General features: G+C 36.1%; 1 non-coding gene and 3 pseudogenes across 1 annotated transcript; 2 read left to right on the forward strand and 2 right to left on the reverse strand.

The window, feature by feature from the left end:
• Nucleotides 1-23054: 23054 nt before the first annotated feature.
• Nucleotides 23055-23595, reverse strand: LOC143680420 (double homeobox protein A-like; annotated as a pseudogene).
• Nucleotides 23596-34534: 10939 nt separating this feature from the next.
• LOC143680421 (striatin-like) lies at nt 34535-57438 on the reverse strand (annotated as a pseudogene).
• Nucleotides 37175-37335, forward strand: LOC143681973 (U1 spliceosomal RNA). Its single transcript, XR_013175007.1, has one exon. It is a non-coding gene; the product is annotated as a U1 spliceosomal RNA (small nuclear RNA).
• LOC143679387 (ankyrin repeat and SOCS box protein 3 pseudogene) lies at nt 44531-46118 on the forward strand (annotated as a pseudogene).
• Nucleotides 57439-72089: the final 14651 nt, after the last annotated feature.

Consider the following 72089-nt stretch of genomic DNA (forward strand, 5'->3'; position numbering starts at 1 on the left):
ACCTTTGCTTAATATAAATAAATGTTAAACATTTTCAAATATTTTTAACTGACTATATAAATTTATTATGTTTGCTTTCTTGGTTGCTTCTATTGATTAACAAGCCAAATGTTCCCTATTACCTAATTATCTAAGTAATTAACTTTAAACACACAGTGTGTGGATTGAATTATGTCCCCCATGAAAGAAAGTTCAAATCCTTATCTGCATTCCTGAGGGTGAGGACTTATTTGTAAATAGGGCCTTTGACTATTTTACCAAAGCTGTGGCCTCATTTGTAAGTAAGGCTTCAAAGATGACATTATATGAGGCCACATGGACTCAGGTGAGTCCGGGTCCACAGGACTTCAGAGGGGAGAGGGTAGGGAGGCCCAAGCCATGGTCATTGGAGACCAGAGGACCAGACATGAGGGGAGAAAGAGATCTCCATGTGATGGAGGATTTCCAGAAGGTTATTGACTTTCAGGAGAAAAGAAGCCTTGCCAACACCCTGAAGTTGGGTGTCTAGCCTTCAAATCTCTGAGTCAAGAAATCCTTGTTGCTTCAGTCAACCAGTGTGTGGTCTGCAGCTGCAGCAGGTCTGCAAACTAAGAAACATGGTGGTTCTTGAGCTTATTGAAAACAAGTTTAGTAAAATTTCTATTTAACATCTAAAGTCTAGATCAGTTACTCAATAATATCTTTTATTTGAAAAAAATCAAGTAGGCCCTTTACTGCAAAGGGCCAAACAATGAACATATAAAACTCCAAATATTCACAGACTTCTTAACTTCCTGTGGATTTGATCTTCTTAACATTTCTGCACTTGATTTGCAGTATTTCTGGGATTCAGAAGCTCATTCTCCCCATAAGCCATGGCACATTCCCATCCATAAGCCATGGCACATTCCCATTCACTGTGCAGGGCTTGGTGCCTGGCAGGGGCAGTTGTGAGATGACTGGCTGTGCTTCCCAGGTGCTGAGGGGACACTCTTTGATAGTCCATTGGGCCATATTGAGCCTTACATATTGTCTAGAAAAGGGATGGCTTCATAGCAAAAATCACTGATGAACATATTGTTTTCACACCCCAAAGATTTAAGCTATGGATGACCTGAATTTTCTGTTTACCCATAGAAGCCTTTTATTCCCACAATGATTACTGATTGTTGCTAACACTCTTCAAAGAGATTTGTCTGTTTTGATGCTCAAGATATTTTAATTATGAAAGTTTCACATATGCAAAAAAGAGAGCAGTGAGTACAATTGTTCTCCTGTCCCCAGCTTCCATTTCCATCCACTTAACTTTTTCTTTTGGGGGGGATGCGTGGTCCAGGAATCAAACCTGGGTCTCCTGCATATAGGGTGAGCATTCTACCACTGAACAGCCTGTGTACCCTCCATCCACTTAACATATATAAGTCTTTTTCATCTATCTTCAATGACCTCTAACTTTATGGTATCCTGCCTTTTTTTCATAATCTTTCTTCCTTTTCTCTTATAGATATTAAAATTATATGTGAATTAATTTTGGATTTTTTTTGTTTTTTCTGACTCTCTGGTTATCTTCAAAAACTATTCTACTGATACCAAGGATGACAATAATAATAAAAAATAACTTACTGTGCTTGAGAAGATAATTTATTTACCAAATTGTGTTACTCTAACATAAATATACAATTGCTGTTTAAGGTAAGGTGAGAGAAATCTGTAGCTGAACACCATTCCTGCTGAAAACAATGGGAAAACCCAGATAAAATGCAACCTACAGCTGTCTGGAGTTATGGAGAGTTGCCAAGGCAGCTGAAACTCGTGGGTGCCAATATCCAGGGGAAAAGTGAAGTCATTCTGTCTGCCACTCACTCCTCAGGGCATTATCTGACTCTTGGTGTCAGATAATGGGGAAAGAAGTCAAGAACCTGGCCATAGGGGAGCTTCTAAGAGGCAGAAAAACAGCAAAGTTTTAAATAGTTTCACATGGCTAAAAAGACCAATTTGAAGCCGTGATGCCAGTGCAGTCAGGATGTGGGGGCCAAGATCCTGGAGAGAAGAGAAGTACAAGGTAGTAAGACTGACAATCACCACTGGATTTGGTTGTGGAGTTTCTGCTCATTAAATTCCTCAGGGTAAAAATCTGGAAAAGAAAAGACTGTGAAGCAGGCATTTTAGCTGTCTCACATTTCTGAGGAGAAAAGGAACTGAAGTGCAGGATCTGCCAAGGAGTGTGAGTCCTAAAAACACCCAGGCCTGCAGATGTCACCTGCTTAGGGTGGGAGAGAGGAGCAAAGCAAAGGTAGAATGAGTCATCACAATTTTAAATCAACCTTGAGTCAGCTGAGAGCCTAATTGCATTGAGGTGATCTGGCCTCTTCTGCCTGCCAAAAGGTAGAATGTGTCCTCTCTGGAAGGAGATAACATTTTCCAGAATGTCTACAATTTTTATGCACTATGTCTAACATTTGTCAATAAAAACAAAGTACTAGGCATACCAATAAATAAGATTGAGAACAAAAGGTAGATAATAGAAACAGACCCCGAGATGACCCAATAGTGAAGTGATTAGATAAAGACTTTGAAATAGCTATCATTTATAGTGCATGAAAATAGATTACATGATGGGAAATTTCACCCCAAAACTTTGTTATTTTTTAATCATTCTGTTCTACATAGATAATAAAAATTCACAATATCATCACACAGTTGTGTAGTCATTATCATAATCATTTCTTGGAACATTTGCATCTATTTGGAAGAAGAAATAAAATGAAAACAGAAAAAAATTTTACATACCATACCCCTTACCCCTCCCTTTCATTGATCACTAGCAGTTCAAACTAAATGTATTTTAACATTTGTTCCCCCTATTATTTATTTTTATTCCATATACTCTACTCATCTGTTGACAAGGTATATAAAAGGAGCATCAGACACAAGGTTTTCACAATTACACAGTCACATTATGAGAGCTATATCATTATTCAATCATCATCAAGAAACATGGCTGCTGGAACACAGCTCTACATTTTCAGGCAGTTCCCTCCAGTCTCTCCATTACATCTTGAATGACAAGGTGATATCTACTTAATGTGTAAGAATAACCTCCAGGGTAACTTCTTGACTCTCTTTGGAGTCTCTCAGCCATTGACACTTTGGCTCATTTCACTCTCCCCCCTTTTGGTCGAAAAGGTTCTCTCAATCCCTTGATGCTGAGTCTCAGCTCATTCAAGGGTTTTTCTCAATCCTTTGATTCTGAGTCTCAGCTCATTCTTGGATTTCTGTTCTACATTCCCAGGAAGATCTGCACTCCTGGGATTCATGTCCCATATAGACAGGGAGAGGGTGGTGAGTTTACTTATTGTGTTGGCTGGAGAGATAGGCCACATCAGAGTAAGAAAAGAGGTTCTCTCAGGGTGACTCTTAGGCCTAATTTTAAGTAGGCTTGACCTATCCATTGAGGGGTTAAGTTTCATATGAATAAACCCCAAGACTGAGGTTTCAGCCTATAGCTTTGATTGTCTACACTGCTTGTGAGAATATCAAGAATTCAACTAGGGGAAGTTGAATTTTTCCCTATTCTCACCATTCCCCGAAGGGGACTTTGCAAATACTTTTTCACTCACTGATCAAATCACTCTGGGATTCATCAGGGCATCACTCTATACAAACCAACAAAATCTCATGTCCTACCCAAGGTTTCAAGTACTTATGGTGTTCAATCAAGCTATCTACATAAGTTATATTAGGAAATGCACTAGTCAAAATATGAATTTGTACCAAATAAATATTTTTTGCTTTAGTCTCACACATAAGTTGAAATTTTAAAATATTAACTACCATCTGTTTTCAGCACCCTGCAGTAATGACATTCCTTTGTTCTTCAACACACAAAAACATTTTTAAAATTTGTACATTTAGCCACTGTCATTATACACTCTAGGCATTCCTAGATTATACCATCTCAAACTTTATCATCTATCTTTCTTTCTGATTACATTTATGCCACCACCTCTCCTCCCTGTATCATTCTCGCATTCAGCTTCATTCAGTATTTTAACATAATTGTATTGCAGTTAGGTAGTATTGTGCTGTCCATTTCTGAGTTTTTATATTCAGTCCTATTTCACAATCTGTATCCCTTCAGCTCCAATTACCCAATATCTTACCCTATTTCTAACTCCTGATGGTTTCTGTTACCAACAGAATATTCCAAGTTTATTCACTAATGTCAGTTCATATCAGTGAGACCATACAGTGTTTGTCCTTTTGTTTCTGGCTAATTTCACTCAGCATAATGTCCTCAAGGTCCATCATGTTGTTACATACTTCACAACTTTATTCTGCATAATATTCCATCATATGTATATACCACAGTTTGTTTAGCCACTCATCTGTTGGTGGACATTTTGGTTGTTTCCATCTCTTTGCACTTGTAAATACTGCTGCTATTGGTGTGCAAATGTCTGTTTGTGTCCTTGCCCTTATGTCCTTTGAGTAGATACCTAGCAATGGTATTGCCGGGTCATATGGCAATTCTATATTCAGCATTTTGAGGAACCGCCAAACTGCCTTCCACAGCAGTTGCACCATTTGACATTCCCACCAACAGTGGATAAGTGTGCCTCTTTCTCCACATCCTCTCCAGTACTTGTCACTTTCTGTTTTATTGATAATGGCTATTCTGGTGGGTGTGAGATGATATCTCATTGTGGTTTTAATTTGTATTTCTCTAATGGCCAGGGAAGTTGAGCAATTCTTCACGTGCCTTTTGGCCATTTGTATTTCTTCTTCTGAGAAGTGTCTGTTCAAGTCTTTCTCCCATTTTGTAATTAGATTGGCTGTCCTTTTGTTGTTGAGTTGAACAATCTCTTTATAAATTCTGAATACCAGACCTTTATCTGATATGTCATTTCCAAATATTGTCTCCCATTGTGTAGGCTGTTTTTTTGCTTTCTTGATGAAGTTCTTTGATGTGCAAAAGTGTTTAATTTTGAGGAGTTCCCATTTCTTTCTTTCTTTCTTCAGTGCCCTGGCTTTGGGTGTAAGGTCTATAAAACCACCTCCAAGTATGAGATATATAAGATATTTCCCTACATTTTCTTCTAAAAGTTTTATGGCCTTAGACCTAATGTTTAGGTCTTTGATTCATTTTGAGTTGACTTTCATATAGGGTGTGAGATATAGGTCCTCTTTCATTCTTTTGCATATGGATATCCAGTTCTGTAGGCACCATTTATTGAAGAGACTGTTCTGTCCCAGGTGAGCTGGCTTGACTGCCTTATAAAAGATCAATTGTCCATAGATGAGAGGGTCTATATCTGAACACTCTATTCAATTCCATTGGTCAATATATCTATCTTTATGTCAGTACCATGCTGTTTTGACCACTGTAGCTTCATAATATGCCTTAAGTCAGGTATTGTGAGACCTCTGACTTCATTTTATTTTCTCAGGATACTTTTAGCTATTCAGGGCACCCTGCCTTTCCAGATAAATTTGGTTATTGGTTTTTCTATTTCTGAAAAGTAAGTTGTTGGGATTTTGATTGATATTGCATTGAATCTATAAATCAATTTAGGTAGAATTGACATCTTAAGTGTATTTAGTCTTCTAATCCATGAACACAGTATGCCCTTCCATCTATTTAGGTCTTCTGTGATTTCTTTTAACAATTTCTTGTAGTTTTCTTTGTATAGGTCTTTTGTCTCTTTAGTTAAATTTATTCCTAATTTTATTCTTTAGGTTGCAATTGTAAATGGAATTCCTTTCTTTATTTCCCCCTCAGATTGTTCATTACTAGTGTATAGAAACAGCACAGATTTTTGAGTGTTGATCTTGTAATCTGCCACTTTGCTTTACTCATTTATTAGCTCTAGCAGTTTTGCTGTGGATTTTTCAGGGTTTTTGACATATATTATTGTATCATCTGCAAACAGTGAAAGTTTTACTTCTTCTTTTCCAGTTTTGATGCCTTGCATTTCTTTTTCTTGTCTAATTGCTCTGGCTAGAACTTCCAACACAATATTGAATAACAGTGGTGATAGTGGACATTCTTGTCTTGTTGCTGATCTTAGGGGGAAAGTTTTCAGTTTTTCCTCATTGAGGATGATATTAGCTGTGGGTTTTTCATATATTCCCTTTATCAATTTAAGGAAGTTCCCTTATATTCCTATCCTTTGAGGTGTTTTCAACAGGAAAGGATGTTGAATTTTGTCAAATGCCTTCTCTGCATCAATCGAGATGATCATGTGATTTTTCTGCTTTGATTTGTTGATATGGTATGTTACATTAATTGATTTTCTTATGTCGAACCATCCTTGCATACCTGGGATGAATCCTACTTGGTCATGATGTAGAATTCTTTTAATGTGTTGCTGGATTCGATTTGCTAGAATTTTGTTGAGGATTTTTGCATCTATATTCATTAGAGAGATTGGTCTGTAGTTTTCTTTTTTTGTAATATCTTTGTCTGGTTTTGGTATGAGGGTGATGTTTGCTTCATAGAATGAATTAGGTAGCTTTCTCTCCTCCTCAATTCTTTTGAAGAGTTTGAGAAGCATTGGTAGTAATTGTTTCTGGAATGTTTGGTAGAATTCACCTGTGAAGCCATCTGGTCCTGGACTTTTCTTTTTGGGAAGGTTCTTAATGACTGATTCAATTTCTTTACTTGTGATTGGCTTGTTGAGGTCGTCTATTTCTTCTCAAGTCAAAGTTGGTTGTTCATGCCTTTCTTGGAAGTTGTTCATTTCATCTACATTGTTGTATTTATTAGCATAAAGTTGTTCATAGTATCCTGTTATTACTTTCTTTATTTCTGTGGGTTCAGTGGTTATGTCTCCTCTTCAATTTCTGATCTTATTCATTTGCATCCTCTCTCTTCTTATTTTTTTCAATCTTGCTAAGGGTCCATCAATTTTATTGATTTTCTCATAAAACCAGCTTCTGGTTTTATTCATATTCTCTATTGTTTTCATGTCCTCAATTTCATTGATTTCTGCTCTAATCTTTGTTATTTATTTCCTTTTGCTTGCTTTGGGGTTAGTTTGTTGTTCTTTCTCTTGTTCTTCCAAGTGGACAGTTAATTCCTCGATTTTTGCCCTTTCTTCTTTTTGATATAGGCATTTAGGGCAATAAATTTCCCTCTTAGCACTGCCTTTGCTGCATCTCATAAGTTTTGATATGTTGTGTTTTCATTTTCACTTGCCTCGAGATATTTACTGATTTATCCTGTGATTTCTTCCTTGACCCACTGGTTGTTTAAGAGTGTGTTGTTGAGCCTCCACATAATTGTGAATTTTCTGACACTCTGCCTATTATTGATTTCCAACCTCATTCCTTTATGATCTGAGAAAGTATTTTGTATGATTTCAGTTTTTTAAATTTATTGAGACTTGCTTTGTGACCCAGCATATGGTCTATCTTTGAGAATGATCCATGAGCTCTTGAGAAAAAGGTGTATCCTACTATTGTAGGGTGTAATGTTCTACAAATGTCTGTTAAGTCTAGCTCATTTATAGTATTATTCAAATTCTCTGTTTCTTTATTGATCCTCTGTCTAGATGTTCTGTCCATTGATGAGAGTGGGGAATTGAAGTCTCCAACTATTATGGTAGATGTGTCTATTTCTCTTTTCAGTGTTTGCTGCATATATTTTGGAGCATTCTGGTTTGGTGCATAAATATTTATGATTGTTATGTCTTCATGCTGAATTGTTCCTTTTATTAATACATAGAATCTTCTTTATCTCTTTTAACTGCTTCACATTTGAAGTCTAATTTGTCGGATATTAGTATAGCTACTCCTGCTCTTTTCTGATTGATATTTGCATGAATTATCTTTTCCCAACCTTTAACTTTCCACCTATGTTTATCTTGGGTCTAAGATGTGTTCCCTGTAGACAGCATATAGATGAGTCCTGTTTTTTAATCCATTCTGCCAGTCTATTTTTTTATTGTGAAGTTTAATCCATTAACATTTAGTGTTATTACTGTATGGGTAGTACTTTCTTCTACCATTTTGCCTTTTGGATTTTATATGTCATATCTAATTTTCCTTCTTTTTACCTTTACTCATAGTCTTTCTTTCTACATTCTTTTCCACACCTCTTTCTCTTCTGTCTTTTCGTATCTGTCTCTAGTGTTCCCCTTAGTATTTCTTGCAGAGCTGGGCTCTTGGTTACAAATTCTCTCAGTGATTTTTTTGTCTGAAAATGTTTTAATTTCTCCGTCATTTTTGAAGGACAATTTTTCTGGATATAGAATTCTTGGTTGGCAATTTTTCTCTTTTAGTAATTTAAATATATCATCCCACTGTCTTCTTGCCTCTATGGTTTCTGCTGAGAAATCTACACATATTCTTATTGGATTTCTCTTGTATGTGATGGATTGCTTTTCTCTTGCTGATTTCAAGATTCTCTCTTTCTCTTTGACCTTTGATATTTCTGATTAGTAAGTGTCTTGGAGTATGCTTATTTGGATCTATTCTCTTTGGGGTACACTGCATGTCATGGTCAGTTTCATGTGTCAACTTGGCCAAGTGGTGGTTGGGCAAGTGCTGGCTTGTCTGTTGTGATGAGGACATTTCAGAGAATTAAATCATGATCATGTCAGCTGCATCCACTGCTGATTCCATTTGCAATCAGCCAAATGGGCATGTATTCTGCAATGAGTGATGCTTAATCTGATCACTGAAAGCTTTATAAGAAGGATTCAGAAGAGACAGGCTCTTCCTGTTTCAGCTGGTTTGCCTCTCCTGTGGTGTTCTACCAGACCCTCCATTGGAATCATCAGCTTCACAGCTTACTCTGCAGATTTTGGACTCTGCATTCCCATGGTTATGTGAGACACTTTTATAAATTTTATATTTGTGACTGTTCCCTGTTGATGCTGTTTCTCTAGAGAACCCTAACGAATACATTGCACTTTTCGAATCTGTAATTTTAAGTCTTTCATAAGAGTTGGGAAATTTTCAGTGATAATTTCCTCTATTAGTTTTTCTCCTCCTTTTCCCTTCTCTTTTCCTTCTGGGACACCCACAACACGTATATTTGTGCTCTTCATATTGTCATTCAATTCCCTGAGTCCCTGCTCATATTTTTCCAATTTTTCCCTATAGTTTCTGTTTCTTGTTGGATTTCAGATGTTCCACCCTCCAGTTCACTAATCCTATCTTCACCCTCTTGAAATCTACCATTGTAGGTTTCCAGTGTTTTTTTTTCCTCTTCTACTGTGCCTTTCATTCCCATAAGTTCTGTGATTTCTTTTTTCAGACTTTCCAATTCTTCTTTTTGTTCATTCCTTTCCTTCTTTATATCCTCCCTCAGTTCATTGATTTGGTTTTTGATGAGGTTTTCCATGTCTGTTCATATATTCTGAATTAATTTTTTCAGCTCCTGTATGTCATTTGAATTGTTGGTTTGTTCCTTTGACTGGACCATATCTTCAATTTTCCTGGTGTGATTTGTTATTTTTTGCTGGCATCTAGACATTTAATTACCTAAATTAGCTTATTCTTGAGATTGCTTTCCCTTCTTTTACCTAGGGTTTTCTTGCTGGATGAGTTTGTTGCCTATCTGCTCTTTGACATTCAGTTCATCTTTTTCTGGACCTCTAGCTTAGGTTTTGTTTAACAGAGGAGAATTTTTCAGTTCTTGTTTTCTTGTTTCTTGCCCTGCTTGTATGGTGCCTTCCCCCCCCCCCACCCTTAGGAGGGTCTACGTAGGTATTATAGACCCCAGCCGGATTATCCAAAATCAAACACGCCTCCTGTCTGGAAGAAAGAATCACCTGCATCAGTTTTCCCTGTGGGTGAGACCCAACAGGTTGAAAAACTTTCCTGTGAAATCTCTGGAGTATGTTTTTCTTATCTTGCCCAGTACGTGGTGCTTGCCTGCCTATAGGTCCCACCAGCATAAGATGATGTGGTACATTTCACTTTGGCAGACTCTCCCTGCTGGGGGACATGGTGGAGACAGAGGAGAGGTTGTAGGCTGGTTTTAAAGTTTTCAAATTACCAAGCCCTGGTGTCTGAATTCCTTGAGGGAGGGATTCCACCTGAGTTGGGCTTCACCCTTCCCCTGGGGAAGGCACAGGCTCCAGACAAGCCCTTGAATGAACTTGTTTCTGCATATGCCTGGGACAGTTGCAGCCTGACAAGTCATGCTGCTGTATCCAAAGACAGTTAAGCCTTTATAGAAACACAGCCACAAAACCCACTGTTACTTTTCTTTTTTTCTTTTCTGTCAGCCCAATGAGCGACCTCCACTCTGACCAGGTTCACCAGAGCTGGGGGCCTATTTTTAGTAGTCAGAATTTGTAAATTAATGCCACAATTGGCATTTGGTTGGGCTCAGCCCCTGCTGCAGGTAAAGTCTCTTTCCTTTCCCCTCTGGGAAGCAGCCTGTATGGGAAGGGCACTGGTCACCATGGCTTGGGGAACTCATGGTTCTGGAGAGGCTCGCAGTCAGTCCAGCTGGTCCAGACTGGGATACCCTGTGTGTCCAGTCATTGATGTGGCCCCAGGAGCTGCTAGGTACTGTTTCTAGTTATTTAGTAGTTGTTTTGGAGGATGAACTAAAATGTGCACATTGCTAAGCCACCATCTTGGCTGCATATCCCGGGATTTTACATCTGGACAGTGGCTTTCAAAACAATGTTCAGAATCGAGTACAGCACTTGTGACAGGCTTAAATGGAGCTTTGCTGCAATTTTTAAATTCTTATCTCTCATTAGGGTTTTGTAGCCCACAACAAGTTTCATTTTGTCATGATATTGTAGGAATTTCTTAATTAAATGTTTACAAGGGCTCCAGGTATCATTCTGGCTGGTATGTGCTGGGTTCATGGTGGGGTCTCTCCTGTCCTCCTGGCTCCCCAGGGCACCTGCTGTGCACTCGCCCAGGCCCAGTGATAGCACCTCTAAGGGTTTGGGGTAGGGGCAGAGAAAATGTGGCAGCGGCATGTCTTCTCCTGATTTGCCTCCCTCTTCTCAATTGTCTGAATCACGGAGCACATGCAACTGCTTCAATAGCATTTGGGGAACAGCCCTGGAGGACTGAGTTGATTTTGTTTAAAAATTTTTCATTGCAGAGGTGCAGGCGCTCTCAGCCTGGGATGCAGGCTGATTTAGAATTACCTGGGAGCCTCAAAGTGCTGATTCCTGGGTTCCATCCCATCCCAATGAAATCCAAGTCTCTGGGGCAGGAAACCCTGTCATTGGCATCTTTTTAAGAGCTCTCCTGGTGGTTCTGATATGCAGCTAGGATAGGGAGTCACTGAGCTGACTCATAAAGGAGTTTATGGTGTCATCAACATTGTGCAGCTCTCCAAGTCACCAAAGATAGTGACAGGAGTCAGGGTGGAGAGACTCCCTGTTTATGCCAGTTGTCCTGGGTCCTATCTACTTTAGCTTCTGTCCTGGATTTTTCACTTAGCTAGATAGTGTTATTCATAGATGCATTGAAATAAGCAGGACAGGTTTGGTTGAACTTCACTTTTGACCTCCAGCTTCTGCCAAAAACTCATCTATTAGGGGGTAAACTACATATGCAATTGGGGAACATCCAAAATAATCATAAGAAGAGATGACTTACCTGACATGTTATGTTTTATAAAAACGTGTGTTGAAGAATCTTATTCTGAATGGGGGTAAAAGATAGCAATAATATACTATCACAGTCCACTTGGGCACTGCCCACCCCCTGCAAGGTCAAGTTCCCATTTCTCCCTAATCAAAGTTCATACTGCAATTTTAGGAAGAGCTGCACAGATCTCAATGCATTTGAGACTGGCGGGGATGATTCTTTTTTTTTCTTTGCCTTTGATAACCAGGATAGGTTTAGAGTTTTAAAAATGTTCTCCCTGATTAATCAATCAATGAAAATTAATTGAGAACTTTTTATATAGTAAGGCACCAACAGAGGTCTAAGGGGAATACAAGAAAACAAGTACAGTCCCTGCCTCAAGATGCTTATAGAGATGGAAGAAAACAAATACTCACCAACTGTTTTATTTTGTTAGATGACAAATAAACAGCATTTAATAAGCAAAAATCTAGGTTGAGTGTGGGAGAAAATCAAAATGCAAAATAAAACTCAAAACTGTTTGTTCTCTAATGCCTTGAAAACCCTCCACAAGATACTGGAAGGCAATAATACCTAAACTTATCATTTATTTCTTGCAAATATTTTTTTAAACTAATTTTTAAAATTAATTTATTAATTTTTTAAACATCAAAAAACACCAAACAAATGCAAACATTCATAATTTGATCACCTCTTTTTACATATATAATCAGTAATTCACAATATCATTGCATAGCTGCATATTCATCATCATGATCACTTCTTGGAACATTCTTGCAAATCTTTTTAACAAAACAATTTCTAAAAATCACACAAAACAAAATTTTAATGTATATGTATGGAGGCAAGCTATATACAATCACATACATTGAGGGTACCAAATTGCCTGGATCTACAACCTTCAAATTTAAAAATAAAATCATTTCTGTCTCCAGAGAGCAATGATGTTACTAAAGAGGAAGAAGTCTGTTTGGAGGCTTCCATTTTTAAAAAATTGCAATTGGTAGATGTGTATTCCTAATTAACCTGCAGCAATGAGAAATAAGAGCTTATTATTACTCTTTAATTGTTTAAAAGCCTGGCTAAAAGGAATAAAAGACAGTCTAAAGGTTTTAGATTTGGGAGAAATCCAAAATAGTACCTGTACTATTTTGTTGAAAAACGAGGCTTCCACTTAAATGAATTTAGATTATAAAATACTAATTTAGTTGAACCTGAAAACTTTAAAAATATGTGGATGGGAATTGGCAGAATTTAATCTTAACAGTAATTTACCACAATTGTCACTTCTGAGGGGACACTATTAGTAACTTTATTCACATGGCATATATGCTGTGGCTTAATGCTCTATTCATTTTAACATGTATCAAACGCACACGGTTCCTTGTTTAACTGCAAGCCATGCATAAAAATACTGCCTTCTGCAGTCAGCAAAATACTGAAACATTTACCACATCTGAAAGGGTTTCTACTTAGCAGTTGTGTATTGGGAGAGGCAGGGATGTGAAAAGGCACGAGACCATTGTGTTTTTCTTTTATTAAAATACACATTTCTATTCAATTAAATTATTCCATCATAGGATGCTCAGAAATATGGGCTCAAGGTCTATAGAAAAAGATGTAAATACATTTAAAAACAGTCTTAAAAGCATGGGCAAAATCACTCAAAATAGGTAACATCCAGCAAAAATGAGTCTCCTATTTTCATGAGATAATCACTTGACCACTTACATTTTGCCAAGGGGCTCTAGAATATTTCTGATACATTCCTCCCATATTTTTTTTAAATATATTTTTTATTGATGAATCTTCACACACATACATTCCATACATGGTGCACAGTCAATGATTCACGAAATCATCACATAGTTGTGTATTCATCATGACAATCATTTTTAGAACATTCGCATCACCCCAGAAAATGAAATTAAAAGAAAAAACAAATACATACCATACCCCTTACCCCTCCCTCTCATTGACCACTAGTATTTCCATCTACCCAATTTATTTTACCCTTTGGCCCCATATTATTTTTTTGTATCCTTATTTATTTATTTTTAAGGATACACCCTGCTTCCCCCCACTTTTTTTTTTGCATGGGCAGGCACCAGGAATCTAACTCAGGTCTCTGGCATGGCAGGTGAGCATTCTGCCTGCTGAGCCACCATGGGCCATCCCTCCAAATTTTTAATTTAGATTTTTACATGGGCAGATGCTGAACTAGCCAGAATTGGAACGATTCACATTTAGATAAAGGCAAAAGAACCTCAGAGTTCATATTTCCAGCTCATCCAAGGAAAAGTGAGACCATAGATGATGGGTCCAAGAGCTAGTGCTTTTCCCTCTTAGTATGAGACTTCCTCCATCACACCCACACCCAATGTAAACCACTTCTGGAGAGATTATTTTTGCTGTAAATCAATATTGTACATTTATGAAAAATTACTTCCATAAGGCAGTAGTAGTTGGGTGCTGGTATACTTTAAATAACATTTTGGCACATTTTATATAAACCACAAGCTTATGCTCAACATAAAATTTTGCTTTACATGAAAAAAAATTTAATTAAAGAAACATTTCCAGCTTGGAAATTCTCATTTGTGAGAATTTGTTTATTCTCATTTATTAATATGAAACTGCTGCTGAGGTAATCCAAAAATTCTTTTTGGTTTGGGAAGCCTGGTCCATACACTGGATCTTATGAGGCCATGAAAATGATGGAACATGAATTAACTATACTAACTCTAAGACTGCAAGTGATATTTAACAGATGTTTTCCTCCTTTACATCCCTGGGTTAATTCTTTCTCTAGAGAGAGACACAGGAAAAGCTGACATGGAGTTAGCCTCTTGACCCATCTTCATGTAAGGTGAATGGTGAAATCACCAAGGGTGAGAGACTTTTCTATGAAATAGGCCCTTCCTTCTCAGCAGGATATTGAATATTTTGTTTACCCAAATCATCAAATCCACCCTCAAGTGTGATCGAAACCATCATAATCTTTAGTCTGATACTAAATAGGGATAAAGAAGGGCTTAGAGTATGGTAGGACCTAAGTGATACTCAAAGTGAGTCCTTTTCTGTTTGGCAGATCTTAGAATTTCATTGATTTTGAGAAGTATGCAAAAATATATTAAAATTTATGTTCTAGAAAATAAGGATCCCGACTGTCCTAAGTGTAGACCATGTCAGGGGTTCTCTATAGAAATGGTGCATTCTAGTCATTGTAAGTGACAGGTATGTATAACTGTGAAATAACAAGTGGGGGATGCTTCTTGTATTTATAGTGCTTGTGTTAACAGGGGATGCCACACTCCCAGGTATTCCTGGGGAACACCCAAAGTGCCAGGACAAAATCTCAATGACCTTGGAGATCCAGTGAGGACAAGAGTACTTAAGAATACCACTGTCAGCCTGGGCTGATGCCAGAGGGGTCATCACTCCATGAGTGACTTTTGCAGCTCTCTTGACCTTCTGAGTTAGATTACTCTAAAATGACTCCAGTAAATCACATTTCATTAAAAGGACAAAAGAGATATTTCTGGTATTACTGAAAAATTTGTGTACATTCCTGTTACTCTAGTAGCAGACAGAACATCAAAGAACAGTGGATAGCTTCAAGGAAATGGAAAGAGGTACATTTTAGGTTCCATTTTGTAGTGTGGCTCCAGATGGAACAAAGATTTTGAGTTCCAGGTAGGGGAAGACCCTAAGAATGTTGATTTGAAGGGCAAGGGAGCATGGAAGGCAAATGCCTGTCTGTTAAGTAGCTGAACAAAGAGTAAAAAACATTAAATTTATAAGTTTATTGGAATATATACATAATGTTTAAAACTATTTAATTGAACTTTTGAATAATGTGAAACCTATTTGTTAAACTTACATGTGCCCCTGAAATTATCACTGACCCAATCTTATGCAGTATTTTAATTTTACTGGTTTTCCAAAGGTCCAAACTCTCTACAATGATAAACTTTTTACCTTTCTGAGAATTAATAATTAAGATTGGTCCATTATTTTAGATTCACATTTGCTTTGTGTAATATCTTTTTATTTCCCTACCCCTACTACTCCTCACCTCCAAAACCTCCAAATCAGGTTGTATTAAAATATTTTAATTGAATCATTGCAAATCCATAGCTATGTTCTAAATCTGATAAAGATTCCAATTCTTGAGATATCTATACACATTATCTATATTTGTATACTTTATTTAAAAACAAACAATGCACTTAGATTCACCAAAAATGGATACATTAGTTTATCCATACCTTGAATTTACAAAAAATAACAAAAATTAGCATTTGGATTAATTTACATTCATTGATATTAAAACTAAAATTTAAAATACCTGAACATCAAACACTCTGGCTCAGGGCTCTCTGATTTGGTGAAAGGAAAAAGACAAGGGGTTATTTAAAGAATCTGAACTGATGAGGTCCTGAATTCAGCTGTAGTAAATTGAAGTTGAAAAGACACAAAACAAACAGTAGGTTTCAGTATTACCAAGAATTAGTTCCTCCTAAGAGACAGGTTTTAGATTATATAGTTGGGATGAGGGTAGAGATTTTTTTTTAGGATAGAGGATATTTTAAACATCTGAACTGGAAAAAAAGTGTGTGGGGAAGGGGACTGTAAAGAAAGGGGGGAAGGAGGTATGTGGTAGACCCAAGACATTCTGATTGTGATATTAACAAATTTAGCAGCTTTCTACAAGTAGTCAATTGAAATACCATTCTCTGAGACATTCTCAGAGAGGAGCTAACACAAAACCAGGGAAAAAATCCTTCTACATTAACAGGGCACTCACTGGTTCACAACCTATTAAAAACCCAGGCAAACACTGGATTTAATCTAAATTAAAATGAACTCTAATTTGCATCAGAAGGATATCAAGCTTGGTCCCACAATGAAACCCTATAAAGCCTCACTAGCAAAGGACCAGAACACTTTGACCCCTAAGCCCCACTTCAAGAATACTGCTAGAATACATGACTGTGATCTAAGGGTCTCTGTTTGGCCTAACATTTGAATTTTTCATGTTAAAAAGAGAGAAAAACTAATGCAAAGAATCTGTCAAATACTTTGTAAATCTGGCATCCCTTACACTGACATGGAGATCCAGTTGGATGATGGACATGCTTGACTAAAAAGTTTTTACCAGTAAAAATAAAAATGATTCAAATTATTTTGTCCACCCCTGCTTTGTTTTTAACACAAATATGTAAGTTTCCCTGACCTTCCTTAAAACTGAACTTTAGGAATTGAAACATTTCACAAGAAAATGCGTACAATTTCTGCCAGCTACTACTTTTGTACAGCCTGAACCCCAGTGTCAAACACTTCAAGTACTGCAATTAAATTACTAAAGCAGTAACATAGTAATGAAGCCAACTTCTGAGTAAATAAAATTAATGGTTATAAACTCAATAGTTTTGAAATAGCTCTCCAAGAATAAAGTAAGCTTAATAAAGTTACACCTAGAGCTCTTTTTTCTATGTAAAGTCAATGACAATTTGGCTCTTGGTTGAAAGTATCATGTAGACATATACCAACTAGAGACGAGCTATCTCCACTCTCTATCAACATGGATGGTTAATTTTAAGCAAGTCTTTGCAGAGAAAACCAAAGTTAATTCCAAGTCTTTCAATCTAATTTGTGACATCAATTCAATATAACTAAAATGCCAAGGCCTGATAAAAGCACCTAGATGGAATCTTAAACTGCATCTAACCATTATTTCAGATGTCATAAAGATTTACTTTAGTTAAAATGGAAGCAAAGACAATGAGGTAGATATGAAAGATGCCATTTAAATACTTTAAGGATGTTCTTAGGTGGAATATTAACTAACTTAGGTATTTTAATCCAAAACTAAATTTTATTAGTTGAATCTTTATCACATAAGAATTTCATGCCATGCTTTTGTGTAAGGGGGAAATATATGAAGTCCTAACTCTTTCATCCATATTTCCAGCAAGTTCTTGGAGGTATTAATCACTTCTGGGGTACAAATTTTTGCTTTTGCAAAACTAGCTGGCTGAGGCTAACCTTACTCTTTGGATTGTTAAAGCATAATAATTATGAACCATTTTTGGTAGTTGCTAGACAATTTGAATGCAAGAAACAATGAAGAAAAAGCAAACATCATCTGAAGCATGGCTATGAGGGTGCTGGTAAGTGAGTACTGCAAATAATGTCTGTCTTTTCAATCATCAAAAAGAAGATTTCATCAATATGAAATCATCACTCTGGTACTATAATCATCACAAGTGAAAGTGAATTTTAAAATTAATATTATTGTGGAGATATGCTCTACTTACTTGTTCTTAAAAATAAACAGAATCTCAATCCTGAATAAGTTAAATCCCTTGGTAAATGCGGGCTGTATCACCTGTTCTTCATAATGGTGAGTATCTGACAGTTAAACTTAGAATGGCACCAAATTTATTTTCCAAAATAAATTTGCAGGCAATATAGAACTCTGCCTGCAAACCAAATATTTGCTTAGCATTTCTGAATAATGTATTTAACATATTATTACATCCACCCCTCTCCCCTAAAATAGGTAGAATGCTTTGTCAGTTGCTTTATGTGAATAGCTGAAAGGAGAGCTAAATTAAAAACTCATTTTAACACTGCCTGGTCATTATGCATGAAGGGGTTAGTGCAGCAGATATGGTGAAGATTACTGTTTTGACTACCCAAATGTATTGAATGGGATTTCTCAAGGGAAAACTAGATCTAAGCCTCTATTCTTCCCGTGCTTATTCTCAGCCATCAAACTTTTAAATTATCCCTTATTGTGTGTCCTGTTTACACCATGGGGACAAACTACATCTGTGTTTGCTCAGGCCTGCCTAGTGAATTAGAACAACCTCTGAAACAAAAGTACCTATATTGGGGAAGTGTTAGACAGTTTTTAGGCTCATAGGTTCAGCTGAGCTTGCAGCAACATGGAAAAACCTTAAATTTTAGAAAACAATATACAAATTACAAAACTGTACTTTAACAAATGTTCTCTGTGCTACTTCACCAGAACAAAAGGGCTGGATAAGTTGACACTTTTCCTGGTCTTCTTTTGTGCAGTTGACTATTTATGATGAACTAGAAGGTGAAGGTGAAGCATCATGTGTGTCATACAAAGACTACGGCTAGTGTATCATCTCCAGCACTGACTATATAGCATTTGGATGAGTGGAAAGCTACATCATGAATGGATTCTTCAAACTTATTCTGATGAGCTGTGAACCCTTGGATACTTTCTAGGTTCCATAATTCTTGGATAATCTCTAGGTTCTTCCTTTCTAGGTTCCATAAACATATTGAACAGTCATGATCCACATCAAAAGAAAGAAGAATAAAAGGAAAATTACATTAACATGAAAATAATAAGGAAAAATAAATAATCCACAAGTGATACACTTACTGCCAGACATCAAGTACAGGCCATTAGGATAAACTGCTAAATTTGCAATCGCTCCTCCACGTGCTACATTGAGTGGATGTTTGCCTTTGGTATACAAGACTGTTACTCTTCACTAATGACTTCCCTTTGCATACAGGCCAGCTGCCACATTATCACTGTCTCCTCCAGTCATTCTCCTCTGGGTGCTTACTGCACTGACAGCTTTTTCCATCAGTTAAAACAACATAGGCCTTCTTCTGGCTCTATTACTGGCATTAAAAAGAACTGTAGAAGCTCAAATTTCAGATTATATTTTTGTCTTTCAAACTATAATATGGATAATCAATAGTTTGTATGTAAAGACCCTTCCCCAAGCCATGTTCATTCACTGGAATTTAGACATTATTAATTACCTACTTTGCTACAGACAAATTATATAGGTTGTGGGAGCTCTTCAGATTCACAGAAAGAAAGAGAGTGAGACAAAGACAGAAAAAGAGAGAAAATGTGGCCCAACTTTGGTGGAAATATCTTATGGAAAAGGATTAAAACTGTTAAAGTACTCATCATCACCAGAAGCTAATCAAAGTCAGCAAAAGTCAACATTATTTACAAAGCCAAGAGCAGATATTTGGGTAAAAGTAGCAAATACAGGGTGCTTTCCTTCTAGTACAGCTCCTCATAAATTTTCTTTAGACCTGTAAAATGTAAACTGATACATATTGGGAAAGACCCATGGCCCAATTCAAATCTATCAGGACCAAGTAGTATTATAATAATAGGAAAGATCACCCCATGGAAAAATGAAGGAAATAAGCCAAGTGACCACGAGGTTTTTCATCTGCAACACTAATCTTATTCAATAATTGAACAATTTTAAACAAAACACAATGATCATTTGCCTCTATTCCAACATGTGTCTACTTTTCCCTGTATGGTCACAGCATTAGATCATTTTTACTGGTATTTGAATGATTTTGTCTCACTCTTTTTCTTTCTGTTTGATTGAACATCATAAGTACTTGGAATCTCAGGTAGGACATGAGATTTTGTTGGTTTGTCCAGAGTGATGCCCCGATGAATCCCAGTGTGATTTGATCAGTGAGTGGAAAAGTATTTGCAAGTCCCCTTTGGGGAATGGTAAAAAAAAAAGTGAGAATCACCTGAGCTATATTATACTGAAAAATCTAGAAGCCTTGAAGAATTAGACTTTTCTTTTCCATACCTGCTTATCCATTGGTACCACCTAAGGCTTACCCTGGAACCTCTGATATTTTTCATTCTGAAAGTTCTGTGATATTTCTGCCAACTTTCATTAGGTTCTATTAATGTATACACATATAACCCCAAAATTTAAATCTCAGGTCCTTCTACATGGAGCTCTTTATCACAGTAATCATGTAAAGGTAAACATGACAAAGACTGCTTCTTAATCCTTAAATCCTCTTTTCCTCACTCTTCCCTCATCATAATAGAAATGGTCAAATTTGAAAGCCCATCAGATTTGGAATCCTAAAATATTCAGCATCATAACAGTATCTTTTATTTGTACTGCTGATAGTTTTCAAAGAGATTTCAAATATATGCATGCGACAGACAGGTCACACATCATTAGGCTCACATCACACAATACCGAGGTGCAGAAAATATTGTGATTCCCCTCAAATCAGAAGACAAAGTCATCACCCAGGTTATTGTCTTCTAACTCTATTCCAAGTAGATGACACATTCATACCAGCCAATAGCCAAACCTGGTACCTAAACTATGACAAGTTTTGCCTGAAAGCCATTTATCAAAAAGAAATAATTTAGAAGAATTAAGATTAAATAGTGATTTTGAAATACTTATTTTTTTCTATGCTATATGGTGGGGATCACATTTCATTTTTTTTCCTATACTCATGTCTGTAGCAACTTTATTCACAATAATAAATAAACAATAATAAAAGAAATGGAGTTCTGATTCATACTGTGATATGGATGAATCTTGCAGATGTCATGTTGAGTAAAATAAGCCAGACACAAAAAAAGACAAATATTATATGACTGTATGACCTCATTTATGTGATATACATATAATAAGTAAGCTTTGTAGACAGATAGCTTACAGGTTACCAGCGGTCATGGTGGTAGGGGTGGAGTAGTGGGTGTGGCCAAGGGGGAGTTATTGCTTAATAAATAATTTGATAGCTTGAGATGATGAAAGAGTTGATGTGTGCTAGAGATGGTAACACAATACTGTGAATAGAATCAATGCCACTGAATTGTGCACTTAAAAGTGGCAACAATGAGAAATTTTGAGTTGTATATTTGGTACTACAACAAACGGTATAAAATAAAGATTAAAGTAAAAAAAAAGTTCTATCTTCAATTTTCCACCTCTTCCCAAGAAGTAACTAGTGTGAGATGGAGGAGGCATAACTGAGAAATTAGGATTTAACAAATGACTGTGACTACTGCCTCATTATATAGATATTTCTTTTCAGTGTTGAGTATTTTAGAATAACCAAAAGGAAATACCTGAAGTTGAACTGTATCCGAGTAGCCCTGATCTTTGGTAATGATTGTATAACTATATTGAGAAAAAGAAGGTCAGTTGACTGCATTTGTGTGGTTCTGCTTCTAGATATTTTGCTAGTTTGCTAGTTAACAAACTAACATTGTCTTAGTTAACTCTATTGTAAGCCTTAAAATTGGGTGCACTGCAATACTAGTGGTCAATAAGTGCGAGGGGTAAGGGGTATGGGATGTTTGGGGTCTTCTTTTTTCTTTTTATTTCTTTTTCTGGAGTAATACTAATTACTCCACATGGAGCTCTTTATCACAGTAATCATGTAAAGGTAAACATGACAAAGACTGCTTCTTAATCCTTAAATCCTCTTTTCCTCACTCTTCCCTCATCATAATAGAATTTGAAAGCCCATCAGATTTGGAATCTTAAAATAGTCAGCATCATAACAGCATCTTTTATTTGTACTGCTGATAGTTTTCAAAGAGATTTCAAATACATGCACATGACAGGCAGGCCACACATCATTAGGCTCGAATCACTAATTACTCCAGAAATGTAATACTAATTACTCCAGAAATGAATGCACAGCTATTTCAAGCATTGGTTTTGTACTTTGGATGGATTGTATGGTGTGTGAATATATCTCAATAAAATTACATTTATATAAAAAGAGATAACTAATGTTACCAGTTTCTTGAACATGTTTGGAGAGAAATTATAGGCATAAACAGGTCTCTGAATTTGTGTCTGTTCCCCACATAAATGGTAGCACATTCTACATATCAAAGATAACTCCTCAGGAGATTTTCTGAGTGAGCACACTATCTCTCCATCTTTATTGCAATTATTCAATCCATTGTCAAAAATATGGGTCTGTCACTTTGTAGAATGTTGTCTAGTTTTGCTTGAATGGCATTCCATTATGTAATGTAATGATTACATTAAGCATGCAAATTTTTGGCAGTAATGTCACAGAAAGAATGTTGTGTCTTTCTAAGATATTTCATTTCAGGAGGCACCTCAACTCAGTCCGTATTATTGTTGATAAAGCCAATTTTGAGCACTTGGTTAAGGTGCAGTCTCTCATGTTTCTCCAGTACAAATTTACCAATTTTCTTTTTGTAATTAATAAGGAATTCATGGGTAGATTCTCTGAGACAATACATATCTTGTTCTTCATAAAACATTCATTTTGAGAATTTTACATTCATTGACGATTTTTGTCTGAACCAGTTATTACTGTGATGATTGAAAATGATATGTATTAGTTTTATTTTCAGTGTCCTCAAACTCTGCTGAACTCTAGATCCAGTCTGGGTGAGTAGCACTGTGGTGTGCCTCTTGGACCCATCTCTGCCTCCTCAAGTCTTGCTTACCATTTTCAGAATGTTCATCTTGTAGTCTTAGAGTAAGAGCACATTCCCAGGAAGACTGAGAAAGATTTGGGGCTCAGGATGATGATGTCTGATATGCTGAACTTGTTTCTATACCCCCTCATTCTGGCTCCAGAGAAATAAAACAGTTACTAGTGAGGTTGATAATATTTTGTGTAGCTTCTGTGCCTTGAACTCTCTCTTTTTAGAGATCTGTGTCTTGTCTTGTATTTTTTTCTAGGATCTCACCAGGTTTTCTTTTTCTTTGGTCATAGAATCTAAATCTTCAGTTTTGAAGATGAATTTGGGCTCTTGACTCTGAAACCCCAATTTCTTTAGCAAGTCATTCTCTGGAACCAATCCCAGGGTAAGGGATTGAAGGATTAAAAGTTTTGAATGCCCTGATGATGCCAATTGAGAAGATGTACAGGGGGTACCACACCATCTGTCTTCTCTAACTTGTTTCTCTGTAGGGGGATCTTGTGTGAAGACTTGGCTTGATTCTAAGACCTGCTTAGGTTCTGGCCTCTGGAATGTCCTCTAGCTCTTTGATTCTGAAACCAAATCTGGATTCTAGATTCTTCAGTGTTAATTTCTAAAGCAAGTTTTTGTTTGGTAGCATAACCCAGGTGAGGTTTTTGGTTGAAAGTGTCTATGAGGATTTTCAGCTGATCTGCTGTGGATCTGGCACTTCTGTGCCTATGACATGCAGAGATGATTTCATTTGTGGAGATTTTCTGGGCCATGTTGAAAGAGTTTTTTGGTGTCTCAAACATGTGAGTAGGAGTCTCACATTTCATTCTTTTTCCATGTGAGTACCCCCTCATTGCAGCATCATTTGCTGAATTTTGGTTTGGTTTTTCTTTTGTTTGTTTGCCTGGGAAGTGCATGGGCTGGGAATCAAACCTGGGTCTCCCATATGGCAGGTGAGAATTCTACCACTGCACCACCCTTGCATCCCCCTTAAGGTACTTTTTATACAAGAAGAAAAAGACTACATAAAGATAGTAGTAGTTTAAGATATGTAAAGTTCTATTAACTATTATATCATGGCCTGGGACAGGGAGGGTGAGAGGGTAACCTTACAAAGAACATTATTGAAACAACTGGCAAAATTTAAACATGAACAGTAGTTAGACAACAGTATTGTGTTAGTGTTAGATTTCCTGATTGTGACCATTGTACTGTGCTATGCAAGATAATGTCATTATTAGGCAATACATGCTAAAGAACCTAGGGATATGGGGGACTGTTGCATGCAACTTAATCAAATAGTTCAGGCAAAAAATTGTACACATATACAGAGAATGACAAAGTATACATGGCAAAATGAGGTAAAATGCTAAAAAGTGGTATACTGGACTAAGGGTAGCCATGAGTTCTTGTACTATTTTTGCAACTTTTCAGTAACTTTGAAAATATTTTAAATTAAAAAGTTTAAGAAAATTTTAAACCCTGGCCTTCTGAATGTATAGTCATATACTAAAAAACATTTATAAGAAATTATAGTACAGGCCTGTTGCTGTCTATTACTAGTATAATGTTATTTTCATGGTGTTCCTAGAAATATGATGGTGTTGAGTCCTAGAAATATGATGTGTGATAAAGTGAAATTAGTCTTTTCCCAATGCTGCTAGGAGGTGGTCACCGAGCTATTATTTAAGTTTAGGACAAAAAGTCACTTGACCTTATGGAACAATTTCTTGGTCAGTTATCCTCAATTTAGGACCTAACAAAGGTATGCTTAATTTCAATGTCCTGATTATGGATTCTTTCCCCCAGAAATAACACAGCATTGATCAATACCTTTGGCAAGATCTAACAGAAAAAGAACAATGGCAATAAAAGAGAAACACTTTAGGAAAAATATCCTATATAGTTTGAGCAGTTTCTGATAATAGATTCAATTATTTTGAGATCTAGAAATGAATATTACAGAAAAGAAATAAAATCATGGGAGAAAACAAACAATATTTGGTCATTTTTAAAGGAATATTCTCCATTCGACACTATATGGAACACATGTAGAGTGCAAAAACACAAAAAATAAACTCAAAATTCTAACACTCTGAAACGATCCTCCAAATATTCATATTAGAGACAGTTTACCTTTTCCCAAACACTTAATAACTTGCTTCAACTACCTTTTACTTTATCAAAGTCAAATCACCATTCACATCATTTTGAGTTGTGCATTGTATGCTCCTGATGAAAACAAACAGGACTTCCGGTAGACCAAGATGATGAGGTAAGATGAACCAGAGTTCTATTCATCCACAGAATCTTCCAACAACTAGCAAAATCTGGCAGAGCCTTATTCTTCAAAATTACAGAAAGCTGTTAAAGGCTTGTAGTTACTGGGCAAGCACTGAATCAAGAAACTGCAACTTAAAAATGGTAGAGGAAGCTTGTGGTGTTCTTGCCAGCCCCACCTTTACTCCCTCACAGGCAGTGTGATGCTGGCTTGCACTCTCATTGTGAGTTCTTGCCCCTATTCCAGGAAGGGGAAGAGTAACCTCTATGCACACAATGGGTGCCTGTATGTCAGTGCCAGTCTAACACATGTCACCCTGAAAGATGGAACCAGGACACTTGTCTTTGATTAGCCATCATACAAAATTCACTGCACACAGAAGCTTGCAGACAGCTAAAGCAGCTTAAGAAACAATAAAATCAGAGACCAGGGGTGGAAATTTATCTGCTTCATGACATAGAATAGAGCACACTGGAAGCAGAAGTAGTTAAGGTCATAGGGAATAGAGGGAATATTTGGAGACCAGTTGTGCTGGTTTGAAACTTTTATATACACCAAAATCCATGTTCTTTTAATCTTGACCCAATATTGCAGAGTGGGGCTTCTCAATCAGAATGTTTCCATGGAGATGTGACATATCCAATTGTGGGTGTGACCTTTTGAGTACATGGAGATGTGACCCCACACATTTAAGGTGGGTCTTAATTAGTTTCCTGGAGTCTTTAAGAGATCTTAGAGAGAGAGAAATAGTTCAGAACTGACACAAACATAGATGTTTGGAAATCAAAATAGAAATAGCTTGGGTGCTAAGCAAAGGCTTACAGAAATAGCTAGAACCTGATGAGAAAAAATGTCCCTGAGAAATGCTAAGCTAAGAGGTGAAAACCAGATTTTTACCCCAGAGCAGCTAAGTGAAGATTCAAAGATACCTAGAGAGAAAGCCACTGGAATCAGAAGCTGGAAGCCACAGAACCAGGACAAAACATTATTTACAACCAGGAGAACCCAACTAGCAGCCACCCTCCATGTGGCTTCCTATGTGACAGACATTGGTCTTTCTTTAGAGTCAAGGTATCTTTATCTGGATGACTTAGTTTGGACATTTTTAAGGCCTTAAACTGTAAACATGTAACATGATAAATCCCCTTTATAAAAGCTGATCCACTTCTGCTATATTGCATTCCAATAGCTTTAGCAAATGAAAAGACCAGCAGATAGAGAAATTCCTAATGCCATGAACAAATATCCAGAAGAAGACGCATGCTCAGAAAAGATAGAAAGGACCCTGCACTTTCACCCTGGGCAGTTCCATGTGGAAGGAGGACGAGACTCTGAAGGACAGCACAAGCCAAAGCAGACCGAATTTGCAATGATTATGAAGGTACATTTTTCTTTGGTGTGTTTGCTTTCTTAGCTCCTGGAACTCAAGAAAATCTCTGTCATATCACTGGCTGGATACAAACTCAAGAAACAGACATCTCAGGGACTAAATCCCAGAGTAAACACATTAAAATATGAAAATGTATACTGTGTAGCAAAAATTACAACACACACACACATAAAATGAAAACAAGAAAAGATTGGCCAACCAAAAGAACAAGATACAACTTCAGAAATCATCAATGAAGAAAAACAGACTTTGAACATATCAGAGACTAAAAAAAAATCCTCAAAATGTTTAAAGAGCTAAAGGCAAACAGAGAGAACTAACAGATATAAGGAAGACATTGAATGAACAAAATGAGATTCTCAAGATATAGACAGAAATGATAAACAGGAACCAACTGGAAATACTGGCAATGAAGAGCACAATAAATGAAATGAAAAATTCCCTAGAGGGTTTCAACAGTAGGCTAGAGCTGTCAGAAAAAAAAATGTGTGAAATCAAAGAAAGGACAACAAAGACAATTGAAATCTGGATGAGGAGTAAAAGACAAAAGAATTTTTTTTAAAAAAGTGAACAGAGTCTAAATGACCTGTGGAATAGCACCTAGTTGGTTAACATTTAGATTAAAGTCTCAGATGGGAAAAAAGAAAGAAGCAGAAGGAATATTGAAATAAATAATGGTAGAAAACTCCCCCAATTTAAGAAAAGGCATGAATATATACATTCAAGAATTCCAAGGAGCCCTAAACAGGAAAAACTCAAAGATAACCATGCCCAGGCACATTATAATCAAACTGTCAATTGGCAAAGACAAAGAGAATTCTGAAAGCTGTAACAAAAAAGCAGCATGACATGTAAAAGGGAACCCCAATAGGATTAAATGCCAATTTCTCATCAGAAATGGTGGAGGGAAAAAATGCTGACAGAAAATAATTGCCAAGCAAGGATATTTCATCCAGTAAGACCATCTTTCAAATATGAGGAGTGATTAGGCCATTCACAGATATACAAAAGCTGAGGAAACACATCACTGCTAGGCTTGCCTACATTCAAAACTAAAGGGAGTTCTTCAATTGAAAGGAAAGTTTCTTGTCAGTAGATCAAAGTAGCAAAAAGAAACAAAGTTCTCTGATTAGGTAACCCCATGGATAATTATAAATGCCAGTACTGATTTATTTTATTTTTGGTATATAACTCTACTTTAGACTTTTTACAGGTTCTAAAATGCAAATGACTAAAAACAGTGATAACTTTATGGTTTTGGAAGTACAATGTATAAATATGCAATTTGTAACAAGTACAACAGAGAGGTATGGGGACAGAGGGTATCTGAACAGTGTATGTGTTTGCTACTGAAGTTAGGTTCATATCAAGTCAACCGCGAATGTTACAGATTTAGGATGTTAAATTTAAATCTCATGGTAACCACAAAGAAAATATTTGAAAAATATACATAGAAGGAAATGATGGTACAATATAAAAAACTCAATTAAATATGAGGGTAATCAGTAATGGAAGAACTGAGAGACAAAAGGTTATGACTTATAAATACCAAAAAAAAGGTATTTAAAAAATCCAATGTTTCTTCTTAATAAACCTACTTAAAAAACAAGGAATAGAAGAAAACTTTCTCAAATGATAAAGGGTAATTATGAAAAACCCAATGCTGATATCATACTCAATGATGAAAGGTTGAAAGCCCACTGTCACCACTATTGTTCATCGTACTGGAAGTTCTACTGAGAGCAATTAGGCAAGAGAAACAAATAAAATTTGTACTCACTGAAAAGGTTAAAACTGTCTCTATTTACAGATGACATGATCCTATACATAGAGAATCCATAGCAAAGCTACTAGAGCTAAATGAATTCAGTGAAGTAGTGGGATACAAAATCAATCAATACACAAAAATTAATGGTGTTTCTATACACTTATAATAAACAATCTGAAGAGGAAAGTGAGGAAATATCTCATTTATAGCAACAACAAAAATAAAGCATACCTAAGAATAAATTCTACCATGATGTGAAACACTTGTGCATAGAAAACTGTAAAACATTGCTGAAAGAAAGGAATAAGCCTTTCTATGTTCACAGATTGGAAGACTAAATATTGTTAAGGTGTCAATTGTACCTAAAGTGATTTAAAGACTCAAGAGAATCCCAATAAAAAAATTCCAATGACTTTCTTTTCAGAAAAGGAAAAGCCAATCATAAAATTCATATTTGGGCCCCAAAGAGCCAAATTCACCTTAATAAAGAACAAAGTTGGGTGAGTCATACTTCTGGATTTTAAAACTTATTACAAAGCTACCAAAATCAAAACAGCATGGTACTGTCACAAGGACAGACATAGTCCAATGGAACTGAATTGAGAGTACAGAAATCAACCCTCATAATTTATGGCCAATTGATTTTTTAATTAATTAATTTTTTTTTTGCATAGGCAGGTTCTGGAAATCAAACTCTGATATCTGGCCTGGCAGGTGAGAATTCTGTCACTGAGCCACCATTGCACCACTCAGTCAAGTGATTTTTTTTTTTGGATGCATGGTTCAGAAATCGAACCCAGGTCTCCCACATGGAAGGTGAGCATTCTGCCACTGAACCACCCATGCACCCCCAGCCAACTGATTTTTGACAAGGGGTCAAAGACCATGAAATTGGGAAAGAACAGTCTCTTCAACTAATGGTGCTGGGAAAACTGATATCCATATGCTAAAGAAACTGATATCAGCATATATCACACTATATACAAAAGTCAACTCTAAGTGAATAAAAGACCTAAATATAAGGATCAAAACTATAAAACTCCTAGAAGAAAACATAGGAAAATATCTTCAGAACTCTGGGTTAGGCAATTTCTTTATGACTTTAAACCAAAAGTACAACTAGGAAAAAATAGGTAAATGGCATTTCATCAAAAATTAAAAACATTGTGCCTCAAAGGACTTTATCAAAATAATAAAAACACAATGTACAGAATGGGAAAAAACATTTGGAAACCACATATTAGACAAGGGTTTAATATCCAGAATATATGAAGAACTCCTTCAACTGAACTACAATTCACTTTCACTTTAAAGCATGTTTGGTCTTGAATTTGAATTAACAAAAAATAAAATCTGCTAAATCTCAGAATAAAACAACTTAGGTGTTCTAGTTTGCTAGCTTCCTGAATGCAATATACCAGAAATGGAATGGCTTTTAAAAGAGAAATCTAATAAGTTGCTAGTTTACAATTCTAAGGCCAAGAAAATGTCCCAATTAAACAAGTCTATAGAAATATCCAATCTAAGTAGGGATTATTCTGCCTTTACAAAATGGGATTTAGATTAAAACATGGCATTTCTAGGGGACATACATCCTCTCAAACCAGAGCAGTTGTCTTCTGAGATGCAGCATCTGGGCTGGAAGAATATGGGTGAAATATAGATTTTTTTTTTGTGGCTGTGAACACCTTTCAGTACTGCCTTTTTGGCTTTCAAAGCCTTTGCTTTGGCTTGTTTGGGAGGGGGAGGGGCTTCCTTCTTCGCTGGTGGCACCATCTTTCTGAAAGCTGTAGTAAGTCTTTAAAAGTCTAAATTAACCACTCAAGAAGGTATTCAAAAGCATTTGTCAGTCTCTGAAGGCAATTCCCAAAATGCTCACATCCCTTTAAATTTCATATATATATATATATATATATTATGTATATATATTAAATTTACCACTGTAGCTTTAGATCAGAGGTTTAATAAGATTCTAAGTTTACTTAGATACTAAAACATTAAATTTTTGATAAAAAACTCTTTTTTCCTATTCCATAATCTCAATTCTGATTATCCTCTCTCTTCATTTAATTTTTATTTTTATTAAAATATTATATCCAAAGTTTTATTCACACCTACTTCTCCCAAACAATTCTCACAGAATAACAGAAGAAAACAAAGGACAACAGATTTGGAAGGAAAAACAAAAAAGAATTAAGTACATTTTTAAGAGTGAGAGACAGAAACATGCACAAAACCAAAACGGAGATTATTTTTAAAACCAGTTTTCAGATTAAGGCAACACATATGCATATGTGTTTTTTTTTTAATCAAATGCAACCTAAACTGTGGTTGCCTAGATTAGGCCTAAAGACAGAAAGAAATTATTTAAAAAATCAAAAAAAAATTTCTAATTTCTTCTTCACAATCTGAGAAAGAATTTATTTCTGACTTCCTCACACCAAATAAGTCTCAGATTTAGGATTTTGAAAGCCACACCCTGGATTTATAATCTAATCAGTAAGGAACTGTGTCGAATATTAATAAAAATTTCTTTTGATTTAAAAAATGAAATTAAGACAATTGCAAAGGAGATTTTATATTCTATTCAGGATAAATATTATTTTCTTCAAATAGACTGAAAATTGTTTGGTATAAAATTAAACATTTACTCATCTTTGGAACAGGTAAAATACTATTCCAAATATTTATAGTTATAAACATGAATAAATTTACCCCAAACTCTTAAATTAATTTTAAATAAGTATATCCTTTTTATAGTATCTGTGTTCTGAGATTCAGAAAGCAGAACACTTAAAATAACAAGTATTTTTCATAACTCAGTGGTTAAATTTTCATTATGTTAAAAAAATTACTTGTATCTAAGCTGGACTCTAAAGTGAGAATGTGTTATTGTGTTCCCATATTAAAGATGCTAGAATATCCTTTGCTGAATGATAGTACCATATGGCTTGGGTCACTGCTCACTAAATCCACAGAGGCAGGGATTTCCAATTCTAAAAGAGTATCAAAGAGAGTGGCAATTAGATAGTGTCCCAGTTTGAATTTATGGTGGACCCCGGAAAGGCCATGTCCTTTAATGCTCATTCAATATATTTGACTGGGAGCATTTTGATTGTTCCCATGGAGATGTAACCCACCCAATTGTTGGTGGTAACTTTTGATTAGATGGTTTCCATGGAGATGTGTTTCCACCATTCAAGGTGGGGTTGCTTACTGGAACCTTTTAAGAGGGAGTCATTTTGGAAAGAGCTGCAGAACCCACAAAGCCAGAGATTTTTGGAGATGAAGAAGGAAAATGTCCCTGGGGGAGTTTCATGAAATGAGAAGCTGGGAGAGAAAGCTAGCAGATGCCACCATGTTTGCCATGTGCCTTTCCAGTTGAGAGAGAATCCCTGAACATCTGCCTTCTTGAACCAAGGTATCTTTCCCTGGTTGCCTTAGATTGGACATTTCTATAGTCTTGCTTTAGTTGAGACATTTTCATGGCTTTAGAACTGTGGACTTGCAACTTAATAAACTCCCTCTTTTAAAAATCATTCTGTTTCTGGCATATCACATTCTGGCGGCCAGCAAACTAGAACAGATAGTCGACTTGACATTATACTTAAAATACAATAAAACAAGCAGCAGTATGATTTTATTAAGAAATAAAGAAGGCTTGGAACAGAATAAGAATTAGCCCTTAATGATGAAATGGAGACCACTTTTTCTGTTACTTTTTGCCCTAGCCTAGTATATTATCCCTATCTGCTCAGCAGACCTTCCACCTACTACTCAGCTGATGTGTTCATGGGATGCAAGGTGATGCTAATGTCAGTATAGGAAAAATTATATATTTAGGAGAGAAATATGTTCCAAAATTTAAGTGTCTTTATTCAGAAAGCAAATGGAAAGCATATGGGACTACAAGGTTTGCTGCTTCCACATCATTCTGGGCTTAGACTAGCACAGTGGTAGTTCTTCATCCAAAAAAACTCTTAATAGGAATTCTAACTCAATAAAAATATTGAACTTAAGAAATAAAATTTTAAAATCTTATTTTATTGTTATAATCATACAAATATTAAATGAGGGCAAATCATCAAAGTCTAGAGACAAGTTATGATAGCTCAACAATAAAAGAATTTTTAATTTGCTATTTAGACTAGTTTAAACTTTGGAGCTTATTTATAAACATAAAAAAGAATGAAATATATACATATGAATATAATAATCTGTTTTTCTATATAGCTAAAATTATCACTAGAGCAAGTTAACATTCAAAAATATGTTTGTTATAGAGGAAGATATATGAATGACCAGTAGGCACACAAATAAACATGAAGATACTCAACATAATTAGCCAAAGAAATGTAAATTAAAACCACAATGAAATACTACTACACACCCATTAGAAAGGCTAAAATTAAATGGACTAACAGTGCTAGACATTGGTGAGGATATGAATCCACTGGAGCTCCTCACAGTGGTGTAAAATGGCACACCCACTTTGGAAAAACATTTGGTAGTTTCACACACAGTTAAATAAACATCTGCCCTAAGACCCAGCAATTTTTCTCCTACGTCTTTTACCCAAATGTATGAATGTTAATACCAGTTTTGTTCATAATAGCCCAAACTAGAAACAACTCAATGTCCACCAAGAGGAAAATGAAACAAATTGTGGCTTAAGAATTACATGAACATTATTAAACAATAAAAAGAAATGGATTACTGCTGCTCCCAACAACATGAATGAACAGCAAAAACCTTATAATGAAAGTACAAAGACAGATAGAATAGATTTCTGCATTATTTCACTTATATGAAGCTTTACATCAGGGAAACCCAATTTATGGTGAAAGAAATCAAAACAGGGAGAGCTTCCAGTTGGTATGGGAGGGAGATTGGGAAAGACACAAAGGAATTTGGGGAGGTGAAGGAAAGGTCTTACATCTTGACAGGTATGTAAATTACAGGAGTGTATGCATTATCAGACTCACTGAAATGTATACTTAAGATCTGTGTAATTAAATATATTATATCTCAATTTAATGTCTTAACATTATGTGTGTTGTTTTACCAAATATTGGACTTTTAAAATAACATGTAAGCTGGAAATGCAAACATATTTTCATTGCTTAAAAATTTCAAATTAAATTTACCAACAGTGAGAGCTCATATTTATTTATTTTCAGAATAAGATATTTTATAAAAGCTTCAGCAAAGCAATAATTTTGAACAGCATGTACCCTGATTATCGTTAAATACACTTAGGCCTTGAGCAACCTCAGTTGTATTCCATAAATGCATACTGCCATCTGCTGAACAGGACTATAAATGCTAACGTGCTGCACTATAAGCCAAGCTTCAAACAGCATCTGTGTGGCCCAACAGAGGGTCTCTCATGTCAGAAGAATCTAAACATAACAGCAAACATGTAAAATCAGGAGAAAAAAAGACCAATCATGAAGGTAGAAAAGTACAGAGACAGTAAAACATATATAAATAAAAGCACCTATTAACAGTATGAAACATGCTTTCTAGTTTCTATTATTCTTCTGAAATGCTGAAATAATTAAAAACAGCCTTGGGAATACACAAATGTAGAGTTGCAGAGTCTAAAATTAAAAAACATGTATTTTTTTCCCTTAAAAATTAGGTATTTCCTTCTCTCTCTTGTTTTTTTGTTTTTTTCTTAACCTTTGCAGGGTTAATCTTCTATTTGCCTGGATTTAAAAATAATATGGTAAAACAAATAATTTGAATTTAATCTACCTCTAGGGAAACTTAAGTCCATGTTCACTGAGGAAATAAAGAGATCTTTCCTCTGAATTCCTCCAACATTTTGGATATACCTCCCTCAGGTCACTTATCCTACTCTACTATAAATGGTAATTAATAAACTGATAATTAATAGGTTCAGGCTCAAATGCTGATTTTTTTATCAGAAACCATGATAAGAAGGCAGTGGGATGAGATATTTAAAATGCTGAAAGCAAAAAATTGTAAACCAAGATATCTGCAGCCTGGAAAATTGTCTTTCAAAATGAGAAATGAAGACATTCCCAGATAAACAAAAGCTGAGGGAGTTGTCAGCACCAGTCTAGCACTCCAAGAGATGTCAGAGTTCCCTAAGTTGAAAGCAAAAAAAAAACAGATAACAGATCAAAGCTGCATGAAGAAATAAAGATCTCCACAAGGGTAACAACATGGGTAAATATGCCAGTACTGTTGTACCTCTGGTTTGTGCATTAGTTAGGGTTCTCTAGGGAAACAGAATCAGCAGGCCATATCCATAGATATATAATTTATAAAAGTTTCTCACATAACCATGGGAACATAGAGTCCAAAATCCATAGGGCAGGCTGTGAAGCTGATGATTTTGATGGAGAGTCTGGATGAAATCCACAGGAGAGGCTCACCAGCAAAAGCAGGAATAGAGCCTGTCTCTTCTGAATCCTCCTTAAAAGACTTTTGGTGATTAGACTGAGCACCACTCACTACAGAAGACACTCTCCTTAGCTGATTACAAATGGAATCAGCTGTGGATGCAGCTGACATGCTCATGATCTAATTCTATGAAATGTCCTCATCGCAACAGACAGGCCAGCACTTGCCCAACCAGTCAAACAGGTACCACCACTTGGCCAAGTTGACACATGAACCTGACCAAGATGGTTTGTAACTCTACTTTTTACTTCTTCCAGGATCTAAAAATCAAATGAATAAAATGTAATGATTAATCTGTGATTTTGGGTTCAAAATGTATACACATGCAATTTGTGACAAGAACTATGAAAGGCAAGGGGACAGAGGGAAAAAAAAACATAGTTTGTGTATACTATTGAAGTTAACAGTATATAGATATACTTGTAAGTTAAGTTGGTATCAAACTGAAAGAAATGATCAATTTAAGATGTTAACTTGAAGCTCCATAGTAACTAAAAAGAAAAGATCAGAGAATGTGCAAGCTCACAGAGACAGAAATTAGAGTATAGATTTTCAAAGGCATGAGGGGTGGCAGAGATGGTGTGGAGACTTAATGCATAATGGGTGTAGGGTTTCTGTTTGGGGAGATGGGAGTGCTTTGGAATGGCAGGTGGTGAGGTCCTACAGCATTGTGACTGTGATTCATCTCACTAAATGGAATGTTTGGAGGTGCGTGGGGTGGGGAAGTTTATGTTGTATATATGTCCCCACAGTTAGAAAATAAATCAAAGAAAGAACAACTAAAGATAAAATGGCAATTAAAAGCAATACACAATCCTGGATGGGATCTAACAACAGAAGAGAAAAGGCTCCAAAGTATATTGTTGGAACAAGAAAAAACTGGAATATAGACTTTAAGTTTTATTCAATGTTAAATGTCTTGAACTCGACAACTGCACTTCAAGTAGTTACATAAGTAAATAGTCTTGGTCTCAGGAAACACGTGGTTTTATTCAAGAAATATGATGTTTACAATCTATATTAAGCTCAAACAATGAACTGAGAAATACAGATAGAATGATAGATGAATAGATATCAGGTGGATGGAAGGAAGGAAGGAACAAAGGAAGAATGAAGAAAGAACAAAGAAACAAATGGCAAATGTGTCAAAACATTTATGCTGTTAGATGTGAGTATGTGTGTGTGTGTGTGTGTGTGTGTGTGTGTGTGTGTGTGTGTGTAGGATACGTTGGAATTCTCTGTATGGGGTTTATGTTATTTTTGTAACTGTCCTGTAAGTTTGAATGCATTTCAAAATAAAAAGTTTTTAAAACAGAGCAAAAGGGGAAGGGCTGGCTGGGACAGAATGAGGGACAATTTATCCTCTGAGAGAGAGGTAAAGAAGTAATGACAGACATAGAACAAATGAATCTGTAAAAGGACCAGGGGTGAAGAAGAAGTGGTGTTGGAATTTAGAGGTAGCATGCTGGGCCTCAGTTTTTTCCTTAAGAGGGGAACTCTTGGTGAGAGTCAGCTCATTGGGGCAAGGATTTTGTTCATTCACCTAAGCCTCTAGCAAATTGCCTTTCACAAGATATATGTTAAATTCTTATTAATTAAATGTCCAGTGAGCTTTTGTTTATTGAATTTCTTACCTTCACTTAGGTTCAGTGATAAAATTAATCTAAAATAATAATGAAAATATATGCTTTTATGATACTTTATACTTTCTATAATTTAAGAGGACACCAAATAGCCCATTTTTAAGCAGTCTTTGCCAGGGGAATTCATAGTAACATCTGGTGACATTATAATATGGACATATGTTTCATGGTGTTGTTCCAAAGACTAAACAGCATTTCTTATCTTTAAGGCCTCTTAAATATTTTGGTGTCATGGAATTTAGAAGTATTAACCTCTGCACCCTTTCAATAATTGATCCAGGGAATTGATGCCAATATTCATTTGCCTTCAAAGTCTGTCACGAATAGAGATGAAATGTGATTGCAGATTAGTAAATAGTGCATCAGGCACTATACTGAGGCCTAAACTGAAGAAAACAATTGTCAATCTGGCCACCATTTCCAGTCAATGACACTTGAGGGGAGGGAACTCTTTTCTCAGGAAAAGCGAGGTTTTTTTTATTAGTATTATATATCAAATTGCTTCCTAAATACAGAAATCTTCTTTTTTTTTTTTTTTAACAAAATAGAGACACGGTTCTCTCTTTCCAGTTTATTATGAAGCTACCTAATTATATCCCTATATATGCTGTGAAAAAAATGTGCAAAAAGAAATCATTTATCCTTTCAGATATGGGGGAATGACATCCTGTGAGAACCCTAAGGATGAGTGTTGGAGTCAGTGGTATCCCAGGCCAGATTGGCCGGCTGGTGCCTCCACTGCAGTGTGCTCCCCACTGCCACTCATCATCACATGCATCACTGCACCTCTGGGAATAAAAAGAGTGATCAATTTTTATTCACAAAAATCCTTTTGATACCTATCTGGCAGGGGATGCCATGATCACAAAGGCAGTTTTCCCAGGGCGAGGCTTATCCATTGCCCTCTGGATGTGCTGACCCCTGTGATTTCCCCAAATGTGGGAAACTTGACTGCAAATCTGTGGTAGTGGGGGACTGTGTTTGCACTCTTCTCTATTAAAAAAAATTGGTTGGATAATATGACTTGTTAAAAATAAAAATGTTTATGTGAATGGCTTTCTATTTTTCTTTTTTTAATAATAAATACAAATATTAACAAAGCAGTGTTCATTTTCCTACTGCTACTGAGTCAGTGGTTGGCAGACTATAATCTGTGGACCATAGCCAGTCAGGAGTCTGTTTTTTTACAGTCCTCAAGCTAGGAATGGTTCTTACATTTTTAAATGGTTGTAAAAAGAAAAAACAAACAAGACGAGAATATGTGAGAGCAGATGGCCCACAAACTCTAAAAACCATACACTATCTGATGTTCATAGAAAAAGTATGCCAATCTTTGTATGGAATCAACCAAATAAACTCCCTAAGCTCAAACTGAAAGTGTAAAAGCATGCAATATGATTTCAATAAAGAAAAATAGAAAAATATCAATTATTTTAATCTAAAATTTGAGGAAAAAATGTCAGGATTTCTAATACTTAAACCTAATTACCTCAACTTTACCTTAAGATACGTGTGCACACACACACACACACATGTATACACACATAAATTTTAAACACCATACAAATAACATCTAATTTCAGGAAGGATCCCTATTTGGTAGTGATAAATCTATTTGTAGTGTTGTGCTACTCACCAGTTTCATTTACATTTCCAAAAAAAACACTACAACATATGAGAAATGCATAACACAAATGCATAATCAGGCTGATTTCCAATGATGTTGGTTTAAAGCATATAAAAAGCACATACTTACGAGCTCTGAATGTATGGATAGGTTCTACATCAATAGAGGTACTCCTAAATAAGAGAGAAAAGATCATTTTTACCATCCTAATATTCAGTAGTGAACACTATGACAGAATACCTGTCATAAAATCACCTCTAGAAAACTATGGTAATATACAATTCTTGATTACCAGATATATAAGAAAAATTACCTAACACCATACTTTCATGGCTTCAAAAACAAGATCTTCATTTAGTAATAAAATCCTGTTAGAGATCCTTTCCACATGGCCATAATCTATTTGACTAAATGGAGACAGCCTCACCCAGGGAAAACAACACAGTCTTTGAGGGCAGAAAGTTCTGATTTCAATTTCCAGTTCTACTATTATCTAATAAATGATTTAATATTTCAAAATTTTGGATTTCTCTATGCTTAAAGCAAAACAAAGAAAGTGACAACACTAAACCTCTCACAAGGACCAACTAAATGGCATTCTATAAGTAAAACAGCCTGGCATGTGCACACAGTAGGATTTTAATAAACAGTACCTTCATTTCCTTGTCTTTCAGGAAAGTTAATATGTCTATGGTTGACACCATAGAAGCTGCCCAAGCCACAAGTTTATTCATTGCTCAGAACATCACCAGGGATACAGTTAACAGTACTTTCAACTAGTTAGCAGGATTGTTAATGGAAGCTGGATTTAAAGCCAGTACTTGTCATTTTATACATTGTGTTGCCGTTACTTACAGGCAGATGTCATTTTATACATTGTGTTGCTCAAGTCACTTCCAAGTTTAAAGCTCAGGAGTAAAATAGGCCACTGTTATTTACATGTGAAAGTATTATTACTAACCTCCCTTCAGCAGGTAACTTTTTTCAATGTTTTAAAAATTTTTAGTCAAGAATATATGATAAGACATTCATATTCTATAGTCTAATATGATACCCACTGTGACCAAAGAACTAGCAAGACAAAAGGCACAATTTATGGTAGAAAACAATTTTTCTTTGCTGAACACGCTTGATTCATACAAGGATAAATTTGGTTTCAGCAAAGTCTGGTTGAGCTATCTGGGGTAGACTGATCAATCAAGTATTTTATCTACCCTATATATGACTCACAGTAGGAATGTCATTGATCTCTTTTAAACTGGCAATAGAGGTCATTCATCAGGGGTAAAATTTCTCTAATTCCATCTGATGTTCAGTTGCACTCTTGTAATAGCTGCACCTGATGCTGAGGGAGGGCTCTTGCAGGAAGATGCTGGATTCTGGGCCATGTGACCCAGGAGCGGAGAGAAGTTCCAATAAGGACCCCATCAAAGGGATCAGGGGCAGCTGGCAGCAAATGAAAGGGTTTGCACTAACTTGTGTCTGGCCAAGGGAAGCACTAACAGCTCAGTGATGGCAACATTACTATCTTTCACTGTAGACACACTGGTGAATATGGAAAGTACACAAAGTCTCAAGGCCGAAATACAAGGTGAGAGAGAGATGGAAACCTTATTCTTCCTTCCCTCCACCCAGAAGTCCAAACCTATTAAACAAAGGCTGCAGGGAGCTAAGGATTTTAAACATGCCTGTACCTCTTTACAGGAAAAGTAGAACCTTCAGTAAAGAAAAGAAGCATTCCAAGCATGACTGCAAAGGGTATTCACAAATCCTGGGCAAACCATCCACTGATGTCACTTCTTCCTGAGACTCAGTTTTCCAACCTAATATTAGGTTGAGAGAATGGAGGGGAAAATACTCTAAATCACATGACATGGTGAAGAAGGAAGAACTAGAAGAGATATTTGGGATATTTAATAGCAAGTAAAGAATAAGTATTTTTCTATTGGAAAAATGGTAATTAAAATATTTAAGGTTATGGTAGAATATTTTCACTTTTTGGCTGGAGCTGTTTTCTGTAAATTCCACATTTTTAATGTGTGATCCTCTGTTGCTGTTATTCAAACAGCTTAACTGGGTAGAAATCAAGGGCTTGAATACCATTAAAGTGAATTCTTAATGTAAACCATCTTCCTCAGTGCATCTTTATTGTTTGTTATAAAAGAAACAAACAAAAAAAGATACTTAAGCATTTAGTTGAGGACAGAAAGACAACTATATTTCAATATTCATTCTTGCTGATTTGTCAGTAAACAGTCATGTTATTTTCAAAACAATAAAAATTTTGAATTTATATAACCAAAACAAATAGGTAACATTAACAATATGCCAACAGTAGCTTCCTTTGAGAAAATACAAAGGTGTAACAAGAAAACAATTAATAAAACTCAATGTAATAAGAGGATCAGATAGTTTAATAATGCATAATAGATAATAAATAGGATCATTTTTTAAATATAATTAAGTTTAACCTAACTTATAATACAGAAAATAGTTTTGGGTAAGAGTTGAAAAAATAAGTTATCTTTAAAACTGTTAACATTTTAGAATATGGCTGTACTTTTGAGATTATCAATACTTTCTAACACAAGCTAAATTTTCTTCAGTTTATTTTACACGATGTGCTAGTTTGAAAGGGTATATGTACCCTTGAAAGCCATGTTTTAATCCTAATCCCATTTTGTAAAGGCATTCATTTCTTCTAATTCCTATTCAGCACTGTATGTTTGAAATTGTAATTAGATCATCTCCCTGGAGATGTGACTCAATCAAGAGTGGTCGTTAAACTGGATTAGGTAGAGATGTATCTCCACCCATTCAGGTGGGTCTTGATTAGCTTACTGGAATCCTATAAAAGAGGAAACATTTTGGAGAAAGTGAGAGATTCAGAGAGCAGAGAATGCTGCAGCGCCATGAAGCAGAGAGTCCTCCAGCCAGTGACCTTTGGAGATGAAGAAGAAAAATGCCTCCTAGGGAGCTTCATGAAACAGGAAACCAGGAGAGAAAGTTAGCAGATGAAGCTGTGTTCACCATGTGCCCTTCCAGATGAGAGAAAAACCCTGACCATGTTCACCATGTGCCTTTCCAGATGAGAGAGAAACTCTGAACTTCACCATCTTTCTGAAATCAAGGTGTCTTTCTCTGGATGCCTTTGACTGGATATATTTATAGACTTGTTTTAATTGGGACATTTTATTGGCCTTAGAACTGTAAACTAGCAACTTATTAAATTCCCCTTTTAAATAGCCATTCCGTTCCTGGTATATTGCATTCTGGCAGCTAGCAAACTAGAACACATAATGAAAAGCACTTACTAAAATAGATGATTGAATTGGTAACAAATTTTATTAACTGGAAGGAGAAAACATTAAAATTGAAAGAAACAATCATTGAAAATTATACAAAATCGATTCCTTTAGTGTGGCAGGTTGAATTGTGTACCCCAGAAAAATATGTACTTAAGCTAAATCAATTCCTGTGGTTGTAAAGCCATTGTGGATACAATATTTTGAAGATGTTCTTTTCAGTCAAGGTGTACTCAACTGAATCAGGCTGAGTTTTAGCCCTGTTTTTGGAGGTCCTATGGAGAAATCCACAGAGGGAAAGCCACATAAAGAGATAGAAACTGGACATCTATGGGAACCTGCAAGAGAAGGGAGAGGACATCACTGTGCTTCGGGAAAGCCAAGGAACCCCAAAGATTACAAGCCCACCAGAACATCATAGTATTCAGGGAGTAAACAGCACCTTGCTGATGCATTGATATGGGACTTTTCCTAGCCTCAAAACCATAAGCCAATAAATTCCCACTGTTTAAGCTAACCCATTTTTATGGTATTTGTTTTCATAGCTGGGAAACTAAGACAACTGATATATTTAAAACACCATTATATTCCTTTTTTTCATGGTAACTCCATTTCAACAACAACTGAAAAAAATGCACTTACCATTTTCCCCATGCCAACCAACAAAATAACTAAAGAAATAGCCAATGTTTGACTTTATACCAGCACCATGCATGAACCCCTCATACTCTAAGGTTAAGCAAGAGTGGGAAAGTATAGGTAACACACTGCAGAAATATCACCAGAACACCAATAATAAAAGATAATACTAAAACAACAATACTAATAATAGGTGCAATATTTACCATTATTCATTATATTGAACATTATTCAAAGCATTTTACATATATTAATTTACTTAGTCCTCACAACATTCTCTACTTTACAGATTAGATTTCCAAAGCCTCATGTGGTGAAAAAAGGCCAGTCCAGCCATTAGCTGACAAAGAACTGAGGCATGCCAACAACCACATGAGTGAACTTGAAAGTAGACTCCTCAGGTTGAACCTCTGTGGGGCCTTGGCCAATGTCTTGATTGTAACTTCATGACAGACCTTAAGCCAAAACTACCCAGCTAAGCTGCTTCTGGATACCTGATCCACAGAAACTATGATATAAATAATTGTTGTTTAGAGCTGTTAATAAGCTTTGAAAGCAATTTGTTATGCAGCAAAAGGTTACTTATATACTTAATAAAAACCAGTAACTACTTTTAGAAACAGAAACAGATATAACATCAAGTTTTCTAGTCATTAAGAACTAAGAAAAAAAAATGGGTTTCTTCTAGGTAGATGATTAAGTTCCATTAAATGCCAGGCAACCTCTTTGTAGGTTTAGGTTAGAGGGGACAAAAGTTTCTAACAGTAATTTCTGCTTCTAGGCATTATAGACTAAGTAATTTGGGTCAAATCTCTACTGAGACCAAGTAGAACAGCAGTACTAAATATAAAAATGGAGAACCAACAAAACAGTGAAAAAATAGTGGGTTAGGATTTAAGCAAGGACAGAAATCTAAGGAGATGAGCCTGGTATTTAGAATTTTTTCTGCCAAGGGTATTTTTTACTGACTCTAGAGGGGATGGCTGAGTCAGGGAGCAGGGCTTCTGACTGACTTGCAGGGCTGAGGGTATACAGATTAATGTCCAGGACCTGCCAAGGGAATGGGGCTTGGTGAGCCATCTTGCTTTGACTTGTGATTCCAAAGGCTGCCTCTGAGAGTCAGGGTGAACCATAGAAGACAGACCCTTGAAGGCTCTGTTTGAGAGCATCTCAAAAAGTGAGAATGGAATGAGGTGATCTCAGGTATCTAGATGTTCCAGAAACCTGAGAGAAGCAAATCAAAGTTTATTCTCTCCAGGAAAATATAACTAGGCCTCAAGTGATTTCTAAAAAGAACTAGTCCTCAAGTTATTTCTACAGGCAATTTTTAAAATATAGTTACTGGAACATAATAATAATAACTGTGCACATAAGAAGATAAAACAATATATCTAAGAAAAAAAGAAAAAAAAACAAGCAGAAACCACACATAATGGTAACAGAACTACAGAATTTCTGATTAAACTTTAAAATGATCAAGTTTACTATGTTCAAGAGCTAAAAGGAAAAATGAGAACTTTTGGAAGAAATCCCTAAAAAAATACAATAAAATAAACCAAATGGAAATTCTAAAAGTGAAAAATAAGATAACCAAAATTAAAATCGCAATGGATTGGGTTTAACTACTACACATAAGAGTGAACTGGAAGATAGGTTATTTAAAAAAATTAGATTGAAGCCTGGAAAGCCAAACAGAAGGAAAATAGAGAAGAGAAGGGATAGGGAACACAAAGGATATAGAAAGATATAGAAAGAATGGCCAATGTGTGTAATAGTTAGGTTCAGGTATCAATTTGGCCAGGCAGTGGTTGTAAAGTTGTTCTGCTACTGTGGACTTAAATCATCAGCATGTGAAATTCATCTATGGCTGGTTACATCTGTGGTCAGCAAAGGGGAGAAATCTTCCAACATGAGAGAGGCTTAAAAGGAGGAGTCAGAAGAGAGGAGCTCAGACCCACAAGTTTGGAGATACAGAAAGGAATCACGCCAGGGTAAGCCATTTGAAACCTGAAGTCAGGAAGGAAGGTTAACAAATGTGGCCACGTGCCTTTCCACGTGACAGAGAAATCCATTTGAAAGACAGCAAGAAACTACAGAAGTTTTTAATTAAATAAATCCCCTTTATAAAAGCCAGTCCATTTCTGGTGTACTGCATTCCAGCAGTATAACAATGTGTTAACTAAAGTTCCTGGAGGAGACTAGAGAGAACTGTGCATAAGTAGTATTTAAAGAAAAATAACTGAGAACTTTCCAAAACTGATGAAATATATCAAGCCAAGAAGGCAGGCCTAAGAACTTCAAGATTGAATTTAAATAAACATACTTGACTGACAACCAGAACATAGGAACATATTAGTCAGAGAAAAAACAGATTACCACTGCATGCCAGTTGTTACATGACTGATAGAGTTTGACTTCAGCAGAAAACAATAAAAGTAAAAAGATGATTAAAAAAAGATATTTAGAATGCTTAAAAAAAGAAGAAAACCCTGCCAACTAGAATATCCAGAGACAATATGTAACCCAGCTCTGGAGAAATAAAGACAATTTAACAAAATTGCAATCTGAGAGGATTGAGCATAAGCAGCTCTTCACTAATTCAAAGTGTTCTTAGGGAAAAATGAAAGCTATTCCAGATGAACACTCAGACATGCAGGAAAGAATGACAAAAAAAGGTAAGCATATGGAATACAGACTGTACAAAACAATCATCTCTTTTAGGGGATATATAGAGAAGTAAAATATATAACAAGAATGACATATAAGTCATGAAAGTTAAATAGAGTTAAAGGGGACTAATTTCTTCACATATTAAATTTTGATAAGGATGTGTATGGTAATTCCTAAGGCAACCATGAAAAGAGTAACAAAAGAGTACATATAGGGATACCACCTGTATATACTTTGCAGTTGGGACCCTATTCAGAAGCATCCAGGGAATGGATGCCTGGAAGCTAGGCTTCAGACCTGCCTTTTCAGCATAAGTGTAGTGGTGTGGCAGTGGTGCAGTAAGTCGACTGGTGAGCAGAACATAGTTTTCAAAGTCTTACTTTGATATGTGCTCTGCAGTTGGACTTGCTTCTAGGGAAGGCAATAGCAAACTCTTAAGGAAACTGCTCAAAAACAGACATAGAAGTTGATGTATCAAATAACAGGGAATAGATGGCAGTTCATGAAGCAGCATATCACAACTCTATAGACTGTCTGCAGATGTGAATTCATCTGAAAACCACATTAAGACAAAGACTTTTGAGGGTTTCTACTGTGAACTACATCTCATTGCAAGTCAAGGACGTGAGAAGAACAAGCAGATGATTTTAGAAACTAGAGCAGATCCTAAAAAAACTTCTTTATAAGAAATCATGCCACTGTTTTTAGTTGTTTTTCAACAGTTAAAACAGATGTGTTAAAAGCTATTGCTTCAAAATGGAGCAAATGTTAATGGATCTCATTCTTTGTGTGTAAGGAAACACCTGGCTCCAAGCCTCTTTTCAGGAAAATGCTCAGATCATAAAATTTCTGTGTCAAAAGGAGCAAATAATGAATGCCAAGATGACTTTAGAATCACACTTCTATTTGTGGCTACTCAATATGGCAAGCTAGAAAGCTTGCACACACTTATTTCATTGGGTACAAATGTCAATTGTCAAGCCTTGGACAAAGCTAATCCTGATCCTTAGCAGGTAGATACCTATTCTTGCAGTTGTGCAAATGGACCATATAAACATCTTGGACTTGTTAGTACCATTTACTAATCAAATCTGTGATATTGGGCCAGACAACATAAACCCTGTGTATTCAGCAGTATTTGGAGTGCATGAAGATTGCCTAGAAACATTACCCCCAAATGGCTACAGTCCAGATGCCCAGATATGCCTCATTTTTGGAGTCAGTTCTCCCACGTATATGGCTTTCTGAAAGGACTGTGAGTTCTTTGAAATTGTGAATATTCTTCTGAAATATGCAGCCTAGCTAAATGAACTTAATTTGCATACTGCCTAAAGTATGAGACATTTTCAGTATTTTGTTACTTTTTGAAGAAGCATTGCCCATTGGCGTCATGGAACCATACATCTGAATTTATCAATCATGCAATTAAAGCACAAAGAAAATATATAGAGTGACTGCAAACTCTCCTGCTTGCTGGGCTTGACCTACTGAATCTACTACGCAGTTCTTGTATTGACTTAGTGATGACACTAATATGAATGTTTACAAACTGGGCCTCCCAGTCAAAAATATAAAAATAGTATAAGCCTCTCTTATATTATTTTATTGCCACCATGTTTTTATGTTATAATATTGACTTGCTTGACCATATTCTGTTTATTATATTAGTGAATAGTAATGCTGCTTCTAGTGCTTAATATGGCATGTTTCCAATGATTATGTGTTTTACTGGTGCTGGGTGTCAGAATGGAAGTATATTCAATTCTGGGGGTTGAACCTTTTATTAGTATTATCTTATTATTTGAGATTCAATCTCTCTTATGTTACAAGTTTTCCCTATCTTGTCATATTCCATCCTTATCTCCTAATTCAGTTACTTTTATGAAGAAATTAATGTTCATTGGCTTTCCATATGTAAATGCAGGGATGATATTTTTTAAATAATGTGGAAAATCATTTTGCTATTTTATTTTTCTGCAATCCCTTTATACTCTTCAAAAAAGACTACATTTCCAGTTTGCAAATGTAGGAACAGACTGTTACCTCTGAGACAGTGGAGCTGAAAAAAGTAGGTCAATATGGACATAAATGAGCATTTCATCATATTTAGAATCTAATCAGGAGACTGTGAGGAGCACTGTTTTATTCTTTTTTAAGAAAAAAAATCTGTATTCCTGAGATACTTTGTCCAATTCAAGATTCAAGCTCCATTCAGTCCCAGAATTAGAGAGCAATTTTGATCCTATGAAGCAATGACAGCCAGTTCTACTAATATTAGTGACTTTCCTTTTTAAAAAAGAATCTGTATAAATCATCAAACACTCCATGAAACACAGATCTCAGAGTTCTGGGTTAATGAGGTGCTTCCTGACTGGTTTTACAATTGCCTGATCTGAATCTAGAGTCTGGAAGAAGTAAACACTGTACTGGGTGAGCTGTGGGGAAAGGCTACCAGATAAAATGGAAGTAGAACTGCCACATTGGACAACCAGAAAAGGCATCTGAAGGAGGAAGCCTTCTGCTCTGTTGGGATTCTGTGGCTTAAAGTAGATGAGAATGGGTCAACCAGCTCCATCTCTAATAGATCTTTGCTGTTTGATAGAAGCAGCAATAAAAGTGGATCGAATGATGGGGGCACTGTAGAGATCAAGAGGTATCTCTGACTCTCAGCTCAGATTAGAGCTACAATTGCTGCCTGCGGGTGGAGATGGCATTTGAATGTGGATGTATAGGCATAATTGCTACCAGGTAGAAATTCTGGTCATCAAAATTACATTAAATTCTGAGTTAAATGTATATGTGGTATATATTTACATTTTTCCAAACCTGAGTCTCTGATTTTTAACTCTATGCCAGGTTTTTGATACAGCCAAATGTACACAGAATGCTTAGGTTCAAGGTTGACTCTCTACCTGTGTTTTGTCCATATTCAAATGTACAATTAATTCAATAACAAGAACTCGAGCAAAAAAAGAGTATACAAACTCCAAAGAAATGGGAGAGGAGACTCAAATAATAAGAAACTAATCAACTCATGTAGAAGAATAAAGAAACATAGTACAGACAACACAGATGTTGGGCTTAAATGAAAATATACCAGTAATTACTTTAAAAAATAAATGAACTAAATAGTCCAATTAAATGGTTAAAACAAATGCAACTAACTGGTGCTTAGATAGATAGATGCAAAATAGAAGAGTACAGAAACAATAGAAATAGAAATGATTTAAAAAAACCTATCATTGATGTAGAGAATGGAGTGCAAGGAGACTATTCAGACTGGAAGATTGTAGCAGTAGTTCTGAATGAAGAAAATGATGTCTTGGACTAGGGTGGGAGGTAGAAAGAAGTGTGTGAATTTTGGCTGTTTTGGGAAGTATAAATCACAAAGAATGAGTTTCAGGAAGACATGGATGCTAAAGGTTCCACTTTGGAATGCTTCTTTATTTTATCCATGGTTTGCTTAGGCATCCACTCTATATCCCCTACTTGGCAATCTTGACCCAGGAAATTCAATGTATTCTCAAACAGAGATAGTGAATTATCAAAAATTAGGTGCTTTTAATGAAGACATGAATTGTAAAGACTTTAACTATCAAAGAAGCAACTTTTTTCCTGATAAATTATTCATTACGATTAGGAAGTATAAACAGATTTTAAAACAACTGCATTGGGGATTAAATAAATGCATCCACAAAGGTGCAAAGATGAGTTTTGGTCCAAATCACTAACAGGTCAGTCTTAACATCTGGAAAGCACCCTGTATACATCAGGTCTAACAATAATTGAAATCACTTTTTGGCAGGGTATTGACAATGTACTAAAAGTAAAGAAGAAAGACATATATTACTTTTAGGAAGATGTAAATTTCAACTAATCATTTGTTTTAGTTTGCAAGTTGCCAGAATGCAATATACCAGAAATGGAATAGCTTTTATAAAGGGAGTTTAATAAGTTACAAGTTCACAGCTCTATGCCTATGAAAATATCCAAACTAATGCACCCAGGGAAAGATACCTTAATTCAAGAAAGGCTGATGTGTCTGGAACAGCTCTTTCAGCTGGGAAATCACATGGCTGGCATCTTCTGGTCCCTTGCTCCTGGAGTCTGCTGCATTCAGTTTTACCACTGCCATCTTTTTCTATAAAATTGACTGTTTATTTTCAAAAACTGAATAAAAACAACAAAAATAAAACCAATACTCACATCATAAGTTAATGAATCTGCTTTATTGGCCACTGTCAGTCTTGCCAATTCTCATGTCCCAGTTCACTTCATCTACTCCCATGAAAAAGGACTCCCCCTGAAGAAGGAGGGGATGTCAATACTTCCACTGAAGGGGGAAGACAGAAGAAACATAAAGCAAACATCTCTAGAGTCAACAATTAGTCTAATTTGCTTGTATCAAATTCATTTCTCATAAGGGTATCTATATACTTGATTACTTTTAAATGTCTTCAAACACAATAAAATCCAAACAGCAGTAAATCCTGAGAAACTGATTGCTATTTTCATAGCTAAAAGTAGAATCTAATTAGAAAAATAAAACATGAAACCAAACCAATAATCTACTGTCCTTCACTTTTCACTAGAACAAAATTAGGACTCTGGAGTAAGTTTTTCTCATTTGATAGTTCATTCTAATTACATGGATTATTTCTAGAAATTATTAAACATAAATGACCCTTTCTGAACACTGCTAGTCTCATTCAAAATGAAATTAGCTCTATAGCTTGGAAGAGTGTGGAAAGTTTCTAATGAAAATAGCTAAAATTATAAAATGTGCCTATTTGGAGCAAAATTAACATTGCTATTAGCAGTCAATATTCCATCTAGAGATGATGAAGGGAACAGTGAGTAGAAGACAACCCCATGATGTTCTTCCTTTTTGTCTAGGCAGTGGAGGTACAGGTGAGTTCACTTTGTAATATTCCTAATACCATTTGACAAACACTTTTCTGCAGGTATGTTATACTCCTTTGAAAAAAATTTACATAAAACAGTTTTTTTTGCAGTGCACATTTCAACACTTTCATTAGCTGCCAACTGTGTTTCAAAATGTCAAATTTAATTTGTGATGAACTTGAATATTTTTCTTTGTAACTCTGAACATAGCAACCCAAATGTTTTCAAATAGTTATTATAGAATAACAATAAAAGGGGAATGCCAAATTAAAACAAAGATCTTATTTAGTTTGGTTAATAATAAAATGTCACTCTATAAATGAAAATTATTCTGACAAATGACATATGCCATTTGGCAAACAGTACATAGTCTGTCTCTATTATTAGATTTCTGCATGGTTTATGTATAAGTTAAGGTGAAACTTCTTAAAAAACACAATTAAAAGAATAAGAAGAAAAACTAACTTTTCTCCTTTATCTAGGCTCAATCTTAGAATATTTCTTTAATTCTTAATCAAATAAAGAATTAAATAAATTTAATTAAGTGATTAACTCTTAATCACTTAAAAGTGATTAAAATTTTCATAATAGAATAAGAGAGGGTCTTTCAATAATTTTCTAGAGGTGGTTAATTTACTGATAGCAAAATTTATGAGTTAATTAGATGAATTTAGTAGTTCAAACTTTGCTAAAGGGATAAATTAATTTGTTCTTGAAATAAAGAAGTTAATTCTATTAATTAGTACATATGGAAAAGTATATTTACAGGGTGTTTTTTAGCTTTAGGTGCATTCATGGGTAATTGTTAATATATTTATTGAATGCATGAAAGAGTGATTACTTGCTTTATTAACTTTTAAATAAATGTTACTTGTAACATGTATAAGTATGTATGTGTGCATGCATATATATTTAACAGAAATTTGCCATCTTTACCATTTTTAAGTGTACAATTCAGTGGCATTAACTGTAATAAAAAGATTGTGTTATCACTGCCACCATTCATTACCAAAGCTTTTTCATCACCCCACACAGAAACTCTGTACCCATTAAGCAAGAATTCTCCATTTCCTCCTCCCCCAGCCCCTGGTAACCCCCAGTCTACTTTCTGTCTCAGGTTACCAACTTTTAAGAACAGAACTGGTAGAAACTTTACTGAAAATCCTTGTAAGAACAAGGTGGGGCATAAATTAAATAAATAAGGCATTTTCAAACCACCACAAAATAAAATGAGTTTTACAAAGCTGATGGGGCCAGGACTGAGGAAAATCAGAACACAGGGTTAAGGAGGACACTGTCTCTATTTAAAGCTTTGCCTACTCTATGAGACCAAAGGAAGGGAGGTTTATTTTGTCCAAAACCTAAATTTTTTGCTGCACATAATCTAATTCAACCTGTCTGGATAGATCATTTAAACAACCCAAACACATGGAGACCAGAATGAGAATGAGGGCTTGTAATTCTGTATAGTGTAATGTAAATCCTGGCTATATTCTAGAGTAAGTTGAGCAGATAATTTAAAAGTATTGGCAAAATCCCTTGAAGAATGGACTAAAAATATGGAACTACTAAACTCTACCACTGGGGAAAATCCTGATACTGTCCTAAACATGGGGAAAATCCTGATACTGTCCTAAACATTAGGGACTCCCAAGTCATTAGGCCATGCCCTTGATCTTGAGGCTTGCTCTTATGAAGCTTATTTTTGTAGCAAAGAAGCTTAGCCTACCTATAGTTATGCCTAAGAGTTACTTCCTGAGGATCTCTTTTGTTGCTCAGGTGTGTGCTCTCTCTCTCTTTCTCTCTCTAAGTCCAACTCTGCAAGTGAAATCATTGCCCTCCCCCCTACATGGGACATAATATCCAGGGGTGAAAGTCTCCCTGGTGACATGGAAGGTGACTCCCAGGGATGAGCCTGACCTGGCACTATGGGATCAACAATGCTATCCTGACCAAAAGGGGGGAAAGAAGTGTAACAAATAAGGTATCAGTGGCTGAGAGAGTTCAAATAGAGTCAAGAGGCTACTCTGGAGGTCACTCTTATGCAGGCTTCAGCTAGATATTTCAATTCATCAGTTTGTCAAACCCCAATCCAAACCATTCCTGTCAACCCTAAAGAACACCTAGGACTTTATATGAGTTTCTACAAAGGTTTCATGCACTATGATTACTTTACAGAAACCTACAACCTCCAGATTGTTACCTAGGTCAGATATGTCCTGAAACACAGAATGCCCAGCTTCTTCAAAACATCAAATAGTTCCATCTGCCTATCCCATATTATTGACAGCCCCTTCCAACATGAAAAAGTTAGAATGGGCATTGCCCAAATACTCCTAAAGGCTGGGAGAAAGGTCAAAGGAGAAGGTGGAGCTATACCAGAGAAAATTGGATTTAACAAATAAGCATGACTGCTGAATATTATATTGATATTTCTATTAGTTTCCAGTGTCTTGGAGTAGCTAAGAGAAAAAACACAAAATTGTGAAACTGTAACTCATACCAAACTCTGAAAACTGTTCTATAACTAATTGTAGTGTGCTTTGAAGTTTATTGCTTTTTATTTTTCACAATGAAAAAACACAGCAAAAAATGGGTTTTACACAACATATGAAAAATTATCTGAGCTGTTCAAATATCTCTCAACATTTATTAATGAGGAGTGGGGAATTGTTTTAGTTAGAATAATGATTTTTTTATGCCAAAATTTCAAACCAAATAATTCATGGGAGACTATCAGGCTAGGTCTTCAATCAGGTATATTTTGTTTTGTTTTGTTTTCATATCTAACATTTCCAGATAACTTTCTTCAGGTGTGAAACAAAAAGGACTCAAAGACTGATTCCTGAGATTAACCATATTTAATCTTTGTAGATTTACCTCCTAGTACTTACCATAGCCTGCTCCTAATCACTTTTGCCATTTTTCTTTCACCACTGCCTAAGTTCCAGTCAATCCAATACAAACCCCATCCTTTCTATACTAGCTCATTTCTCCACTGCAAAGCAAAACAATAAAATGGAGGGCCTATACACAACATGTGGCTAAATTTAACTAATGCTCTAGAAATGGTCAAGTAATATCTGAGAACAAAGAAGGGCAACTGCTTCCACATAGACCAGTAAGTAGTTAGCATAATTCAGGGCTGGAAAAAAGAGCACACCGATGAGCCTCATTGTGATTTGATTGCTCTCTAATGTGCTTAGATCTTAACATTATAGGTTACATTTCTATCTGGTAACTAAACATACGAAATATTACTGACCCTACTCATCATCCTACAAAAGTATTTATCTGTGCCTCTTAAATGTGACACTGTCTTCTGAACTCTCAAAACAAAAGTAAAGCAATAAAAAATGTGTTTATATATATATATATATATTCTCTCTCTCTCTCTCTCTCTCTCTCTCACACACACACACACACACACACACACATACACACACAAATAATGATGACCTCAAGTCCTACAGGTTCTCCATGGAACAAGTGCTGCATGAAGACTATGGGAGTTGTTTCTGAAAGTGACTGGAGACCAAGGAGAATCAGCTGCAGGGAAGTAAATTTATAGTCTATTTCTTAAGTGCTGTTCTAGTTTGCTAGCTGCGGGAATGCAACACACCAGAGATGGATTGGCTTTTAATAAAAGGGAATTTATTTTGTTAGTTCTTCAGAGGAAAGGCAGCTAGCTTTCCACTGAGGTCCTTTCTTACGTGGAAGGCACAGGATGGTCTCTGCTGGTCTTCTCTCCAGGCCCCTGGGTTCCAACAACTTTCCCCGGGGTGACTTCTTTCTGCATCTCCAAAGGCCTGGGCTGAGCTGCTTAGGCTGTGCTACATTGCGTTCTCTCATTTAAGCACCAGCCAATTAAGTCAAACGTCACTCATTGCAGCAGACATGCCTCCTAGTTGACTGCAGATGTAATTAGCAACAGATGAGGTTCACGTACCGTTGGTTTATGTCTGCAGCAACAAGACTAGGTATGCTCACCTGGCCAAGTTGGCAACTGAATCTAACTAACACAAGTGCCTTCTCTATTTCTGAAAAATTTGGACTGAGGAGGAAGGTCTAGTGCCATTTTTGTAGATAAAAAAGTTAAACATTCAATGCTTCAGTTTTAAGATTCTTAAATATTTTTACTATTAAAAGTGTATTCAGAGGGCAGGCCATCATGGCTCAGCAGGCAGAGTTCTTGCCTGCCATGTTGGAGACTTGGGTTCGAGTCCCAGTTCCTGCCCATTCAAAAAAATGCTTTCAGGGTGCATGGGTGGTTCAGTGGTAGAATGCTGGCCTTACATACAGGAGACCCAGGTTCAATTCCCAGATCACACACCGCCCCCGCACCCCCCAAAATGCTTTCACTGGCTTATAATAGTTTTGCTTTTTTTTAATTAGAATTCTGAATGATCTATATTTTATCTAATGTGAAATCTCAGATAAAATACTATTTTTAAGTTATGAGAATAAGAGAAAAACTAACTTTTCTCCTTCATCTAGAACCAATCTTCTAGATGAAATGAAACTGATGAAAATTTTATTTATCTATGATGTAAAAAAATGACTCTCCTAATATACAATAAACACATTAAGGACCATGATTTTAAATGTGTAATTCACAAGACATGGGTCCATGTCCCCAAATTAATTGTATGTTGAGAGTATAATGTGTAGATTCTTCTTTATTTGATATATAGGTAATAAATTCCAAGTATACTATAATTAACTTCAACAAATAATTAACTATGCAATGATAAAAATTTCACTGAAAAAGTATTCCAAAAATGAAAGCTCACATCTCCTTAAAATTTAAATAAATTTAAAAATATGCAAAATGAATGTGATTATTCAGTGACTTTCTTTCCAAACAATTTTATTAGGCAAACAATAATTTGAAGTAGTATATATTCTGTAAATAATTACTGATTTGAATATTGAGGCAATCTTTTAAAAAAAATTTTGAAAAATATTCATTAATCAAGATTATATTTATGTTAATCAAGACATTGAGATAATGTAAATATCATTTAAAAATAAATTTCTGCATATGGGAATTTATAAATAGCTAAATCAGAACATCTGTGTAAGACACTGTGCTAGTTTGAAAGGATGTACCCTAGAAAAAGCCATGCTTTAATACTAATCAATCTTTTGGGACCAACCGTTTCTTCTAATCCTTATTCAGTACTATAGGTTGGAAACTTGATTGAGTTATCTCCATGGAGATGAGACTCGATCAATTGTAGGTATTACACTTGATTAGATGGAGAAATGTCTCCACCCATTCTATGTGAGTCTTGATAGTTTACTGGAATCCTATGAAAGAGGAGACATTTGGAGAGAGTGCCTTTTGAGAATGAGGGGAGAGCCACAGAACCCTGACAGAATGAGGAGAGAACCACAGAGTCCACCAACCAGTGACCTTTGGAGGTGAAGAAGGAGAATGCCCCTGGGGGAGTGTCACAAAGTGAGAGGCCTGGAGAGGAACCTAGGCAAACATCACTATGTTCCCCACGTGCCTTTTCAGTTCAGAGAGAAACCCTGAACTTCATCAGCTTTTCCTGAGTGAAGGTAACCTCTTGTTGGTGCCTTAATTTGGACATGTTTTGCCTTGCTTTAATTGAGAAATTTTCTTGGCCTTAGAACTAGCAACTTATTAAATTCCTGTTTTTAAAAGCCACTCCATTTCTGTATATTGTATTCTGGCAGCTAGCAAACTAGAACAGACACAAAAAGAATTGTAAAAAACTAGAAACAATCTAAATATCTAGGTTTAGCATTAAGTCTAAAATATAATATGCAACCTTAAAATTATAATTATGAAAGTTATGTTTATGATATGGTGTTGAGTAAATAACAAAACAGAATTATTCTACATGATGACTATAATTATGTAAAAATTATATGCATGTTGATAAGGGCTAGAATTAAACAAGGAAAACCAAAAATCAGAAAACATGACCAGACTTTTTCAGGTGACTTTTTTCCTTTATCAGTGATAAACTGGCTAAGTAAGATATTTAAAATATTTATGAGTTTCAAAGTAAACATTTACTACATATTTATTACCTAGACTCTTAACTTTGTTATTATTGGAAAGGTCCTACAACATGGGCTTCTGTGGAACTAAAGGATATTCTAAACTAGAATTTGGACTTGGTTTTTGTTTATTGCACCCTTTTTTCAAGTCTTAAAGACTGAAGTTGGAATCAATTCACTTTGACTCTAAGAAAACCTACCTTGAGGGAATACTATATAAACCAAGCATTTGCACAATGAAAGTCTTCTCTCTTATAGAGTCATTTCTAGTGACTGAAATTATATATGTGCATCCAAGTGCTTTTTGTGCTCCATAGTGTCTTAAACACTTGCCTTCATCTGCCCTATTTATTTCATGTTCAGGAGGTCTGGAGCTGCTGCCTCAGGAAGGTGAACCCACAGGTGACTGCAAAGAGGGAAATGCATCAACATCTCTCAATTTAGCAAGCATGTCTTGTAGTTTTGACCTATTGGGCCCTAACCCAGAAAAAAAGAGGAAGGGAGAAAAAGAAAAAACAGAATTATCCAACCACATGAAAATAGTGCCATAAATTTTATTCCTCTGATAAGGACATTACACTTTGTAAAGTAATAAACTACTTTTATTATTTTCAGAAGAAACTTTTATTTCTTGAAAAGAAAATTAAGGTAAGGAACAAACAGCACTATTTGCATAAAAAAGAATGTTTGTGTCCAATAATAAAAGCAGTGTTATTCTAAAGACAAATCTTTGTATATTGTCCTAAGGGCAGACAGATCACTGCAGGCTGTGAAGCCATTATGTACTGAATTGAGCATAACATTTGTTTTTGTTGGTTTAAAATAAGTTGCATTCATTGCCTTACATCCTGATGCTCTAGTACTGAGATGAAGTCTCACGGCCTGGTGATTACTTATCTGAGCTTCGCTCCATCATTCTCCCACACCCCTGTTTTGACTGTTTTATATAGTATAGAGGCTGAAACAGAACTTTGGTAGTTTTTCCTGTTATACATATTTAATTAAGAATGGGAAAATCTTACCCATAGTCCATTATGACTTTTTTTTCCTATACCAGCAAAGATACAACCAGTTTTAAGCAATTTTAGCTACCACCTAGAAATAAATTTTAAGACAGAGTGATTAAGGTACACAAATTGTCTGGAAATATTTCTATTACACCATATTAAAGAGACTCAAATTTTTCCAATGAATAACAAATCAGTCATAAAAAAAATTATGGTGGTGACTCATATACCAAGTCAAAGCTTTGGTTTAGTTCTGTTTTAATTGTAAGTCTTCACTTGTTCCTAGACTACTGTTTTATCAAGATAACATGAACTGAAGAGGATAAACAAAATATACTGAACCTTAGTCTACAGTGAAATGTCCAGTCATTTTTCTTTGCCACACTAAGATATAATATGCTTTTTGAGGCAATACTGATTGTAATTCCCATGTACAGGAAATCCAGTTACTTCTATTAGTAGGAATACTGTTTCAGTCAAATGGTGCAGTTGTAAACTGGAAGTGCTAAGTTCCAACTCCAGTGATGCCTTTAGTATTTGACAAGAACTGGTCAGCAAAAGAATGGATGATTCTATGTAAGTTCTGGCTACTTCTCCAACAGAAATATCTTTAGCTCTTTTATACTTCAAGACATTCATTTCATAGCATAATGACCTAAAGAAATATATCAATTAAAAATATTCTCCTTCTTTCTCATGTATAATGTACAAATTTTCCTCAAAATTTCAGTTTAATGGTTTTCTTGTGGATCCAAAAAGCCATGACAAATCATGTCTCACTAAGTTTAATACTGCAAGTGGGAAGGGAACATGTGGGGATGTAAGGAACTCTGAAATAAGTGAAATCTGTAAGACTATGGACAAAAGTACCTGTGAATAAGCAGTGAATTCTGATAAACTTCTTGTCCATGGGTGTGAAACTACTATACAAGTATGTTGGAAATGAACAATTGATTCAATAGACAGAGGATGGTGAAAGACAGTTTTCTCACTTTTGGAATGGGAAGTTACAGATAAATCATAGTAGAAAGCTATGATGATCCATTTGGTAATATGGGGTTGAATACATCTATGAACTCAACATTAGCTTTTCTCCTCTGTAGAGAGCACTATCCTGTCTATCCATTTTATAAATTCACTTATACTTGAAGAATACTGAAATATTGTTAACTATAGTTTCCTTTAGCTATATTTTTCCCATAACTACCCTGTTATTTCTTTGTACTACTGAGTACATTTGTTATAGTTCATGAAAGACCATTCTTACATTTACATTTGTACTATTCACCACAGGTATCATCCACCACAGGGTTCAATATGTTATACAGTCCTGTGTGTTATCATTTAGCTTCCTTCTAGCAAATTACAGTACCTAAAGCTACACCTTTCATCCATATTCACACACATAATTCAGCAATCTTAATTATATTCAAAATACTTTCCTACCATCATCTTTGGAAATGGATACAGATCTAGATTTTTAATGCTATTCTTCAATCAAAGGAACCAGTTCTTCCTCCAGAAATGGTTAATTCTAGGTCTGAGAAAGTAAATGTACAAAACAGTCCCGGAGGATTTTGTAGAACCAAAAAAGTAAAGAATTAAGAAAGCAGTGACAATACACATACAGTCACACACATTTGTAATTACATGCAAAATAGGAGCCAATTGAAATGTCTCCTAGTGGACAAAGCTGGAACAATTTTAATAACAAAATAAATCATTAGTGACACTACATTATAATCCAAAGTACAACATGAATAAGCAGCAACCAGAGTGACATAAATGATTACCTTAATGAATACATGGGGAAGAATGGAAATATCCTATCTGCTTGAGTTTCCTAGACTGATTAAGCAGATTTCATGAAGTGAATTGGCTTAAACAATGGGAATTTATCAGCTTATGATTTTGAGGCTGAAAGAAAGTCCAAATGAAGGTGTCATCAAGGTAATTCTTTCATCCCAGAGACCAGCTGCCAATTCTTGGCTCCTATGTCACATGGTTAAGGCACATGGTAGCATCTGCTGGTCTTTGTCTTCTCTTCCAGGTTTCACTGATTTCAGCTTATGGCTTCCCTGGCTTTCACTTTCTTTCTCTGTATTCATTCTGTCTATAAAGATTCTAGAAGGAGGATTCAGACCCATTGAGCATGAGGTGGGTCACAACTTAAATGAAATAGCCTCATCAAAAGGAACTACTTACAATGGGTTCACAGAGGCAGGAACGGTTTAAGAATGTGGTTTTCTGGTTAGATAAGGCTTCAAACCACCACAACATCTAAAAAGTTTTCAATTTATTGATAGTGATATTCATCAGGGAGTTGAAACACAACTTCCCACTTCTTAAGGGTGGCAATGTATAGTGACTTCCTTTCAAAAAGTACATATAGGTGGCCAGAAGCAAAAGAGTAATTTTACATTGGAAAAATGACAAATAAAACTTCAGCCAAGTGATGAAGTTACACATCAACAGTACCTTCTGAGGGTATGACCCCTTCATAAGGAATGATGGGAAAGGCACTTTACCACTCTGGTCTTCCTCACAAAAAACATCACAGCATAACCATGAGAAAAACATCTGATAAAGCTCAATTGGTGGACATTCCACAAGATTCCTGATCAGTGCTCCTGGATATTGTCAAGCTCATCATTAACAAGGGCTGGCTAAGAAACTCTCACAGCCAAGGCGAGTTTAAACAGACATGTGGACTAAATGCAAGGTGGAATACTGGAATGAAATGTGGAAGAGAAGAGATCAAGCTAAGGAAATCTGGAGAAAGAACAGACTGCAGATAATGGTAATGTACTTACATTGGCTCATAAATTGTAAGAAATGGAGCATAAGACAAAAAACAATAAGATGAAAAATTGGACATTGGTTAAATGATAAATCTCTGTATTATCTGGACAATTTTCTGTAAATCTGAAACTATTCTAGGGTAAAAATTTACTAAATATTATATTTTTCTTAACATATAATTTTGATAGAATCATTCCTATTATTAGTAATTCCCACTGTTAACTAGTCCTATTATTTTATAAATATTATTTATGATAGAAAATAATCTAGGACGATATATATTATCAAATAAAAGTCTATTATATATAAAATGTGTAATATGTTATGTTGATTATCAATGCATTTGTATATACTTATACATTATTATAATTGGGTTTTTTTTGATGTTCTGATTGTGCTGTGCCATTTGTCACTTTCCAAAAAGCTGGTCATCATGGACAAGGCACAAGATTTAGATATCAAATAATATATTTCACATCACACTTGAGTATATTCAAACTGGTTTATGGAAAAAACAGTCCTGATATGTAAGTGTAGGAGAGAGGAGTGAGATAAGAAACTACCTATTCCAGAGCCTCTCATGTGCCTGAGTATCCAGGGTGAGAGGGAGAAAAAAGGGGAAGATTTGGGGATAGTTTGAAATATATAATGATTAGTGTCTGAAATTTTCCTTTTAAATTTTCCCTCTGCAGCCTTGGTTGCTTTTCTGGGCAGTCCCACACATTGAAGATGGTTTAATGATGGGAAAGTGGAGGAAACAGGTAATGACACCAGAGTCAGTCTGGCCACTTGGTAAAGGTAAACAAAAACAGTCTTTGCCAGGATCATTGCTGTTTGTTAAACAATGTTCACCCAATGTCTAACACAATACCTGGCCTATGAGAGACCCTAAAACATTTGTGCTGAATGAATGAATTAATGAATGAAGGTAGCAGATTAGGGAACTCATTTGGGAAACATACCAGTATATATATGACAGGAATATTTTCAAGCCACATTGATAGAATATAAGGAGGTGAGTCATTAGTAGAAATGTTGAACCATGAGCCTGCCAGAGAGATCCTAGGAGACTGAGATGTGTTTTACTGAAATAAAAGATGTGAAATTCAGCTGCAATGAAAGATCATCCCACTTTGGAGGTCATTTCTAAAGGCCACCCTGGCAGGCTTGTGCTGAGGATAGCAGGATATGAGGGAAAGAGCCTGCTTCAACAAGTCACCCCAAAGGAAAGACTACAGGATCCAGAAAGACATGGATAAGAGGGGAAACAAGTATGTTCAGAAAAAAAATATGATAATTTAAGATTTCCCCATTCTAGCAGATTTCTCCTGAGATCTTGTGATTGGGATCCAGGGCTGTTTGTTGATACTGTTGGTGAGACCCTGCACTATTTTACCCCTGCTTGCCTGGAACAAATATCAAGGAGAAGAAAAACTTGAGGCAAGGGAGATCCCTGCAACCCTTTTAGGCAGGATCATGCATGCCAAGGTCAGAAAGTAAGTTGTCAGGAGAATAAGCCCACTCAAAGACCACAGGGATCCCACATTTATGTTCTGACATGCTCATGTGCAGGGAAGAGGTGAGCTCATGGCACTGTCTAATTTTCTAGGTTTTTACAGACCAGGGTGAGGCCAGAGTTCATGGAGTGGTCTCCCCTGGCTACCATCAAACATTTCCCTCTTTCTCAATGTGTAATATAATTAACACCACTATTTGTACAGAAGGAGAAGTAATGTTAAAAGCACTGTTTTATAGAATATTGCTGGGCCCCCACCCCCTGCACCATTGACAGTGTCCTGGTTGCTAGGAGGATGTTTTCATTGGAGATGACACCCTGCACAGCATTCTGGAGAATCATTTGGTCTAATGGGATACTGGCACTCAGAGACAGAGTTTTGGTGAATTCCAGAGCTATGTAGGGCCTGCTAATGACCACCAAAGTTTCTCTCCAGGTGATCCTTGACCAGCTTTCTGGTGCTTTGCTGCTGATGTCTAAAAGCATGTGACAATTCTCAGGTGTCTTTGGATTTCCCTGGGAAATCCTGACATATATTGCTGTAATGGTTCTTATAGTAAATTGTCAACATATACTGCAAACAGGAATAAAGGGCTAGCCCCAATTATTTCCACCTGTGTTGAAGAACATCAAAAAAGATCATGAGAAGACTGGACTGATGACACCAGCCTAAAAAACCCTTGAGCCCTCCATGGTGGAGACAGTCCACTCACATTACAGACTCTGTTTGGCAGCACCCAATACAAATCTCATCAGCTCTTGACTCAACAATACAATAGACATTTTGGAAAAAGAACATAAAAGTGAACTTTTTATCTCATGGAATGATGATGGCTTGCCTTCAAGAACAGTCTCAGTTATACTACAAGGCAGGAAATTTCCTTCAATTTCATCATTCTTGCAAGAAATACCTTAATACCATCTCAGATGACAAGAGAACAACTTTAAGAGGAAATAATGAATTGTAAGATTGAAAACACTCACCTTCAGGAAAATCCACAAGTGTACATCCACAAAACAGCAAGATGGCAGCAAAGCATGGAAGAATCAAAGGAGCAAATAAAACTGCTTGAACATTCCAATGCAATACTGAAACAAGTTGCACAGGATAAAGAGTGCCAGATAAAATTTTCTGCATGAAAGTGTGCCAAAGATCACAAACTTGCCTGATCAATTTAATGAGGTTTATATGGATGACAGCAACTTGGAACTAAACAATAATAGTAAATCAGAAATTAGAGATCCTCTATTTTATCAATTGACAATTAATATGAAGAAACTTACTGATATTGTGAACTTACATATTTCCTTTAAAAGGCTGGAAAGAAAAACAAGAAATATTTAAGAAAGTAGGTGACAAAAAGCACAAGTGAAGAGATTACAGGGCAAACAAAAGGTCTCCAAAATGAGCAATCATCACTGCCATCTGCAAATTCAAAGCTGAAAAATGAAATTGAGACCCTTCAGGTGAAATTTGAAATATTTCCTAAGATCCATAAAAATCATGTGATGCAACTTAAGAATTCAACTGAGGAAAAATCTTACAGCTCAGAAATGGAAAAGAAACTCTGTGAAGTGTATAGAAACATGAACTTCACATATCAGAAACATAATCTCTACAAGAAGATGGCTCAAGATGTGGACTAAGAATTGGAAAAAAAACACTAATTTCTATAAGCAAATTAAATACTATGAGAAGAAACTCAAAAAGGGAACTGGAAACACTGGCCACTGAGAAAAAAACTCAGCAAGCTAAGAAAGAGAAATATTTACAACAGGGGTATGTTGGCAAGGTAGAATTGAAATCCCATTTATTCCCAGGTGCCTCATTTGCTCCTGATGTTCCAACTGCAACCTTCAGGGACCTAAATGTATAATAATCTTTCATAGTCACTAAAACCTGACCATTCAAAACTTCAGCAAGACACTGGTCTGGACTTTTGCTATTTAAATATAATTGTGATTCTTTTCATTTTAGTTTAGTTACTGTCATTTAATTGATGCTGCATTTGATGTTCTTTTTGAACTTTGTTATTTCTACAACTTCTAGGATAGTATTTTACATATATAAATTTGCATAGTATAGACATTCTGAACAGTACTATTTCATTTAATTCTCTGGAATTAGATACTGTCTCACTATTGTGTCTAGTTGAAAAAAGGTCTGGCAGTTGTTTTGTTTATGGTCATCTTAGCCTCATGATTGTTTTGTTGTTTTTTTTTTTTTGAAAACTAAACCTTAGGAAACATTACTCTAATTAATATTCTAAATTTAACTTTAAAATGGTTTGTTCTTTCAATCACCATATCTTGACAGCCCAATACATGCCAGATACTATTCTAATAGTGGGATCACATCGGTGGGCAAGGGAGATGATGACCTACTTCTAAGGGAATTTAAATTATTTTGATTATGAATAACTCAAAACTAAATGTGAAAGAACACAAATCCAGGTATAAACATACCTTCTTTGCAAAGTTAACTCCTACAAGTACCTATTTTCCAAAGAAGACCCCAATAATTAAGAATGTTTTAAATCTGTCTAGGAATTCATTCACTCTAGGGTAAGGCTGAGACATTTTCCATGCTTGAAGAAGGGCAGGATGTCCTGAAAGTCCCTAAATCTGAGGCTTCTCCTGCCTTAGGGGAGATTGGACAAAGTCAGTGCAGGCATCCATCCCATGTAGCATACATGCTGTCTGTCAAAACTCCTTCAAATCCAGGAATTTCACCTGTAGAGTGTGAAATTCATACTGGTTGGATCCAGGCTACATCCAGAGGCTGGACTGTGCTTTGCATCCAACCCTGAGCAGCCCAGCATCACACAGTGGGGGATTTGGATGTGAGATGCAAAAATCAGCATGGAGGGCATTAAACTAGGGGGAAAATGGCCTGGCCTCAGAAAGGACTAAATCCATAAGTCAAGTACCTTTTTAAATACCCTATGTGGGGAATGGAGGAAATGGGCAATCTGCTTGTCAGGACTGTGGGTTTTACTTGTGACTCACTCACGGGAATTTCCTCTGCCCCACCAGACTGATTTCCTTCCCCCTGAATAGCAACTTTGAAACAGTAAACACTTGCAGTGTATGTTTGGGGTGTACATCCATATAAGCATATCCTGTGGCTACTTAAATGGGTGAAGTTCCTGGTAGACCTATCGTCATTCATGGCAGAGTGAGTGCCCTGCCCAAGCATCTTCTGTTGTTTAAGATGAGACAATATCAGGAATATAACAGAAACAAGAACTGGATGCACAAGAGCCCTTCCTGTACAGCACCTCAGTTGCTGGAAGGCCTGAAGAAGGCAGCCCAGAAATACCATAGCCCAAATTAATTTACACAGGTGTGTTCGGCCATGTTTAGTTTTCTAGCCCTGAGATCCCTGTAGACATCACCCTTCAGGTGCCAGTTTGAAAGGATGTATGCACCCTAGGAAAGCTATGTTTTAATCCTAACTCCATTTTGTAAAGGCAGCTGTTTCTTTTAATCCCTATTCAGTACTGTATGTTTGAAATTATAATTAGATCATCTCCTTGGTAATGTGACTCAATCAAGAGTGGTTGTTAAGCTGGAGTAAATAGAGATGTGTCTCCACCCATTCAGGTGGGTCTGGATTAGTTGACTGGAATCTTATAATGAAGAAACACTTCAGAGAAAGCTGGAGATTCTGAGAGAGCAGAACAATGTAGCCACAAGAAGCAGAGCCCACCAGCCAGTGACATTTGAAATGAAGAAGGATAATGCCTTCCAGTGAGATTCATGAAACAGGAGGCCAGGAGAGAATGCTAGCAGATGACATTGTGTTTGCCACATGACTTTCCAGATGAGTGAGAAACCCTGACTGTGTTCACCAGGTGCCTTCTCACTTGAGAGAGAAACCCTGAACTTCATCATCCTTCTTGAACCAAGGTATCTTTCCCTGAATGCCTTAGATTGGAAATTTCTATAGACTTGTTTTAATTGGGACATTTTCTCAGCCTTAGAATTGTAAATTAGCAACTTATTAAATTCCCCTTTTAAATGCCATTCTGTTTCTGGTATATTGCATTCTGGCAGCTACAAAATAGAACACTTCACAAGGCAACCATTATTTTCCAGCTTTTCCTTCTTTGGACACCACTGTCCCTGGATCCAACCCATATAGCCTGATGTCTGAAGGTCTGTACAGTGACCACTGAACTTGAATCCTAGCAGGGTCCCTCCCTTGGTATAGACCCTTGTGGTCCCAGTCATAGTACATGACCTGAATCAGAGAGTACTGACTGCCAGATCTGAAATCTCTGCTGCTCAAACCCCTTTCTTCCAAATCATCCTTTCCTCCCAGCTTTCTGCTGGTGGAACAGTGGGTGTGCAGGGACCTATATATACAATAAACAAAATACAAAAACTGCCAAAAGCAGAATTATTTATGACACATTTTAATGGTTCATTAAATGATCTGTAAACAAACACAACTAAAGAATCTATGGCCTTACTTAGAGATAATGTCAGTGTCTGAATTTCAGTGCTAATATGAATATGAGACTATTGTTTCAGTTTGCTTCAGTTGCCAAAATGCAATATACCAGGAATATATAACCTTTTACAAAGGCAATTTATTGTGTTACAAATTTGGTTTGTAAAATGTCCAAACTAAAGCATCAACAAGAGGATACCTTCGCTGAAGAAAGGCTGATGGTGTCTGGAACACCTCTGTCATCTGGAAGGGATGCAGCTGGTGTCTCCTGGTTCTTTGGTTCTGGTTGCATTGCTTTCAGCTTCCGATTCCAGTGTCTTTCTCTTAGCATCTATGGATCCTCTCTTGTTCCTCTAGGGACACTTCTCTGAGCTCTCTGTGTCCTGTGGGTCCACGCTTAGCATCTCTGGGGAGTTTCTATCCCTCTGTATCCTTTACTTTGTTTCATCTGTCTGTGGTCTGTATCTGCTCTGGTTTCAAAAGCCTCTCTTTCATAAAGGGTACAAAGAAAGGACCAAGACCCAACTTAAATTGAGTGGGTCACATCTCCATGGAAAATACCGAATCAAAAAGCCCCACCCACAGTAGGTCTACACTAACAAGACTGGATTAAAAGAACATGGCTTTTCTGGAATACATAACAATTCCAAACCAATAGAACTATCCCTGACAGTTAATTCTATGAAAGACCATAGCAATAATTTCTGTCTCTTTTTCTCTTACTTCACAATCTGGCATGCTATACACTTAAGATTTTGGTAAATCATGGCACCTCTATGATTTTATCCCCATCAGGCCTAGTTTCAAGCAAGAAATGACAGCAATTGTTCCACTCAGGAATTTGAAAGAATTAAAAAGAGTATTATGATATCTCATAAAGGATGGGTGTTTACATGTATCTGCCTTATGTGAGGAGATGATGTGTCATTCAGGCTGAGAACTGAAAAACAAAAAGTTGGTCGGGAAAAGTGCTAAGGATAAAGTATGCCTGGAAGCAGTCATAGGAAAGGCAAATATCCAAAAGGGGCAAAGCACTTCATCAGTTCAAGGTACAGAAGGGACAGTAGGGCAGAGTGGGTGGCTATGCAATTGGAGAGTAATTCAGAAGGCAATCAAGCCATGGTAGGGCACAATAAATATGGGTTTTATTCACAGACACTACATGGAAAGGTATGGGGGAATAATATTTTGATATGATTGGAGCAGGGCAAAAGCAGCAGGATGAGCAGGGCATGTTTGTGGGCAATTGTTTACTACTTGTATCTAACTTACTATAGTAGGAAATACACAAATGGTTAAGATGATGTCAATACCAAATTCATTGAATCTATCTTAAATTTTGCACTTTAAGGCAATTTGCTGATTGATGAACAAGAGTCTAGATTAAGAAAATACTGCTTGGCTTCTGCAGTTGGCATTGACTATGTCACTTCTCATTCTCTGCCTAATAAGCATGCTCAATCCCCTCAGATGCTGGTCTCTCTCTCACTTTGGCTCCTCCTTGACACATAAGCATGCTGTCCTGTCTCTTTAAGTCTCATCCAACACTAAGAGAACAGCTTCACTGAAGGACCCCAGCACTCTAAGTACTTCCCTTGCACTCTCATATCAGAGCTAGTCTTTTTTAGAAAAGTCATGTGCGTTACCTGTCCAGACTCCCTGATCTTTGATTTAGCCTATAGTGATCTTGCCACACACCAGTCAGTCTCTCCACTTAAACTGCTATCTTAAGATTACCAATTAGCACTTTCCTTAATCATTCTTTATCTTTTATTCCTGACTTAGCTGTACCATTTATATATTTGATTAATTTTTTGTCCACCACCAATTTGCTTCCCACATCATCATTTTGTTTTCCTTTACTTCTGTGTTCCTTTCTTCTCTGTGCCCTCATTCTCTGTTTACCCTGTATATGTTGATGTACTTCTGGTTCCATCTTCTGCCCACTTTTCTCTCACTCTCCATACTCTGAGTGATGATACTTCAATTCAATCAATATGTCTCTGACCCCAAATTCTTCTCATCAAGCCCACTCTCCAGAGACCCACATCTGAATTTCCAATTGGATTCTCAAGGGGTCCTTAAACTAGAGCTCTTGCCCCAAAGTTTTTCTTCCCCTTCCTTGTTAGAATGAATGTCACCACCATCTGCCCAATAATCTAAGCCATATGCTGGAAGGTCTTCATGATACTTCCTACTCTATCAACCTTCAGTGCAACTAGCCAGGAAGATGTCTCAATTCTGCTTGCTAGGTTTATTTATTTACACCCCTCCTCGACTTACTCCATGACCTCATATTTGTAACTTGAATCATTCTCACCAGTTGCTCTGCATCTTGCTTGTCTGCTCTCCAATTTGTCTTCTACATTGTTGCAGGCATATTTATAAAATGAAAATGAAACAATATAAGTCTCTTATCTAAAATATTTCAATGGTCTATATAGATAGCACAATGCAGTTCAAATTCCTCAGCATTTCATATCAACAATCACTGGCATAATCCACCTCTCCAGTCTCAACCCTCACCAGTCCCCTCAGAACTATCTTATCACTAGAGACCACCGCATCCCAATCAGAATCCTGAGGAGCAGGTCCTCAAGGTAATTCTTGTAATTAATAAAATTCTTACAAGTTTTCAAAAAGGGGGAAACACATTTAAACACATAAAAGCCATTGAGAATATCCAGTAAAGGAAAAGAGATAGTCAAGTTTCAGTACCCAATTCCGGTTTTTCACTAAATATCTATTAACATGTCTAGGAACTCAGTTTGGAAACTACACTGAAGGCATTTGGCACAGCTTATGATACTACTAAAAATAGGTGATGATTTCTTGCTCCTACACATTTGGCTGGGATTTCATTAATTCATTCATATCTTCATTCAATAATGCTCACTGTTCATCAACTGTATACTAGAAACTTATATACAGTTGATGCATATAAGGCTGCATATTCAGGGGGGAATATGCTCTAGGTGAACCAAACAAGTAAACATATTAAAATGGCCATGATTAAAGCTGTCATCTCAGCAATGTAAAGTGTAAGGAACTCAGTGGGAGGAGATCAGGAGAGAGGAAATTTGTCCCTCCTTATTTACCTGGTTATCTCTGAGATATGTGTCAATTTTTACTTCATGTATATGGAGGCTTAGTTGTGAATTGTGCCCATATTTACAATAGTCACATTTTCCTGGTGTATTAAATCTTTTATTATTATTAAATGCCCCTCTTTGTCAGTAGTAATATTTCTTGTCATAAATTCTACTTTGATATTAATATAACTGCTCAAATTTTCTAATGCTTACTGTTTGAATGGTTTATCATATTCTATCATTTTACTTTAAAATCTATTTTTGTCTTTGAATTAAGGTATGTCTCTTTTAGATGGTACATATTGGATCTTGCAATTTCATTCAGTCTGGCAATCCCTGACTGTGGTTGGAGTTCTTGAACAATTCATATTGAATGTAGCATATCTGCATGTGTATTTTCAATATTGGGGTTTGTTTTCCATGTCTTTCCTCTTTTTGGTTCTCATGTTCCACTTGATTGGCCTCACTGTGTTAGATATTTTTAGTGTACTATTTATATTAATTCATTCATTTTAAATTTTCATTATTCTTTAGGATTTGTAATTGAAGGATTGTAATATATATCTCAGTTAAACACAATCTACATCATATCAATGCAAATTTAATTTCAGAGCTATACAGAAACTTTGCTCCAATGTAGCTACATGCTTCCCCATTTTATGCTGTTGTCATATGTTATTGAATGTATGGTATAAATCCACCATGTAATATTATAAATATTGCATTATACAATCTCATGCCTTTAAAAGAAATTAAGAAATGAGAAAAGGTATATTTACACAGCCTTTTATATTAACCTGCATAAGTATCATTTCTGGTCCTCTTCATTTCTCCCTGTGGATGTGAATCCCTGTTTGAAGTTATTTCTTTAAAGTCTGAGTACTAATTTTAAGATTTTTGATAAGGCATATTTGTGGTAGGTTGAAATAGGTATCCACAGTACTGACATGTTCTTATTCTTTGCCCTTTTTCCTGTGAGTGTAAACCTATTTGTATGTACCTCTGAAGCTGTATTATCAGTTAAAGTATGGAAAATTTGTGATTAGGATTTTCTAGGATGCTATTTAGGTGTCACCTAAAACAGAGTGGATCAGGGTAGATCTGAACCTATATTGCTGGATCTCTTACAATGTAAGAAATTTGACCACTGTCAGAGGGAGAAGGTCCCAGGAGGATTCTAGGACATCACCATTTGACAAAAGACTGCCACCACTAGAATTCCAAATCTCCAGGATTATGCACTGCATTGCTGATCTTGACTTCTGACCTCTAGCCTTTAAAGCATAATTAAAAGGAAGAAAACTGGGTGTAAGGTGAGTCTCTTGTAGACACTATAGATCTGGGTCATATTTTTTATCCATTCTGCTAATCTGTGACTTTTGATTGAGAAATTTAATCCATTAACATGCAATATTGTTACTATAATGGCATTACAAACTTTCAAACATTTTATCCTTTAGCTTTTGTATATCATATCTTATATTTCTCTCTTTTATGCTTTTCAGTAATTTTATGATAATCTATATTCTATACTCTCCTCCAAGTCTTACTCTCCAGACTTTTCTTTTTAGCCTGCAGGGCTTCCTTCAGTATTTATTGTAGGGCAGTTCTACCAGTTTGTTTATCTATGAATGTCTTAAACTCTCCCTCATTTTTTTAGATTTTGCCACCCTTCCTCAGGAACTGCTATCACAAACTGCCTTTGTTGTCCCAATCCTGGACACAGCTCCTACCACAGCTGTCCTTGGCATAGTTGACATGTTTAAAAAGCAGATATCTCTTACCTGGAACTTTCTCATAATGTTGTGGGAAAATAAATCTGAATAACAGAGAATAGAATCCAATTATCTTTATAATCAATAAAATCACACATGCAAGTCAAAGGATCCTGATGCACCAAAAGGCCAGTGTGATGGCTTGAAAGAATGTATGTCCCCTAGAAAAGCCATGTTTTAATCAAAATCTCATTTCTTAAAGGTAGAATAATCCCGATTCAATGCTGTATGTTTGAAACTGTAATCAGATCATCTCCCTGGATGATGTGATTTAATCAAGAGTGGTTGTTAAACTGGATTAGATGATGACATGTCTCCACCCATTTGGGTGGGACTTGATAAGTTTCTGGAGTCCTATAAAAGAGGAAACATTTTGGAGAATGAGGAGATTAGAGAGAGCAGAGAATGTTGCAGCACCGTGAAGCAGAGAGCCCATCAGCCAGCACTTTAGAGATGAAGAAGGAAAACACCTCCCAGGAAGCTTCATGAAACAGGAAGCCAGGAGAAGAAGCCAGCATATGATGCCATGTTCGCCATGTGACCTTTCAGATGAGAGAAGAACCCTGACTGTGTTCACCATATGTCCTTCCAGCCAAGAGAGAAACTGTGACTGTGTTTACCATGTATCTTCTCACTAGAGAGAGAAACCATGAACTTCATTGGCTTTCTTGAACCAAGGTATCTTTCCCTGGATGAATATCTTTGACTGGACATTTCTATAGACTTCTTTTAATTGGGAAATTTTCTTAACCTTAGAACTGTAAACCAGCAACTTATCAAACTCCCTATTTTAAAAGCCATTCCTTTTCTGGTATATTGCATTCTGATAGCTAGCAGACTAGAACAGCCAGTCTCTGAAGGTCCATTAACTTTCTCCCATGCAAGGGATGGACACCATTAGAAGGTTTTCTTTGTAAGGTTTTGACTTTTTAAGCATATTTTAATTGATATTTATTATATATTCACATACCATTTAATCATCTAAAGTAAAGTGTACAATCAATGGTTCACAATATCATCATATGGCTGTGCTATATATATAAGAAAATTGAAAAATAATAATATGACTGACAGAGTATCGTTTCAAAGCTCTAGCTCATTATACATAATATAGACACATGCCAGCGAATTGCTTGGATAATAGCTGGTATTCTTCCACCAACATGGGTGCACTAATTCACCATTATTTACAGAGCATATCTTATGTCTAGGCATTATTCAACACAAAGCAGAGAGAGTGAGTGGATTTCCCATGATATTAATGAACAAAGGTCCTACTTTAAATTTTCCCAATGCATCTTCCTATAGTAAATCTCTCAGTGTCATGCAATGCTGTGATTTGGTTAACACAGCCTTTGATACATTTGAGAATATGGTTCTCATGAAATATCCTGGGCTTCCTGAGGGGAAGTTACAGTTACAGCCAACCTTTAGATGGATGCCTTCGTGGGTGGTGCACTGTTGTCTCAGTGGCAGAATTCCCACCTGCTGTGGTGGAGACCCAGGTTTGATTCTCAGAGCCTGCCCATACAAACAAAGCAAAATAAAAACACATTAAATGGATGTCTTCTTGCAATGCACATCTTTTCCACTTTTAAAGCTAGGAAGGTAATATTACTTTAATGTCCTGCTCACTTTCCTGTTGCTTAATCTTTCTCTTAGCAGGAAGGAATTGGTGTTTGTTAAATGAGAGGTCAGAAGTATCTGTGTCAGTGAGATTTCTTATAGGATTATGTTTAGTTCCTGCAAGATAATAAGAAATCTGGGTCTCAATTTAGGGATTTTCTCAAGCAGACATAATTTGTACTTACAAATTGAATTTATCATTATGCTAGCATAAGCCAAAGAAAAGAAAAAAGCCCCTACTTGGGTTGGTGATACATCATAGTCTCTGAGGTGTTCTAAAAATTTTTTAGT

This window comes from Tamandua tetradactyla, chromosome 4 (genome assembly GCF_023851605.1).
Source record: "Tamandua tetradactyla isolate mTamTet1 chromosome 4, mTamTet1.pri, whole genome shotgun sequence".
NCBI classification, from domain to species: domain Eukaryota; kingdom Metazoa; phylum Chordata; class Mammalia; order Pilosa; family Myrmecophagidae; genus Tamandua; species Tamandua tetradactyla.